The sequence below is a fragment of the Perissodus microlepis genome, chromosome 20, assembly GCF_051167445.1.
Source record: "Perissodus microlepis isolate ML-2025 ecotype Zambia chromosome 20, ASM5116744v1, whole genome shotgun sequence".
NCBI classification, from domain to species: Eukaryota; Metazoa; Chordata; class Actinopteri; order Cichliformes; family Cichlidae; genus Perissodus; species Perissodus microlepis.
Window position 1 is genome coordinate 15,939,200 of NC_140480.1, and position 72,089 is coordinate 16,011,288.

Consider the following 72,089-nt stretch of genomic DNA (forward strand, 5'->3'; position numbering starts at 1 on the left):
GAGAAATAAAAGAGCAGGAGATGGAGATGGAGAGATGACTTTATGTCATCCATGAGGGATGCATTTGACATATGTTTCACATATTATAGCTTAACAAGTTACTTATAGCAATTTAAATACGAGCAATCAGTTTTTGGCAGACAATCACTTTTTGGCACAACACCGGCTATTGCAGTTAATAATACAACAGCTTCTTGCCATTTTTTGTGTTTCTTTTTATCGCTGTGTAACTGAGTTCAATTGAAAGCCTGCATGCACTAGTACCTCTTGCCACAAGTTCCCAGAATCCTTTGCGGTTTTACCCCTGAATGACGTCACATTTTTGGTGGGCCGGTCTCTAGTCAAAATGCCCGGGCCGATTTTTTGTCCCAGTCCAGCCCTGTAACTGTGTCATTTAACTCAGTGAACTTGAAAGTGCAGCACAAAGGATGTGGATGCAAACACCAGATTGTATCAAATCCACTTCGATTAGAAGATTTTAAATCGGAATGAAAAAGATGTGCACTTGTAACCCAATGAATGTAAAAAAGAGTCAATCTTATAATCACAGTCAATGTCTGTTTTGCTACAGTCACACTAGAGGAAACAGTTCGAAATCAAAATTATTATAATCATGTGCAAGGAATTAGTATTTTATTGCTTTTTAAATGGTTGCTTCCATGGGGACAAGATCTGCGAACACTTGTAGTCAGTTGCCATAATGAAAGTGACTTTGTTGCAAAAAAATGACGATAAAATGCAGATAAAACAGAATCAGTCTGCTATCAGGTTGCGATTGAATGGGGTCAAGTTAGCAATGTCATGCGTTCTTTTGTGATAATATGCAATAAACTATGATAAAATCTGCAAAAATCTCTTATGGCATCTACATACAGACATTAAACTGAAATTTACAGTTAATGTAACTTCAGAATCACAAATAATGACATATTTGTTACATGAAGACAGACCTTATGACTGCAAATTAAATTTGCTGGTTCCAGAAACAAAATTAACTCAGATTCAGAACTTATTTATTGTAATGTGTTAGCAGTCTGCCTGTGTTTATAAATTAGACAGCAATTATTTGCAAACGTCAGAGGTGATTGCAATGTGATTCCTGTGCAATCACCTTGCAATTGATTGCAAAGTGGTTGCCCAGAGATTTGAGTGTGCAACACACCCTCAGCTGCTGAGATTGCTGTAAATACTTGCAACTAGTTTCCAAATGTGAAAAAAAAAAAATTCTGTGTAATCACCTGGCAACCACCATTTGTTTTTGTTTTTTTAATTTTTGTTATGAGGAGGTTTCCATCATATTTTTAGTGACTGGGAACACAATGGAGAAAAAGTCCCAGGACAACAAAATGAAATAATTTTCTGAAATTATTTAAATGGAGGAGGAAATGAGCAGTATTTTGTTATTACGAGTCTAACTAATCTATCTGTACAGTGTAGATAAATCCAAGTTTATGCAACAATATTATTCTGACTCTGCTTAGTTTCCTTCATTTTCTTTTCTACACCTTATATTATAATCTGACCCTCTGAGACACAAACATGGGACTTAAAAAGGATGACCCATTCCCAACATACTAAACGCAGAGAGATGACACTAAAAGACAAACTGACACTAAAGAGTTGCCTTTTTGCTTTCGAATGCATCTTTACCAACTCTTACAAGTGTAAAAGGAAGTTACAATTGGCTGTATGCAATAGTCTCCTTACAGTCGTTTTACTGTTATTTATTGCCATACAATAAAGGTTGTGTCTGTATCACAAACTGCTGTGATCCAGGTTTGTATTTACAGAAAACATGCGGAATATGTTGATGGTCATTTATGTAACAACCCAGTGTTGCGTGTCTGTCTTTCAGACCGCATACAGTTCCAGCCAAGAAGACAGGGCAGCTTGTAATATTGGCTCAGGGGCATAAAGTCTCCAAAACAAAGTGCTGTGTTGAAGCTTATTGCCTAGAGTACAAAGCAATAATTGAGATGATTGTATCAACATGTTTATCTTCTCTCATCTGGACTTTAAGTAAGACGACACAAAGAGATTGCAGTGTTCCTGCATCCCCAGTGGAAATTATACCCTTCAGAAGAGGCACATTTTGTTTTTGTCATTTTTCACTGTCTTCTAGTGGTATCTCAGAAACAGGGCCAATAAAACCCAAAACTATCTGCACAGTGAGATACCACAAAAAGTAAGAGAGACAGAGGCGTTTTGCAGTCACAGTCTGGACTAAACGCACTGAAAGAAAGTTTGCTTTGAGCGACTTTGACTTGTAACGACGTCTTCATCCTGTGTGCTGTTTACAGTGAACAAATAACGGCAACCGTGTGAGCACGTGTTAGCGGCTGCTGCCACATTTGTGTAGAAATTTGTTGACTTTACCATGAGCTCACAGAGGGGCTGAATGTAGTTTAGTAACTGGTGTTTTATATGCATGTGTCAGTTTTTCCATTTTTCTCACATTCCTGTTGGTGGGGGTAACACAGCATTACACTGCCATTATAAAACCAGGAGGAACGCTGTGGTTGGCCCTGCTGGAAGTCTCGTCTGCTGCCGGGGCAATTGCTCTGTCCGCAACTCACGTTTTAACCAGGGTGCCAAGGCAAATCCGACTCCTGCTTGCTGCTGCTCGAGACTTCACCCCATCGAGCTTCTCTGTTTCCCCGCTTTTGCTGTCTTTTTAGTGATATTTTCTCCACCTTTTGGGCTCACTGTCGTACTTGGCTTGAAGTTAAGCAGCCAAAGGAGTAGAAATCCATGTCAGATTACCCTAGTCTGTGCGTGATTGATGGTGTGTCGGAGAAACAACAACAGGCCAGTGCCAAAAATTAAAATAAAATAATGATTAGAGTTCTGATAAGTAAACAGAAGAATTTTATTGTTAAACACCTACTTCCTTTGCAGCTCCATAAATAGCTTTGTGATGGAAACTGTGAAGTGTCGATGAGGAGTGACATAACTGGTTGGATGAATCGAGCAGAAAACTTTAAAGAGAGAAGCTGTCAGCAGTGATGGACTACCTGTATATGAGCCAAGCCTTTCTTCAGTAGTAGCCTCTCTGCCTCTGAATAGCAGGAAACTGGCCATATAAACAGCTACAGTTGATGGAGGGAGCTGAAGCAACACAAATCAACATCAATGCTCAAAGTGAGAGGGAAAACAATTTGAACATTTCCAGGTACAATGGGAAAAAAAACAACCCAACATGACGTGAATAATCTTCTTTTGATCCTGATGTTTACATAAACACAGACTGATTTTACTTGTACTGCAGGAAAAAATGTGCATCTGGGCCAACTTCTTTGGAAAAAGATGCTTATCAGGCTCCAGCCCACTCAGTAAAACCGTGTCATTCCTGACTTGAAGGAATTTACAGGTGGGAATAAAGGTTTTCCAAGGAACTTCCAGAGCAGGTAGTATGTTGCAGTGAAGACCATGACATCATTGTTCCTGACAAACAACAAAACTATTGGGTGGGGGAGTGGCACGTCGATTATATGAACTTCCTTTTGTTGGCACACACTAATGTCAGTTGCTCCATTTGGTTAGGAATTCTAGAGGAGGCTGATTTTTAAGTGTATTGCCCGTTTAAAGGATAAAACACTTTATCTTAGGTTATACATATTAACCATTAAGTTAACCATTAACTATATTTATTTTTAGCTTATATCAATAGGATGTTGGATACATATTAGAATCAGAATCAGAATCAGAATCGTGTTTATTGGCCAAGTATATGTGCAGACACATACAGGGAATTTGGTTCCGGTAGATGGTGGCTCTCAAGCATAGCAATGTAAAACACACACACACACACACACACACACACACACACACACACACACACACACACACACACGTGTCTATATATACACATTACACATACATACACAAAGCTGTGTAACCAACTATAAATAACGAATCTAAACTTATATACATAAAATACAGAAATGAATGAGGTGGAATGAATACTACAAAATGTACATAAGGTGCAGCTGCAGTCTGGCAGTGGGAGCAGTGTGACAGGTCAACTGTTAAGAAGGGAGATGGCGAGGGGAAAGAAACTGTTCCTGTGTCGGGTGGTCCTGGTCTGCAGGCTTCTGTACCGTCTGCCAGAGGGCAGCAGATCAAAAAGTCTGTGTCCAGGGTGTGAGGGGTCTGTGATGATTTTCCCTGCCCGATTCCTGGTTCTTGAGAGGTACAGATCCTGGATAGAGGGCAGGGGGGTGCCGATGATCCTTTCTGCTGCCCGTACAGTCCGCTGCAGTCTGCTCCTGTCCTGTTTAGTGGCTGCTCCATACCAGACTGTGATGGAGGAGCACAGAACAGACTCAATGACCGCAGTGTAGAACTGGATCAGCAGCTCCTGTGGAAGACTGTACTTCCCCAGTTGTCTCAGGAAGTACATCCTCTGCTGGGTCTTTTTGAGGATGGAGTTGATGTTGGTCTCCCACTTCAGGTCCTGGGAGGTGGTGGTACCCAGGAACTTGAAGGTCTTCACAGTTGACACAGGGCTGTCTGATATGGTGAGGGGGAGCAGAGTTGAGGGATGTCTCCTGAAGTCCACTGTCATCTCTACAGTCTTAAGAGTGTTCAGCTCCAGATTGTGCTGACTGCACCAGAGTACCAGCCGCTCAACTTCCTGCCGGTATGCAGACTCATCACCATCTTGAATGAGGCCAATGACAGTGGTGTCATCTGCAAACTTTAGGAGTTTGACAGCCGAGTTCTTGGAGGTGCAGTCGTTAGTGTAGAGGGAGAACAGTAGTGGTGAGAGGACACATCCTTGAGGGGCACCAATACTGAGGGACCGGGTTTCAGAGGTGATCTCCCCCAGCCTCACTTGTTGCTTTCTGTCTGTCAGGACAGAAAGCACTTATTAACATCTTATTGTCTATATTTACCAGCTTTTCCCCCACAATAACAGCTTGTTTAAGTATCGTGATTTTGGGAGTATTAACCGCTGCATTTTGGAATAAGATACACTTTAGCCGTTCTATACTATAAATCTGAATGAACCTTTTCTTGCTTCCGAGTACATTTCAGTTTTTGCGAGCTTGCATGCTTCCCCCCTCACAATAGAGACAATGAGACTTTATAACTTGAGGTATTTTCTCCTATTGTCATATAAAGTGTTACTTTGTGAAAGATGTAACAATAGGAACTATTCATTATCTATATTATACATAACCTTGCTGTAGCCCCTGACTGCCTAAAAAAAGCTCCTTTAGCTACTTCCTTAAGCCAGCTTTCTACTGAGTAGCTGCCTCTCATAAACAAGATGGTTTTTACATCCACTCTTACTGACAATATCTAATATACAAAATTAAAGAAAAGCATGCCAGGTCCCCTTTAAAGGAGTTTATGTGAACAGAAATTTTAATTCATTCTCTGACATTCATCTATCCATGTTTTTTAACCACTGTGCCAGTCCATATCCACTGAGGGGCTGGGTCCCGTCACAGCTGTCAAACAGGGGGTATACCCTGGACAGGCTGTTAGTTGATACAGGCTTATACAGTGCTGTGGAAAAGTATTTGCTCCTTTCTGATTTCTTATTTTTTGCATATTTGTCAAACTTGGAGGTTTCAGGTACAGAATTCAGTTTACCCAAGCAAGATTACTAACAGATCTTTGGAATCAAGAAATCACTTATGGGAAGGGAAGAAGGCTAAAAGATCTCAACACCCTGCTACACCCCATGTGACCAAAAACAGACACCACCAATGGCGATGAAATACCTTTCAGGAAACTCTCCTAAAAGGTAAGGAGCGTGAGTCCTCATGAGCTTCCTGATTATTCCCTGGAAGTCATTGAAAATACAATCAGCCAGCACAGGCTGTAAACAATAGTCATCCTGCTGTTTAACTGGATCTTTCTATCTAATGTTGTCACTGTTGCTCCATGGAGGAAATGGTTCTTGTGTTACATAAGATTTGAAACAGTCTTATATATGAAACTAATGTAAGTGTTCTGGCAAATGATTAGAAAATCTACACTATTTATATGAATTGGGAAGCTCACTTTATGAATGTGTGTGGTCTGATAGTTGTTTTTTCAGGTGTGGGTATATAGTGGTGTATTTTGATGCAGGCCTCAGGTGGCAAATATAAAACAGTTATATAATCAGAAAAGCCTCTAATAAATAAAGGCATAATCACACAACCTGACACCAAAACTCCTGTTTATGAAAAATAAAGAGTCACAGAAAAAGATTTCATGACATGTCTGATATCAAAATCACACAACACTCCTTCTTCTATCACTAGAAAAGCAAAACAGTTCTGGAGCTTTCATTTTAACCCCTTTTGCCATATTTATATACAAAACCTCAAAGAAGCTCTACTGACTTTGTATCTATTTATTTGATGTCTTTTATCAGTTATTTGAACTGAATAAAGCTATTTCAAGACATAACAGCACCTCCTGGCTCTGACTCTCCCGAGTGTTTTTGTTTTTTAACCATAAAAAAGAAAAGTTGTGTTGTTTTCACATCATCTGTATGGGTGTATGCAAGTCATTTGGGTGTAATAGTGTTATATGAAAGCTTTTAGGTCTGCAGGGTAAAGGTCAATGGTACCTCACGCCATCAGGGAATTTCGATTCCATGAAAGGGTGTACATGGTCTGCAACAACACTTAGCTAAGTAGTACTTGTCAAAGTAGCATCCACACGGTTTGGCAGAGCCCAAGGTTTTCCAGCATTGAATTTGCCAAAGTATCACACTGCCTCCGCCAGTTTGCCTTCTTTATATAGAGCATCCTGATGGTAGGTGTTCCCCAGGTAAGTGGATCTGGCCAGCCACATGATGTAAAAGAAAATGTAATTCTTCAGTCCAGAACACCTTCTTCCATTGCTCCGTGGTCTAGTTCTGACGCTCACATTCCCATTGTTGATACTTTCAGCAGTGGACAGGGGTCAGCATGCGCACCCACATACACAACAAACTGCAAGTCACTGTGTATTCTGACACCTTTCTATCAGAATCAGTATTACCTTTTTTGGCAAGTTGAACTACAGTAGCTTGTCTGTTGGATCAGACCACATGTGCCAAACATGCCTCCTCGCGCGCCAATGGTGATAGATACTGGCTACTGCAGACTGGAAACACGCCACAAGAACTGCAATTTTGGAGATGCTCTGACCCAGTTGTCAAGCCATCACAATTTGGTCCTTGTTAAATGAGCTCAAATCCTTACACTTGCCCATTTTTCCTGCTTCTAACACATCAACTTTAAGGACAAAATGTTCACTTGCTCCCTAATATATCCCACCCACTAACAGGTGATGGCTTTAATCATAAAAGTCTAGTTGGTGACTGGTTGGTAACCATTGGTGAAATGTGAGTATGCCAGATGGGCAGTGGTTGCTGCCTGTCTATAGGTGACATTTTTCACAAAGAACTATTCAGTGCTGCATCGAAAACCTTGTTCCGACTGCTTTAGTTGCTAGCAGATTAAGTAGTTGGCAAGCGTCTGCAGATAAGCTGGCATTTTCTGTGCAAACTACAGAAACCACAGCAAAGTGTTACACAAACCAGAATCAAAGAACCTTCAAAATAAAAGTTGTGCCTTAGTGCTGAAACCAGAACATTTCAAAAGCCAGTCTTTTCAGGTTCAATAGTTCTTGAAATCTGTTATGATGTGTAACAATATATTGTTCTTGACTGGATCTTACTTTGAAAACCAAACAAGCTTACACACTGAAACAGGTGGTGTAATGTTGTGTGTAATGATGTGTGCTGTTAGGTCAGGAAAGGAAAGGTCATGCTGCCCATCAAGTGTTACTCTCTTTCTCCACCCCTTTAATTTTTTTTTAAATAAAGAGAACAAGAAGAAATTCTGTTTTTCACATTACCACATTTCTAGAAACATTTCATGGAAACTAACCATCCACCATCATACACCCTCACTTATATTGTGATTGTGCTATGATCGCCTCACATTTAGCTCTTGGCTGCTCTTTGATGTGTGCTAAGTATAATCATTGCATCACTCTCATTCTTATCAACACTTATCCAGACATTTAGCCTTGTCTCTTTAACTCAAAGGATGATGCAGGGAGGAATAAAATGAGGAGAAGAAAACAAAGATTCTCCTCGTGGGAACCGGTGCGGTAAGTGATACATCCTCCTCTGCACGCATGTGAGGAGAGAGGCAAGAGAAGGACTCCTCTCTTCTTGAAGCTGAGGTCATCCTAAATTAGTTAATTAAAGCAGTTTGTTGCCAAAACATTAGATCATCCCCCAGCTTGTTTTGTCATTAGCTGAACTTGTGTCCCTGCACTAGTCTCCTCTCAGTGGGAAGAACATGAAGGACAGTTTGTGTTTCCAGTGGGAGAGAGCTGCTAGTTGTAACCTTACTAATGTCCAACTTTCAACTCCCCCCGACTTTACGTTATTACAGCCTACAAATTGTTTTGTTCTTGCATATAGTCACACTAGCGGCCATATAGCAATCCCGTCATTTTGATTCCATGTTAGTGTAGGATTAAGCATATTAATTAACTAAGCATATTATCCCTTAAAATATATAGAATATAATGATATATTTGGGGATTGTACAGCTGCTTGATTACAGAGCCCTTAGAAAAACATTTATATTTTCAGGCATGTTCGACATTTCTCATACATATTCCGTTTTTAATATATAGAATAGCATTGAAAAATGCGTATTTCCACAACATTGCTCATGAATATGAAGGAACACAACGGCTGCTGGAAAATCTGCTCGGCCTCAAAATTCGGTTCTAAGCCTGTTTTTTATTCTCGCGAGAACAATGGGGTTACCAAGGTACCGGGCACGCAGCGTCCTCCAAAAATTGCAAATGCCTCCGGCTAGCCAATGAGGGGAGCTCGGACCGTACCAAAGTGGGAACCGGTTTAGGGGCGCTCCTTAAAGCTTTCTCAAAGAAACTTGGCAATATTAAAGGAACTCGGAATTTCACAACATGAAAGGGACAACAGTGTAAACGCATTATTACAGTGCTATCGGAGAGACTGAAAGGCTTTAAATGTGCCCTTTTACAAAAGCCCAAATGTAACCGTGTGTTCAGAGTTAATTAATGGAGTCGTCCGCGCCAACATTGAAAGTTTCGTGAAAGTGAACTCCAATGCCGTTAGCTTGCTGTTGGTTTACTTGTGTTTAGATGCTTTGACACAGCTGTTTGAACGTCGAACTGTATTTGCTTTACTCAGAGTTGGTTTTGCAGGTGAGTAATCTTTTTGAACTGCTCATTTGTATAGGTTAATGTTACGCACCTGTATGAGGAATACACCTTTGCCACAGTGTATTGGCTAGTGGAGTCGCATCTAAGGAAGATGGACATCTTTTTGCATTGTGTTAAGGTGACCTTAAGATACGAATTAGTTTTACTATTGAAGATATTGACTGTGGATCTGTAGGATCGCGATTGTAGAGTCTGAAATGGCCCACTGAGCTTGCAGCAGGCCTCAAATGTTGCGGAGAACACCATGCTGGAAAATGTGCTCTTTAACTGGAAACGTGCACAAAAGACGTGTTGCATAAGAAGAGGAAGTCGTGTAAAAGGATGTGAGTCTGGTTTAAAGGTCATGCAGAGCTTCACTGTGCTCGGGATGTTGATGTATTGAAGCTCAGGTTTTTGCCAGGGGGGAGGAAAACGGTTCCCTTTTCTGTGTCAAAGGAGGAAGTTACGGCCCTAAATGCATTGCTGTTGAATTGGAGGTCCCTTCCTGTATTGACACTAGCAGCCTTCTCTTCAGCTGATTAAGTTTTTTTTTTTTTTTTTTTTTTTTTTTTTTAAACCTTTCAATCTATATAGTCCATTTTATCTAATCTATCTATGTCAAACGCATGTCTAGACAAAGTGAGTTGTTTTGTATGTGATGTAAGCTCTGAATCATGTTGGGTAATTTCTCTGTCCACTCCTCTTTGCTAGCAGGGTCAAAAGGTCAGCTGAGTTATCTTTAAGATACCACAATGAGACCTGATTACAAAATTCTGCGCGTGAGGTAGGCAGGTAAAAGATTGCAGTAATGGGCACGAGGTGAGGTAAATGCCTTGCAACACTTTTCACCTGGGGCAACAGTCACAAACACACCCTTGTAATTTCCATTCTTAATAATTTCCAGGATAGGAATGTGTGTCTTGCAGCCTAGAAAAGTCACTCACTTGCCACTTTTTTGTTGTTGCTGTGGCTTGTAATTGAGCTAATGTAGATGGGACTGCTTCTTACATCTATACTGGAAAAACATTACTACTATTCAAACATGTTTATAGCAGTGGTGAAGCCTACTGGTATTCGCATTTGACTGCTGAAGAATTTGCAAAGACTTTGTTTCTGAAGAGAGGAAACATCAATTAGTAGCAGGATTGTGGGTTAGTGTTGTCTGGAAAGAAGCTTATGGGGCTTTTAGACGGAGACCCACCACAGCCCGAGGGTGTACTTTCACTGTTTTTGAAGCAATAGACGAGATCCTGCTCTTCTAATGTGATTGGAAGATGTTGCGTTAACATTGATAACAGCCTTTTGTCTAGTTCAGAAACTTTGCATGCTACTTGGTACCAGCAGTGCCAAAATAGTGGTGGAAATAACAAAGGGCTGTTTGGTTTTGTTTTAATTCATTGAAGAGCGTGTCACTAAATAGCACTCGTGGAAACCGTGCTTGTGTATAAGGGTGCATGGTTAGACGTAGCAATCCACTGTTTTCTTATGAACTTCCTCTCACCTCTAAAGACGCGTTGACTCGGTCTTTTAGGTTATCTGATGCATCCTGAAGCAGAAGTGAATATCTAATATTGTAGATGACTGTAGTTATGATTTTGTGCTCGTATAAATAAAACAAATAATATAAATGCTCGCTTTGAACTTCAGCAGGTTGTGTTGACCATGTTGACTTGGATAAATGGACTGGGCTGCAGCTATGTGATTGGTTGATTAGGTGTCTATGTTGGCGAACAATTAAACAGGTGTACCTAACAAAGTGGCCAGTTGCGTAGTAGCCTTTAACACGGGACTATAAATCTTTATAAATCAGCTTTAAATGAGCAAGGTTTTTCTTGTTTAAAAAAATTATTTTTGCACAACATATTTCATAATATTTGCCCAAATATAAAAGACATGTTTGATCATCAAAATGTCAGGTGTGAAAAGATAAGACAATGGATACATTTGTCACAGTAAAGTATCAGACTCATGGACTTTAATGTAAGAGGAGAGGATGTGTGTCATTCTGAACCAGCAGAAACCCAGAATGATGCTTTGCTGTCCCAGAGTCTCTCAGAGCATCTTTTTAAGAACAAAAAACTCTTTCTTGTTGTTTACTTTTCAGTATTTTGGTCCTTCTGGTGGTGCCTCGTCTTAATTTTAGCCTTTCTGGGAAGGGGGGGGGGGAGGAGCAATCCTTTTTAGTCAGTGACTGTAATGTCACAGTTTGTGCCCAACATAGCTGCCACACAGACACGCACATGCTGGAATATCTCATCTGAAAAGTTACCCCAGCCTGCTGTGATGGCACTCATAATAGTTTGGCTCACCGCTGGAGTCTAGTCGTGTTCCGTTTTCTCTCAGCTTATCCACACTGTTTATGTGGCAGCAAGCCTGTGATTAGCTGCAAAATATCATATTTTCCATTGAAACCTACACACCATCCATCACAACAAATAGCCACCAAAATAATAGTGTGGCTTAAGCTATGTAATGCTCCACTAGCTGTAGAATGTAATATAGCCAACAACAAGGGAAAATGTTTTTCTTTGCAGAGTGCACGCTGGGTTTCCGTGTGTGTGTGTGTGTGTGTTTACAAGTAAACACTCGTCTTTGAGAGAAAATACAATGAGTTCTGTTTTAGTCGAGTTTTGCCGAGATTAACAAAGGGAGAGTTTGGAGTGGTGTGTTTGTAGGAGGCACAAAGACTCCCACTACGCTTGTTGCAACAGTCGGTATTATTCATCGTGTCACATGGACTGACTCAGAGGCTTGCGTTTTCACACTTGCTGCCTGGAAGCAGTCAGCGTTGCGTTGTTTTGCTGAGTTTGCCAAGTCCTGCTTGTTGTCTCTTTCTCTTCTTCTCCTCTTTTGTGTCTTTGTAGCTTCCTGACTTGTCTCTGGCTCTCATCTGTTCCACGGTGCCACCTGTGTTTTGAATTTTATCTTCGTCCTGTCCTGCAGTTAATCTGCACTGACATGGCGATGAGGTCATTTTACACTGACACTGTTATTCAGACCAGGGAGAGTAATCTGCTCCATTTGGCCAGAGTATACAGCGCAGCCACAGCTACAGTTGGGCGTTATGCAACACTGTTCCAAGAACTACTTTACGTTGGATGAACCAGATTAGTATCAGATTTATTTACTCACATGTCACTAAATATGATGTTCATTTTGATTGCAAGTAAATGGACTTGTGAAGGGCTTTTTGAGTCTAAGCCCTCAAAGCACTTTTTCATAGCACTTTATTTGTTAGGCACTTTCTAACGATCACACAGACTCCCTGTCGTCTGCTGAGTCACAGCCATCCAAATGTGCTGGCGATTAGAGGTCAAGCATCTTTTCTTGTGTCCATATATACAGTACTGTGCAAAAGTCTTGACCCACCCATTATTTCCTGATATTTTTGCTAAGAAAATGGGAAATGGGTGCAGAGTGTGCACTGGCTGAAATGCAGCCCCAGACAATGACAGAGCCTCAACCATTTTTCACTAACGGCTGTAGACACTGTTGTACATCTCTCATCTCCAATTAATGACAGTTTTAACCAAATATTTCATTTGGATCGATCACCCAGAGTCCAGTCCTGGTCCTCAGAATGACCTTGTTTCTTGTTTTTAACGCACATGGCTTTCGGATACTGTTCACACTGTGTAACCATCTTGTTCGCTTTTCATAGATTCAACTAAAGAAATTGCTTCTTTGCTAAATTCTCTGTTGTGTAGACACAACACTGGTTTACCCCTTTAGTTATGTGTGTTTTTATGCTTGAATGACTCACGGGTCTGTGTTAAGTGGGTTAGCAAAGAAAGCATTCCTCTGAAAATGATCAGGTACAAAGTGTGGACTGAAAATGAGTGAAAAGAACAGCCAATGTTTAAACTTTGAAAGCCTTTCAGAAAAGCCTGGTTAACTAATGCTCAAGACCACTTTAAAAATGACAAAAATTGACAAATGACAAAATTCCTCCTTGGAAGCAAAATAAATCAAATGAGGGGTGACTTAAAGTGTTTGCACAATACTGTACATTGAAATGAGTTTACTGAACTCATTCCTTGGCCATTAAAAGAAACTTATTCTGCTTGTTTTCAACTCCCGGACAGTTAAAAAATAATCCTTACTTATTGTTACTAGGTCTTCGTGCAGCTCTCCAGTTCCTCTTTCAGAAACGAGCTCTGCTCCCTTTGAGGCAACTTTTTTTTTTCTGATTGGCTGTCCATTACAGTAGACTTGAAATGTAGCTATGCAGGACTGCTGTGTTCACAGGTGGGACTGCCTAAAGCAAAGGTGTCCAACTCCAGGCCTCAAGAGCTGGTGTCCTGCAGGTTATAGATATCACCCTGGGTCAACACACCTGAATCAAATGATTCAGGCCTCTGGAAAATTTCAAGACATGTTGATGAGGTAATTTAGCCATTTAATCAGCTGTGTTGGATCAAGGACGCGTCTAAAACCTGCAGGACACCGGCCCTCGAGACCTGGAGTTGGACACCCCTAACCCTAAAGCAAAACATGAGGAGCAGTCTGAAGTCTGAGCTTTTTATGCTTGCAGAGATTACATGCACTCACTGATCTTGATGAGCTTTTAGACATTGATCATGTTTTAATATTTTAACCATTGTATTCAGTATATCTACGGCACAATTATAGGTCTACTTTAAGAAAGTCCTTCATTGCAATATTTTAATGTCATGAGATAAAAGCAAGAACTCGTAAGTGAAGGGTAATGTGAGGTTGTTGAATTTTTATGGTCTAGTGGATATATTAACTTATTCAACAACCTTCATAAAGTGTTAATAGGGGAATATTTAAGATTCATTTCAGTGTACTGCAGCTGGCTATGGTGGTGAGGATCGGCTGAAGGCTTTAAGGACACTTGAGCCTAAAGCAAGTGGAGAATTGCTTTATGTGTCTCTACGATGGGCTTACTAGGCTGCAGTGACTCCCAGCTGCACTCACCAGAGGAGGAGCTGGTTATAATGCTTCATTATATAAGAAAATACTTGCAGATATTGTTTAGTGTCTCCTTTCAGTTGCAGATTGCTCATTCTTTTTTGTCTCTTCCAATTATTATTTTTGAATAGCTGAGCAAAGCAGATTTTCTGCCTCCAGTGTCTGAGAAGTGTTATTTAGAACCAAAGGCTCTAAAAACTGATCAAAAAAATGTTTTTACATGTTTGTTTGTTTGTTTTTTCGTGTTCATGCTGTTTTTTTGTTTGTTTTTTACAGAGAGAATTCTTTGAATTTCCCGGTCAGGTTAAGCCCTCTCTGGTCCAAATATCCTAGATGGTAGGAGTCATGCGGCCGTACTTACAGTTTAGTCAAGTCTCCTCCTAAGAAATGAGGTCAGTGTGACCTCTGGTCCCGGCAATCTGTGCCTCTGTATCTCCTGACTTCTCGAGGTCAGCAGCTCGGGGCTCTCATGTTGGTGTAGTGACTAAGAGATGCTGTGTAGCACAGAGAGGAACTTGACCTATTAAAAGGAAAACCCATGATTTTTTTTTTATTTATTTTATTTTATTTTTTTTAATTTTTAGTTTTATTTTCAGTGGAGTTGCTAGCTGAGCGAGCCTCCACAAGAGGAAAACAAGTTTCTGAAAGTGTTACTCTAGCATTTATTTACTAAAATAGTTATTTTGTTCCCAGTATCTACAGTTAATGGTGTTTTTGTTTGGCGCTATTATATACAAGCAGCCCACACACACACACACACACACACACACACACACACACGCCCGTTCAGCTATTTTAGTGACATAATGCTTTCCCTAGCCCCTTACCCTAACCCTAACCTAATTGAAACCCTGATATTAAAACCACATTTTGAGCCTCAAAAAGGCCTTCAAACTTGTGAGGACTGGTGAGTGTGTCCTCACAAGTGACTGTTGGTTCTCACAAGTATAGTAGAATGCAGATTTCAGTCCTCACAAAGATAGCTAGACAGGAACACGCACAGACCATTAATCATAGTTGCCATTAATCATAGTTGGATCAGATACTGGGATCTAGACAGTTAACACTGAAGTAGTTGCAACGACAGAAGTAGAAATATCTGGTTTGGTGAGTCTGTGCTTAGCTTTGACGTGTCACTGACTGCTTGCTCATCAGTTCTTGGATTCTACACACATGACTGCGCCTGCATTTACGTGTGTGTGTGTGTGTGTGAGATACGGTGTGTTCGCGCTTCTGTATTTTTTCTTCTGTATTTTTTTTATTTTTTTTATTTTGCGAGGATCTTCCTTGTGCTCCACCCTGCTGACACAACTGACTGATGTCTGGATGCCACCCATCCTTTTCTTTATTCTCAGAGGTCTACGCTTCATCACTGCATGTGTGGGACACTCTGCCTCTTGCTTGTCATCGGTGCCTCTGGCTGTTTTGAGGTCATTATTTGGAAACGGGCTTCTGGTTAACCATTATTTACCCTGCCCCCTCTACACAGGGGCTACTGACCTACTAACTAAATAAACAGTTTTTAACATGTCGCTATGCTATAGATCTCTGCTGCTGTGTCATGTTAGTATCACTTTTGCAATGCTGTCTTCATGTAGATGCAAATTGTTTGTAGTGTTGTACAGAGTCCATTTCATGAGGAAGGACATGATTATGAGTTAGTTTTTGAGTTGGAAAGAAATGCATACGTGAGACGATAAATGGCAGTCAAAGAATTCAATGAGAAGTTGATATTTGAAGGGAAGTTTAAGAAAGTGTCAGATTTGACTGTTTATTCTATAAATGCAGTTTTATTCACTGGTGACTACTGAAAGTAAAATTAGTTAACATGATGCTTTAAAATAAGTACATGCAGGTTGTCGGGTTATTTATGTCATATTGTTAGATTTGTGGTTATATTGTTAGGGGTAGCTTACCATAGTGGGAAAACATAGTTATTATCACGGGTAAGACGGGTAAATGAGCTATATTCTGGAAACTGTTATCCACATGTTGTTTGAACAAAGCACGCGGTCTTTTAAGGGCAATTTTGTTTCTGACTTCAAAACAAGTCAGAAAATGACTTTCCAACTCTGTAGGAGGGACTCTCCTAAGAGCAAATAAATGCAGGTTTACGCCTGAGCCGCCTTTCCCAGCTCGCTGAAACAATGTGCGGATTGATGTAAGCTTAAGTAAACGGTGTTCTTAATGAGCACAGATGTAATCTGGTACACAGTCATTAGTGTTCTTCCCACTAATTCCATAATGGACCTGTAGTGTCCAGTTACTGTTGTTAAACAAGGCGTGACGCACCATTAGCAAAGTTATGTGCAGGGTTGTAGTGAGTAGCCTTGCTTTGAGGCACAGCATTGGTACGTGTTGTGTTGCTGGGTTTTTAGAGCTTGAGTGGTTGCAGGTCAAGTAAAAATGTAATTAACCAGCAAAGAATTCATAGCGGCATCATTCTTCTTTATGCTGCCATTTTTTTTCTCTCTCTCTCTTTAAGAATGGGGATTTTAATTTGGGATCATAGCTTGACTCTGACATCACAGAATTTGCACTGAGGAGTTTGGATGTTAAAGGCCACTTGTTGGGTGAAAAGTGTAGTTTTAGTTTTGTAACACTCATATTGTTGCTGGAGCTTCAACTTTTTTTCACGTGTTCAGATATAAAAATTAGCTGCATTTATTTGTTTTGTTTACAATTTGTTTAAATAATTTGCTTAGGGATTATTAAAGGATTCTGATTTAGATTTTATATCGCACCAATATAGCTATTCAGGAGTATTTATGCCTGGGAAATAGTTGAATGTACAATTGTTTAAATAAATAACCAAACGATGAAAAAGTATTCATGAGATGAACCTTTGAGGGAAGTGTAGAATCCAGTGTATACCTATTTCAACCAGTAACCAATCATATGTTTCCTTGCTGTGTGTTTTGTATATGCTAGGGGTGAGGGAGGCAATCAGAAGAAAGTTCACTTGAGTACCTTTTAACACAATTCATGTGTCACAGTCAAGTCCTGGAATTTAAAATGTGGATGTGCACGTGAACAGAACAGGACTGCTTTAAAATCTGCCTCCTGTGAATTCTCCTACTTAAACTGCATTACTGAATCTCTGGAGTACCTTTTTAATAGAGTAGAGTAGAAGTGGGCAGTATGAATAAAATCTTCTTCCTGGGTTAGTGGGGACGTACAATTTAATTTACAGCAGTGCCTGCAAAGATCCAATGAAACCTGAAATGTTCAAGGAGTAATTGCCTCAGTAAGAACTGTGTGGTGAAGAGTCCTTGAGTATCATGTTGCTCTGTGTTGGTCAACACTTTAGGTGCACCCACACAGAAAGCAGTTTGCTCTTTGTGCAGCACTTTGTTGTGTATGGGGATGTTCATTTACCGCCCTGTCATATGTCAATCAATGGTAACCTTCGCTCTCTTTGGTAATTGCTTCAGTTTAACTTGGGACCTGCCCACTTAAATAACTGCTGGAAACATGAAGTTTAAAGTTGTCCAGTGTCACTGAAATTCTGTGGTCTCTGAATGCAAATGCCCTTCACTGTGTGAACTAGCAGGAGTATCTATAGAGAAACTTGGACCACAGGAACGTAACTTCTTGTGCTTTTCATCCAAGCTCTTACAGCAGTGCTTTTGAGAAGTTTTCTGTGAGTTATGTGAACACTCCTACTCTGTTACCTCAGTTTGATTCCTGCAGGATGACAGACACTGGGCCTGCTTGGACATGCCAGCATGTAACGGGAAGAGTAATGTGACATGTTAGCCCAGCAAGTCCCTGCATTTGTGAAGTGTATCTGGGTGTGTGCATCAAGTGACAGAGATTATAGTTGTGGTATGAGAGAAAGTGGGTGGAGCTGTAACTTTATCCCTCCTCACACTCTTTCGGTGGTCTCGGAATCAAAAAGTGTGTGTGTGTGTGTGTCTGTGTGTGTGTGGGTGGGGGGGGGAGACTTCCAGTGGGTTGTCAATATTGACTCAACATTGTATGAGAGCCTGTTTGTGCATCTGTGTATCATAGATCACAGAGTATTTGCCAAATGAGAAGGCACCACACATTCACACTAATACATTTAATCCACCTGCCTCCTCTGAGTCTCAGAGCACAGTCATGTGTGTTAATGGAAGACGTTCAGGGAACGCTCTCTGACTGCTTCAGATCCTTAGAGCACCATGTCTCAGTCATAAATTTGAATATATGAGAAAATTCCACATTTGCAAAGAAGTATCATCCTGTCTTGGTGCTTCAGCATCCTTTTTACACGATATAGTCCTGTCCTTATAGGATCATAATATAATTTCATAATAAAATCTGGTATTTAGTTTTACATCTTTGTTTAGGTTCAGAGTTACAGAGGTATCGTTCTGAAATATGTCAGCTCTAGATTTTATGGCTGGCTTGTAACTCCACTAAACCGTCTAAATGATCTGTAAATGCTGGGATATTGATCATTATATTTGAGTTTTTTGGATTTGCTTTTTTGTTTGTTTGGGGGTTTTTTTGGGCTTGAGATGGCTAATGATGTCAGTCTGAAGTAGCCAATTGCTGACTCTACCCTAAAATAGTAAACTATTGTTGTTGTTTTTGCTCAGCTGATCTTATGTGCAGTTTTATGGTGTGGCAATCATAAAAATAAATGTAATGATTTAGCTTAACTTCCCAAATAAATGCACAGAAGTTATTAGCTAATGCTAGCAAGCTGGGTTAGCAATCTTGCTAGCATCAGTTAGCCAAATAAACTATACAGGTGCATTACAGAGAACTGGATAACTGCTTATATATAAAGTAATAATTCTCTTAAGCTGGGTATTTTAAAATGGGATCCCTCTGAGATTGACTCACCTTTTAAAGCCAAACTCAAGTGACCATGAAAGAAACTGCAGTTTTTGTCACATCTCTGGTTTCTTTTTTTCTGCCTGGAGGGTGTTCACAATTGCCTCTTGTTCACTAGTACTGCCTCTACTCTTCTGGGCTTCGGTCATTTTTCCATTACATTTGAGAACCAACATAATGCGCGTGGGGTGTCGTTATATATACCTGCTGCTAAACCAATAGTAAACACCTCATTATTGGACCATGGTGTCAGTTTGTGTTTAGCCATTTCACTTGTTGTGGGTTTCAAAAATGGCGGGTTTGATTCTTGTGAAGGAGTTGCTGTCATGACTCATCCATTGATGTCACTCCCCCCTTCATCTCGACCTGCTTACGTCAAGTAGGTACTAAAAAGTACCTGGTACCTGTCCTACCACCTAATGGAAAACCCTAATGGTCTGGTCAAGCCGAGTAGGTAGTAGTGGGAAAAGAGGCTAATATGTCATACTGGTCAGAGATCATGTAGCTCTGCATGCGTGATGAGAGCACGTGGAACAGAAAGGGAGAGGCTAAAAGTGGAACATTTTTGACACAGGATAAAAGTTAGCAGATTATGCGCAGGGGGAATAGAGAAGTTTTTGTGATGAAGTGGAAGGGAGGAGAGGAAGGAAGGGAGGGAGGAGAGCCTAAGTGGAGGTAGAGAAGGTGTTGGAATGTGTCAACCCAGCTGAACTATTTATTGTCCTATCTAACCTACTCCCGTTGTGTTAATGCAGAGCCTCAACAGCGTTTCCTCTGCAGCATGGAGTGAAAGTCCCCTCCTACTGCTGCTGCCTCAGAAGAATGACCGACCGCTGTGTTCATGTGTGTCGGACTCAAACCTGTGACTGTGAGCACCTGAATCTGTGTATGTGTTTGTTGGTCTGGTGCAGCCTGCCCTGACTGCTCCTTTAAACAAGCGCTGCTGTGTGTTCAGACTGTAATGAGCAAGAGCAGCTCAGCCACAGTGTGGAAGATGTTAACAAAAAAAATATTGAATGTAGAAGACAAGTTTGTTTTGCTTTTTTGTGTTCTTTAAATATAGTACACAGAACTTTATATATAGTATTCCAGGAATCCTGTCGAGGTATTCCAGTAGTAAGGCTTCTCCTGAACTGCTGTTTTACTGCCTTCAGTGACAGGATATCCTCAGCCACACCTCTTTGATAATAATATTTGCTTTCTTGAATTCGCCCACTGTCTGTTAAGCCACTCCCCTTCCCGACTTTCTCACTTACTAGCATACATCGTTATCTCTGGATCTGTTGGAGAGGAAAGGGGTAATATTTCACTTGAAGAAAGCCACGAGTGTTTTTATTTGGACGTTGTCACAGATGGTAAATTAAATGGAACCCACCTGGAAAATTGTAGTCATCTTAACTCTACCATTAAAATGGTTTGGAGGTTGACACCAAACAAAGCCCTTATGATTAGGGATGCCGCGTTTCCATTTGGGATTAGATGCACATATGTTGGCTTTGGGTACCGATACTGAACACTGACCTAGCACCTAATCATTTTATTTTTTTTTTATTAGTAAGTCAACATCAGGGTGGACTTTGCTTTAACTTTGCAAATAAATCCAGTAATATAAATGTACTAAATCTGTATTTAACATTTAGGAAAATGTCAAATCAAATTAGGCCTGAGATGGGCAATATTTATCTAAGGCACAAATCTAATTTAAGCTCTGCGTGAGAGTCATTACTCTGCTGCATGAAACTGTTATTTACGGTTTAGTTTCTCCTTTTCCGGACCATCGCCCCCACCCGCCCTCCACCCGTCTGTAGAGCTGCAAAAAAGGCAGGAAGTGAAATAACAATAATTGAGTTGATGACAACACTTAAGTGTTACACAAACAAATGCCCTGCTAGTTTCTACCTTTTTATATAATGTCTCTCTGACTAAAGATAACAAGTGAAAGTAGATAAAAGATGGAGGCCAAGGCGTCTTCTTGCTGGAACTTTCCAGTCAAACCAACTTGGTGTGACCACAGTTGACTAACTTTACATTTAAGTAAAGGAAGACTGTGTCGCAGGCATTTTTGGGAGTACATTAGCTCTCCTGCTAGCTGCTGATGTCCCATCAGCTGTTGTCACTCATATCTGCTGCAGCTTTTTAAGTCAAGATCAGAATTCTGTACAGTCCACATGTTAGATCAGTGCATCTCTGCTCTGGAGGGACTGGCCGTTTATCTCTACAGTGTTAAGATGAGATGATAAAATAGAATCCACAGAGTTAAGTTTGGATTTATTTATTTATTTGCTCTGAAAAGTCTTCATGGGGACGAGAGGGTCAAGAGGTAAAAACTAGTAATTCAGTGTTTACATACTGCTTCCACTAGATGCTGATTGCCGAAGCGTTTCAGTGACCTACAATGTTTCTTTACCATTTTTTTTTTTTCTGAGACTGATAATTCTGCTAAAGCTGTTAAAGAAACGTCTTTATTCTTCTCTGATTTTTCCCTTATAGTGACTGGCGATACCTCAGCATACGGATGTGACACACAAAGCCCCGTTACCTTTTCTGGTATTAACGGTGCCACGGTTCTGGGTAACTGACGGGACAATTTCAAAGAGTTAAAAAGTGTCGGGAAGGTTTGTGTCACTGCTTGGAAAAACTCAGGCTTCCTGTTCACATAGTGTTGGGTTTATTTTGTTTTTTTTTTTCCGGCCTTTTCCTGAGGTGGAGTCTTCCCTTGGATGTGGGAGGAGACGGGGGAGAGTCTTATAGCTTGAAGAGCAGAGACTCCCTCCAGGTTAGTGTTCATTTGGCTCATACACAAGTACTGGCTCACTGGTAACTCGCAGCAGCTGAGAACAGCTTTGCACGCTTGGAGCTGCTGCCTGCTTCCTTCAGCCTGACACGTTAGGGTATTTACGTCAGTATTTCTTTTTGGGTTTCCTAGAGCCGGCTAACAGCTGAAAGAACGTAAGTAAACTTTGCTTTTTCTCCTGTTTGAGCACAGTCAGCAGTGTGTACACGTGGGGGTTGTTTATCTAAACGGAGGGGAGGGCTTGTTCCTCTGGCAGGTATCCACAGGACAGGTCACGCTTCAAAGTTGTCAGTTTATGGAACGATTTGGTTTTCGTTTCCCTGTTTTATTAAAATGACATTCAGTTCTGGATGAAATCCTCCATTATCACAGCGGGTGCTATTGTCTGTTTCTCTGTCGCTGCCGGTGCTTCCTTGTCCTTGAGTTGGATGCCAAACCTAAAAATACTGGTCTTGATTATAACTTTTGGCAGCTCTGCTCCAGGACTATTTTCATTCTCTCAGCTGTAAGGGGCTGCGAAGCTGCACGTGTGCTGGCAGAGCCAACAATGTACCCTCCCTAAAACTGAATTTAAATTCTTGTTGTAGAGCAACGTGTTGTGCTGACTGTTGTCACTCCAGAGGTGCTTCAGTTTATCTCCCACATATCTCTCTTTAAACAAGTTGACTTTTCCCCACTCTTTTTTTTTTTTTTGTTTTTTTGTTTTTTTTCCCCATGAATGATTTTTAGGCTATCAGCACCAGTGTGAGAGCCAATCAAGGATTACACAAAGGGTTAAGGGCAGAAGAATGTGTCCTGTGTGAGTGTGTCTGTACATGTATGAGTAAAACACTCCTTGTATCCAAGCCAACTCTGAGGCCTAGCCATTGAGGCGACTCCAGTGACCGCTCTCCCTCCCCTCTGTGTGTGTTCTTTATCTGACTAAGGACAGCGATGGGTGATTGTGTCTGGAATGTGTTCATCACTGCGTTGAAGGGGGGATATTTTCAGTCTCCTCCTTTTTCTTCTTGTTTTATTTTATTTTTGGTTGCTTTCAGGCTCTGCCTTTACAGCAGAGGTGTGTGTGTGTGTGTGTCTGTGTCTCTTTATGGCAGCAGATGACTGTGCTTAACACAGTTATGTCCTTTTAGTATGCAGCTACCCTGTAATTGCATTAGTATGTATATTTACTTTAATGCTTTAATACCCCAAGGTGTGAGTGTGCGTTGTCTAATAGATTAGCTCCAGCTGACTGAGGTGGGAGTAGTTGCCCCCAACCACTGATGCAAACTCCGATCAGATGGGGGGGTGGGTGGGTATATCATAGTGGATTCTGTAATCAGCAAAAAATCTTTGCTGGATCAGAGTTATTTTATCCTCTGGAGATGCAGCAATGGCAGAATGTCTTCAGGCATTGTAAATTCAATGAGTGGTAGCCCTGCATGTTAGTACCCAGAATAGGAGGGAAAAGAATCGTCGAAGTTCTTACAGTTTGTTATATTTCTGGGGGGAAAATTAAAATAAAAATGACAGTGCTGAATCTTTTTTCTGCATCATAAATTTAAGCCTTCACAGGCATGTAAAGGTTGGCAGTGGGCACTTGTATAGGCTATGTTGTAGACCAGGGGTCCCCAATCCCAGTCCACGAGGGCCAGTGTCCCTGCAGGTTTTAGATGTGTCCTTGATCCATCACAGCTGATTCAAATGGATAAATGACCTCCTCACATGTCCTGAAGTTCTCCAGAGGCCTGGTAATGAACTAATCATGTGATTCAGGTGTGTTGACCCAGGGTGAGATCTAAAACCTACAGGGACACCGGCCCTCGTGGACTGGGGACCCCTGTTGTAGACCCTACATACATTCAGTGCAGAAGCCTGAAGTCTGAAGTGGCTGTGATGAGACTCATTGCACGTGTCAAGCAAATCAAGGGTCATTATAAATTCTGATGCTCTACCTCAAGCGGTTACAGCGTGCTTAAACTATATAAATCTCACAGATATTTAACATTTTGTGACGATTGGAGGGTGGCGCTCTGAGATTACAATTGAGCCGTGTAACTCTAATGAGCTCTAAAGTGAAAATAAAAGCACAGCACACAAGTAATTTACATACCACTGTAAGCCTCCTGCCCTGAAGGGTGTGAGCCTCATGGGACCCTCCTGAGGGGGGGGGGGGTCATAGGTATAGTTTACCCCCCACTCAAGAGGGTCACACCAATAAGTGTGAAGCGCCTCTTGACAATATGTAGTTTAGGATCACAGTTGCTAACAAAATATGCATTTTTCTATCAGTGGTTGAAAGGGTGAAAAATGGCTAATGATATGCAAATATCAGGCAGTCTAATTTATATACCTACGTATTATTTTGCACTCGAGCTCAGGAATAGTTCTTAGTTTTAAAACCTAAACTTCATGGGTATCAGACCTTTAGCAAAAATACACTAGAACTCGGGCAGTAATTTTAATTACACTCTAATGAACTAATTGTGGTCAGAACTAGCTAAATCCATAAACTCAACAGTCTTGTTTGCACTGCTGCCTGCTAACGTCCGCCACCTCTGTTCACCATATTACAGTGCAAATTCATACACAATATTACTTGACGGGTTAAGAGTTGAATTGGCTAAATTGTTATAATGCCTTAACTAACTTGGTTGTGTTGCTAACCTGACTCACTATAAGAATCTGTTTATGTTAATGTTGTGTCTGTATGCACTGTTTATATAGTCTTCTCTGTCTGACACATCTTAACTTGATGTCAGCTTAAAAGGAAGTTGGAGTAAAAGGCAGATGTTTCATTTTCATTTACATACCCGTTAGATGTTCTTATCATCTTCTTTGCATACACTTTACACACTGTTCTTACTACTTACTGCACTCAAATGATCCCTATATCTATTTTTTCCCTTTATTTTACAAATGTGGACACATCACAGATGTTCTGTATTTGTCTTCACAGCTTGGCTTAGTTTTCCCGAGAGAGGACTCAGCCACCTGCTCTCCTCTGATTACCTACTCAGTCAAAACTCTCTTCCTGACGTGAACACACAGGCACACAGACACAAGAGTTCATTGGTTTGACCTCCATTTTCCCCCCTCTGGTGTAATTGTACATGGATGCGTGCGTTTCCTGGGGCCACAGACACAGACAGATATGGGCAGAGGTGGAGGAGGGGGTTTAAGGGGAGATGGACGGATGGATTGACAGAAGCGGGGAGATCCAGGGGAAAAAAGACGAGCTGGAGCTGGATGCTATAATAACTGTCGGTTTATGGTTCAGTGGTTGTTTTTGCAGTCGACTCGACTCCTGTCCGTATAAAAACAGTTGCATAACCTTGTCCAGACACTTCAGTCATGCATGTCAGTCCATCCAGCCAGGAGCTGTTTTTCAGTTGGAAACAAGCAACGTGGCTGAAGCTGATAGCCACTCAAGAGAATAACAGCAAGGTCTGGCGCTGTCACGAACAACTGTCTGTCTTCATTATCATTCTTAGGAGTTCCCTAAATCAGCCCTAAGGGGAGTGGTTGATAACTTTTTGAACCCTTCTTTTAAGCTCTCTATTGATTTTTAGAAACTGAAGCTGAGTGTCCCAGTGGGATAATGGGCAGGGGCTTGTGTTGCATTAGTTTCTGTCCAAGCTTGGTCTGATTCTCATCAGGTTATCGTTCATCGGGAAGCCACAGGGAGGACACCAGCTGAACCCTGCACTGAGATGAGAGATTTGTTAATACGATCCATCTTGCTTACTGTCCCGTTTCTTGACCTTTTGTTGAACTGGGTTTTGGTACTATAACTCTGTAGACCTTCCTTTGGCTTAACTTGCAAACAGGTTTGCACAGCAGGTGAATGATTTAGTTCTAACTAAATCAGGGATAAGTGCGCTCAGTCATCTACAGAGCTAGGAGCAGAAAAAAAACTGCCTGAGCAGTCTGAAGCATGTGATTTTGGTTCACTAGATCACTTACCCACTCACTGACTTCATTATCATTATTCGTTTCTATGAGCATGGAGCATTGTTTGTTTTGCTTTTTTTTTTTTTTTTTTTTTTTTTTTTTTTTTTTGCTGAACACTTTGGATTGTAGTGCAGCATTTCCATGTGGGCTTCCTTGCAGTTGACAGTCGGGTGTTCACAGGCTTCAGGAGCAAACCGGGAAACTCCAAGTGTCCAGAAATAGATGAGCTAAGTTCACCGCCAAACAGGGTCAACCTGCAGGAATTGCCCACACTCCAGCCGAGGACGTTTGTTTGGTTTTCTCTTTCCCACTCACGTTCTGTTGTGAAATAAATCCCGGCTTCCCGCTCATCCCTCCAGTGGGTGAAGCAGCTGACTAGTCACTGCTGATGAACTCACCACCTCTTTCCTTCCATGCTGGGGTAAAGCTGACAGGCTCAAAAATGGAAGGATTTGAATAGTATCGCATGGAGCTGCACTCTGGCTTTGAGTCAGCATCAGGAACTGTTTAAGACTCAGTATGATTCATTCTTATTGTGAGGCTCACCCTGGATGGGAGGTTGACACTATCTCTCTTAGTTGGGCTTTCTCTTGTTTTCTCTGCTATTATATATTTTCTAATCTTGCCTATTCTCACCTTTTCCTTTTTCCTCCTCCCCCACCCTCCTCCACTGCAACCCGTTTCCTCACGAGCTGCTACTTATTCAGTAACTTGCTAGAAAATATTGGCAAAGCAAATTGCTCCCATTCATGGGCTCTCTCTGTAATTACACTTAAGCCGGCGGCACGGTCAAGTCAGCTGTGGTAAAATGCCAGTCACTGTTTCCTTTCAGCTGCTTTACAACATTTGTGCGCGCAGACATTTTGGGCTTCTCTCTTTGATTTCAAACATTCTGTTATTCACCCCCCACAGTCACTCACACGCCATGAAACGCAGTCTCTCTCTCTCTCACTCATGCAGACATCATAAACCATGTTGTTGGCCACTTATATGGTGGTTAGAAAACTGAACGTAAAAACGGTCCGATTCATAACAACTCAGCGGTTTGCATAGTTTTGTGATGATAATCACAATGAGCAAGTTTCCATTGAGGAATAGGAATATCATTCCTCGGCCCTTTGCCTTTTTGGAGACATCATCAACTGCAGTTACAGAACATGAACTGAATCCGAGAGGCAGAAAAGTTAAGAGAAACGAGACGGAGCGCTGCTGCAACGCTCAACTCGTGGACCAGTGGGGACGAGAGGCTTAATGGTGCCGTTTGCACACACATTAGTCCCATTAGCAGAGCGGCTTTTAGCCATCTGACCCCTTTCACTGGAGAAGATGAATGACAATAGCTGCTGTTTTTAAAGTAGTGACTATCCAGGCTCACAGTATTTGCATGTGGACGACTCTTCTCATTGGCAGGCTCAAAGGAAGGAGGGTAACTGGGTTAACATTTACATAGTTAAAGCAAATCTAATCTCCATGAAGAGGGAATTCATTTAGCAGTTTGACGATAATTGTTGTCAGTTGTTGGAACTCGTTCTCCTTCACTAACAATATCAATGCACAAACTGTTGAGCGCAGTATGATAACAAAAAGACCGAATAAAGGGTGGATCAGGGGATTAGAGTTATCAGCAGAGGTGGGTTTATGCTGGTGTGACAGGGATCTCCTGCCCCCTTTGTGTCTGTGGGATTTGTTCACACCAGTAATTGTGTATAAGTGTATGTTAGTCATTAGGAGTGATAGAAATCAATAACCACACTTTAAAAAGACAAAATGTGTAGACTTTGGATCACAAGCTGTTTGGCTGGACATTTTGGGACACAGTGAAATAGAACAAATACTCCAGCAAAGGTTGGCAGTTCTTACACAAATTAGTGTTTTTAAAGAGATGAAAAGACTCTAAATCTGGAGCAAAGGAGGTGTGTTTTTTCCTCCTCTTGGCAGAGGGCTGTGTAAGTGTAATGACAAGGCCACAGCATACTAAAACCGAGGTGGCTGAGGTTTCTGTGACCTAACGTTTGTCTTCACCGTTTCTGTTAAAGCATTTTCTCTAAGATGAGTTTCTTTGAGTAGATTTAGGGACAAGAAATTCTATAATTACCTGAAACCTTTTAACCCTTTAGCTGTTAAACTGCTAGTTAGTTTGTCGTGAGGATGATGAATGTAGGAAAACAACAATGTGAAAGAAAGAGATCCACATGCAGCAGCAGATCAGTGATGTTTTACATATGTTTTATGGAGAATTCCTCAACTTACACAGTCAGGATGAAAGTGCTAATCAGCACAGTGACGGGGAGTGTGTGAGTGGCTCCAGGTGGGTTGTGGTCTTCAGTGTATTTACTGTTGTGTGCTGCAGGCATTTACATTAGCGGGTGGAGCGCCACCATGGTGTCACATAACTGGACGTGTTGTGCGTTAAAGCTTAACCATGTTAAGTTGCATTGAGCGCTATGATAAGTTATGATAAGGATGAACATGTGGAAAAAATACAGTAGAGCTGCTTCCCTGCAGTGGTTTGAGCTTTTTTAGGACACCAAGACAAGTCTGTGCTGACGTCATCTCATGACTTTCTGTCTGCTAATCCACCTCTCCTTTCTTTTCCTACATTGCGCTCACTTCAAGCTTTCTCTGTATTGTGTTTTCATAAAAGACTCTTTATTTTATTATTATTTTTTTGTTCTATCCCTTGAATGCATATATTCCCAAAGGCTTTGTGCAGAAGCTTGGGAATCTTTTTTTTTTTCTGTTTTTATTTTTGTGCTGCAAAAGTGTTTAGTTTGAGTAGTTTGACGTAGGCTATTTTAAACTCTTCTTTGGTCTGTTACAAGATGAAAGCTAAGCGTGTGTAAGCTGTCAGTTTTTCTCTCTCGTCTGCTGCTGGTCTGCTGTTTGTGGATGTGAGTGTGAAGAGGGAGTCAGACGGGGCGAGATGTTGGGGAAAACAGGGTCACATGTTGAGGGAGACGGGGAAGGAAAACTGCTATAAAAAGATTAATTAAAAATGTGTGGATAGACGTGCTGGAGAAGAGGTGGAGGTGGGGGAGGGGACGCACCGTGCCGTCTATCTGGATGTGATGTAACCCTGGAGTGTAATGCTGTAAATGATAACATGCAGCAGGGAAGAGGTGTGGAAGAGGGGGAGAGTGGGGTTGTTTTTTTTTTTTGTTTTTTTTTTCTGTGGAATTGAAGGGGGAAATAAATGAACAGCATATGTGTTAGCAGTGTCTTAAAGCCCTGAAACTGAGAGAAATAATCCACAAGTTAATTGTGCTCCGGCAGAGGAAAAAACTTTGTCCCAGTTCTTTGTTTAAACTTTGGTTTGTTCTTACACTATTTTTTATTTATTTATTTATTTTTTTCTAAAGCAGAATCAGGTTTTGGGGTCGGTGATCTTTATCTACTTTGTCTTCATTAGGCTAAAATGCAAACACACAAACAGCCACACAAAGAGCTCAGCGGCAGGAACAGTTGTGCAGGCTTTCAGTGTTTTTTCACATGTTTTCATAGCACCCCACTGAGCTTGATGCAAGTCAATGTAAAAATTGCATCTGCGTGCCCCTCTTTTCCCCCCCGCCGCCCCCTTTCTCTCCCCCCTTTCTCCCTTTCAAAGAATTTTCATTTGAATGAAAGCCCTGCCTCAGTTTTGTTGTGCTTGAAAGGCAGGGGGGAGGGGCCCAATTGGTCAGGATCTCTCTTTTGAGCCTAGCCAATGCGAGCACACCTCTCGCCTCCCAGCCCGCCCCTTGGACCCCCTCCGAGTCTCCCGGTGACATGCGATTGGCTGGCTGGGAGGAGCCAGACTCTGTATTAAAGCCTGTCCCGTCTGCTCCACTTCAGTTTTAAAGAGAGTCCCCGTCTGTCAGCCAGAGAAGTGTGTGTGCATGTGTGAAAGAGAGAGTATGTGTGGATGCGTTATGTTATTAAACGGTGGAAAGAAAGTGGAGGTTTATCTGACTTGGACTTGTTTCTTTCTAACCCTCTCCAGGACTACAGGTCGCTCCTGCTGAGTTGCCGGCCGGCTTTTTGGATCTGATCACAACTGGACAGGCGGGCTGGGCCTAAACAGAGGATTGTAAAGAGGATCAGAGAGCCTGTGGTGTTGTCTGTGTAACTGACGACTGATCTACAAGACTTGCCTTTTGGATTTAAAGAAACAAAAAAAGAAAAAGACTGACCCTGACTCTCACTGTTCTGGATCACAGCTGAGTTAATAGAGGTGGTCTGCACAAGGCTGGTGTGGAGGATCTGACCCCAACTGACCCTGTCTCGCAAGTAGCCTTTCACTGAGCCCGGACTGGGAAAAGGGACAAATAAAAGTGCAAGAGAGGTGTCGTGGAGGACAGACGAAAGGCAGAGGAGCAGCACAGCGATCGGTAAGGAAGTTAAAGGGGGTTCTGAGAGCACGGGTGTGAGAGGGGGAGGAGTGGGGAGAAAAGAGTACAAAAGAGCCCTTTTTTTTTTTTTTTTTTTTTTTTTGTTTCCCTTAAGCTTAGAGAGGATGTGTGGGAGCTCTAAAAGGATGTTCACTGACCATTAAAGCCAGGTGCTCGCCTGCCTCTCCTCCTGTCAGCTAGTGTCTGACCATGAAGCTGTAAAATTGTTTTCATACAAGTGAATTATTTTATGTTCCAATTACTTGTAACTCATGGAAAATCTCTATTTTCTCTGTCCAGCTCGTGCAGAATGCCAGTGGAGACCCTGCGGCCCTCAGATGGCCGTCTGGCCGGGGTCCCCTTTACCTCTGCCATGCCTTTCAGGATACTCAACAAGGGTCCGGATTATTTCCGCCGACAGGCTGAGCCCGGGGCCCGCAAACTGAGCGCCGTGGAGCGCCTGGAGGCCGACAAGGCCAAGTATGTTAAAAGCCAGCAGGTGGCACTCACCCGCCAGGCCCCCATCCAGCCTCCAATCATCCGCAAGCCCCTCGTCCCTTCGGGGATGATGATCAACACCCCTCCAGCCCGGAAAGTTAACCGATCGCCGGCTGAGGGGGAGCACACTGCAGGCAGGCAGGGAGCAGGAGACAGGAGACGACCTGCTCTTAACTTGGATATTCTAAATAACCTAATCAATGACGTATGTGATGGACCATCACATTGTTCCCAGTCCTCTTCCTCCACCTCCCCTTCCTCGTCATCTCCGTCATCGGGAGCTAAGAGCATCGGTAGCAGTCTTTCAGGAGAGCAGGAGAGGAGCAGCCGACTCTCCAACAACCTCAAACCTTTGAATCACACCCTCGCCAACTCATCGTCCACCTCCTCCTGCACCTCCTCTCCACTCAACAATCATCTTCGGACGGCGGCAGCAGAAGTGACTCGACGTCCGCCCCCTGTGCCAGCTCGCGCCCCCCGCTTTGGCGTTCCAGTTCCCTACAGCTCCCCTAACTCGGTGACAGTACGCAGGGTGGACGTTCGGCCTCATGCTGAGATACGGAAGCCCCAGAGAGCTCAGCTGCAGCCACAGCTCAGGCCCAGACAGACACCCCAGGGCCAAGTCGCACACCCCCAAGTCCCACCCCCGTCACCCCCTCCCCCCTCTCAGAATCAACCGCAACCCCTCCCTCAGTCATCCCAAGCCATCCCCGCTCCTTCAGCCTACCTGCCACCCAGTCCAATGCTAGTCCGAGCAGGCATGATCCCTCCAGCCTCACCCGCTTTCACCCGCATCTCAAACGCCAGCTCCAAGGGGTCTGCCCGCAAGCACCCATCACTGCACCGCTCCAAGTCGGACCTGAGCGACCGCTACTCCCGTGCCACAGCCGACCTGGAGCGTTTCTTTAACTACTGCGGGTTAGACCCCGAGGAGGTGGAGGGAATGGGCGGAGTGGAGCGCTTCACGAGGGCCAACTCAGACATTGTGTCAGTCTCCAAGCTCCGAAGCGTTAGCACGCCCAGCTCGGAGTGTGGGGACGACCGGGTCAGGGAGGACGAGGACGACGAAGACGACGGTCCGTCAAGGGCCAATGAGCGGGTCCCGTATGGCATCTCTGTCATCGAGAGGAACGCTCGAGTCATCAAGTGGCTGTACGGCATCCGACAGGCGAGAGATTCTAACAACGCCGTCTCTAACGTATAGACCGTCAGGGACTCGGACTCCTGTTTGTTCATCTTTTGCTGCCTTACGTTACAGATACGGATAATCCTGCAGTTGATGTGTTTCTTGTAAAGACTTTCTTTTTTTGTTCTCGGAATTTCACATCAGATGTTTAGAACTGGGCTGCAAGTCAGGACTTGCAGCGGAAGATGCACCCCCCCCTCTTCCTTTTGTAGGTCTTGTATAACAATATTGGTATTGAAAGCAATAATAGTCAGAGAATGGTGAGGATGAAGGCAGAGGATGATTGCGATAGGGTCTCCTTATGTAAAGGTACTGTGTGTGTGTGTGTGTGTGTGTGTGTGTGTGTTGGCACAAAGGCAGACTGCCACTGAGCAAGCCAGGAAGAAAACCACGTTGATACTGTGAAACTTTTTCACACAAACAGCTTCTACGATCATATTCCTGTCTTTTGTTTTTTTGTTTTCAAAAACCTTTTAGGCTGTTGGACTGTTATTATACACGTTTGTGTCAGCATGCAAGTGAATCGTTTGTATACATTATATTTTAGGGTATGTCATCAAGCACACGTCTTCCTTGCACACAAGTTCACTGCACTGACTCACGTTCAGGTCAATTACAGTTAGTGCTGTCTGTATATCGGAGTGCAACGTCTTCTAATTGTGCGCATCCGCAACACTTTCTCACATCGTGGCTCACGCTGTGCTGGTGCAGCCCGAGAAATCAGTTTGCTGTGTATGTCCCTGCACGGATGAGAGCAAGTCATATGATGAAGGATGAGCTCACATGTAGGCGGTTGAAGTAAGTGTAACATGACAAAGATATTTAGCCTCCAGGGTGGGAAAAAATTGGAGGGAAAAACGAAAAGATGGATGAAAGGAAGACTGAAAAGAGAATACTCATGGATCAAAAGAAAAGCTATCTTTGCTGTATGAATATGTCTGCGGCTCTGAAAGTGTCTCAGGAAGATGGCATACTAACAAAATGGACCAATATTTATTTGGAAAATGTAATTTAATGTATTTTTTAATATTGGATGACTTTGTGTACAGAATTCAATCTCTGTTCTTAAGTGCAATCTGATGGTGTTTACTAGAATCACAGTATATGTAGGATGACAGTTAAATCCAGGAAGGAGACAAATGCAAAGTGTGAATGTTGCACCTGTCTCTCTGTGGGGAGCACAGAAAGTGAGACTGTTGTGTATTTATTCAACTTCCTGTTTGTCTGGGAACAAGAGGTCTGTCTCCTCCCTCACCCTGTGTGAGTTCTCTCGAGTTCTCCTCTGCATCTACCGCCTTCGTAAGCTATCCAGCAGTGTGAGTGGTGGTCACGTTTCCTCAGACGAGAGGGCCGGAGAACACAGGAGCTGTGGCGGTGGTGAACAAAGTATGCTGTTGAATCCATCACTCAATGCCCAAAGAGTCTTCAAGAGATGAGAGATGGAAAATGCTTTACCATGGTGTATTCTGAGCAGTTAATAAAAAAACAAAATGTTCAATTATGTTACTCTTCATGGTTTTTCTTTATTTCTCTCTAAATATTAAGGCAGATGGTGGTGCTTCCAGCGTATGGCTCCAAACAGTCACTCCTCTGATTTATTTGGTGTTTATGATAGGCTGCCGCCGAGTCCAGCTCAGTTCATTTGAAGCAGGTCTGCTTTAAATTATATTTCAACATGAATAATTGACACATGGCAATCTGACATAAGCACAAAATTGCTGAGCAAGTTGTAATCCGTAACACCAGGTTAGGAGCTACTGTTATGTTTTTACTCAAAAGTACTGAAACGGATATTTAGTGAGACGGAACAAACTGCAGTGTAGATAAAGTCTGACTTTCCTTCACTGTGCCATTTGTGACACCTTTTTCAGAGATCTGGACCTTTTAGGTCTTTAAACTGCTTTAAGGGGAGGCAGTGTGAAAGGGGCCAATTTCTAGTAGCAGCTTTGCAATCAAAAGCTGAAACTCCCTCTAACTCCAGAATCTCTGCTTTTGGGGTTTGGAAGGTGACCGAAAAGCTTAGTGCTTTATGGATCAAAGGACACGTGCAGAGAAGTGGCTCATGCTGGAGTAGCCTGAAACACTCCTCAGTGATTCTGTTATTGTTTGATTCCACTGCAACTGACTTGAAATAAACATGCATGTGGTGCAAGATGTATGCTAGTTCTCGAGAGTTGTGCGCTTTAAAGACTAAGAACTCAGTTGTGGACTTGTTAGGGTATTTGTAATTGATAGATTTATTTTATCACATAAGTGTTTGATCCTAAAGCTGCAGAGAGAGTTTCCAAAACATATTAAATATACTCAACAATTCAGGCAAGATGCAGTGTCAAAGCCCTGAAGTGTAAGAATATTTTGTACTAATGATGAATAAACTTGCTTTAATATGTTTTGTAAGGAATAACATTTAGTTTCAACTCAACCATCCTGGGTTTTTGAACGGTCTGGGATCCAGTTCGCTGTAAACTATAATTTCATCACCCCTCCAGACCAACTCTTCAGATCAAACACCACTTCAGATGAGCAGTTCTGGTTTCTTATGTCTGTGTTATGGCATTTTCAAACAGCTGGACTGAGGTTCTTGTTTCATGCCCGAAACTAGTCCTTTCAAACCCTGGTATGGTCTCATTCATTATGTCTGCCAAAACATAGCTTTGATTGACATTCTCTTGACTGGTTTTTAGTGAGTGGGTGGTTAGAGAGTTGAAGTATGATGAAGTGGGGAACTTTGTTGCAAATGATAAATATTGCTGCCTGGAACCTGGGTTTGGGCATCACGACAGCAGCCTGCTTCATTTCCCAAGCAGCTCTGATGAACAGCCAGCAACACTGAGCTGGAAGGAGAGAAGCAGAAAATCTAACTGACCAATGGATCGCAAAAGTCAAAGGCTCAGAGATGGAAGAGCACCACAGAGAAGCCTGTGAATGGAGCTAAATAACAAGAAAGAAAATTGGGGTAAAGACTTGTGCGAGAATTGAATGGACTTCTGAGCGTACGGTAACTTGGTCAAAATAGCTGGGTATTCCTTTAAATCGCAGTAAGTTAATTTACAATGATAATGTTACTACCGAGGAATCAGGTAATGTTTCCAACAACTAGTCATGTGTGTCATTATAGTGTAGAAGAAAGGCGAGCACCAACCAAATATGAAATGCAATCATAAAAACCTTTATTTATTTATTTATTTTTGCTGAATGACCAGAAGTGTTTTTGCAGAACTTTGGGAACTTAATCATTGGATATAATGTCAACACTTGTTTGACATCTGCTTGAAATTCTGTTATTATTTGAGTCTTCATTTTGTGAGTGTTTGGTTGTATCAGATGTTCTTGTGATCTTATTTTCTGAAATAAGAGTGGGGCAAGTCTTAAGTTAAACCGACTTTGACCTTTGAACAACAAATTCTGATCAGTTTATCTTGAATCCAGGTGATGATTCATGCTAAATTAGAGAAAACTAGCCCGAGGCTAACTTAGTCAACATTTGGTCAGCACATTGTTAGTTTTCAACAACCAGCTCTTTAAAATGAAAAACAAACCCATTGACCCATTGCTGTTGATATTGTATGACAGGCTTAGTTGACACCATCAGATAAAATGTAATTATTTCAGTTGAACAAACATCTGAAATAAAAAATAAGATAGCCGATAATTAATGATGTGCCTAATGTTACAGAATGCCTATAAACACTGAAGTAATGCCACATTGTTACAAATGCTTCTTCCATCCCAATAATGTTAGTTATTTTAGCTAGTTATGCTAGCTTGGTTATGGTTTGCCCAGCTACTTTGTTGCTACTTACAATATTAGCTAATTGTACTTTCAGTGATATAATATTAGCAAAATACAACTTGGTTTGTAGATGCCACAGGTCCAGTACGTACATCATATTCTGAAGAGGTGACATTCCATGTGCCATGTGGCTCCAAGGCGTGGCCCGGTAACCCTATCCAGGGTGAACTGCTCCCCTGGTGTTCTGCACATAGGGGTCTTCTGAGTCACTCTTTGTCTTGTCCCTCACCCAGAACCCCTCCACATTGAAAGGAGCCAGTCGAGGTGGTTTGGGCATCTGACAAGGATGCCTCGTGGGGGCCTTCTTGGCGAGGTGTCCCGAGCATGTCCCACTGAGAGGAGGCCCTGGGGCAGACCCAGGACATGCTGGAGAGATTATATCTCTCTGCTGGCCTGGGAACGCCTTGATGATCCCCTGGACAAGCTGGAGGAGGAGGCTGGGAGAGCGAGGTCTGGGCTTCTCTGCTTAGGCTGCTGCCCCTGCGACCCGGCCCCAGATAACCAGTAGAAGATGGATGGATGGATCTTCTGAAGAGTAGGGACAGGATTACTGGGAGGTGGATGTTACTGGCACGTGGGATTGCATTTGTCATCCAAATTCAGTGCTAATTTTAGCCAAATTTTGATCAAATCAACAGAGAGTAATGTGATTGAGCATGCTTATCTGCCCTCTACATTCACAAGGATATTAGCAGTTGGTCGGTTTGTCAAGCTAGTGCTGCTAATTTCCCTATGTGGTGCCATTATAGCATTGTGAAAGAAGAACTAAGTCATTTCTGTAACTTTAATCTGTTCTTCTGCTAAATTGACTTTTAGGTCACACGTGAGTGCCACTCTAAGTCTGTTTTACTTTATTTTTCAAAATTAGTTGTCACTGTGTTTGCACTTTTTTACGAGAAGAGATAGATAAAAGATCTGAAAAGTTAACTACACTGAGTAATTTTCTTTAATAAAAAGGACAGCAGGGCAGCAGCCCTGGGTTTTTGACAAATATAGAGAAAGAAAGACAGAGGTCACAGGTTGACTTCAGCTGCCAGGAAGTATTCCAAGCTCATCATCTTGCATCACATCTTCTGGGCCTTACATAACAAGCCCCTCAGTCTGGCACAACAATTCCCTTGTTTTCATTCCATAGTAGAGTAGTTACGTAACCAAGAGCGGACACCTCTGACCTGTTCCTCTGGGTGAGGTAGGGTTTGGTGGTATGGGCTGATGTAAAGAGTCCAAAAAGGCTAAGCACTTCAGCTTTGGGAGAGCAACACATGTCTCGAGAGGATAAGATGTCTCCCCCTGCTGTGGTCTCCCCACGGACAAATGAAAACACACAAAGAACCATCTCTGTGTCATCCTCATGCTACCTCTCTCCCCACTCTGGCTGACCATATGTCCATATTTACTGAGAGATCAGCTGGGCTTTGGCACTGTGTCAGAATACACAAGCACACGCACAGAGTTTGTATTTGTGTGAGTGCGTTAGCATGTTTGATGACTTTTGTGGCGCTTACACACAGATGATGTTTTCAATCCTTTTGGGATCCATGTTTTCATTGCACGCATACTTAAGGCCAAATGAATGCACAACTGTGCTGGACTTGTGTGACTGCGTGTGTGACGTGAGGAGTATTGCAGTGAGGATTGTATATCGCTTGATCCCTGTAGTACCGCTAATGTATGTCAGAGCTTGATATAGTCGTTCTGAATGGCCCTGGGAGTGATAAGCTGATTAAAACGCTGGGGCAGATGGGATCTCTGTGTTTTTGACTATATTTGTGTGTGTGTGTGTCTTTCAGTAGGACCTACTGTACATCCCGTGGGAAAGCAAAACTGGGCTGTCTGTGTTAGCTTTACATGTTGTTGCAGAGCGCTGCGCTGCTTCCCTTATCTCTCGACACCCATCTCCCAATTTTCCATGCTCCGTCTAAAGACTCTGAGCATTTATCTGTTCATCTAAATCATACCAGCCTCTGGATGCTTCCTAATCACACGGAGCATTATGCTTTGTTTACGTTCCTCTATACATATGGACACGAAGCAGCTTTAATCTGTCATTCAGCTGGCCTCAGACAGACCTGATACTTAGTTGCTGCTGTGGTTTGACTATTCGGCATATTAAACTGTGAATATGCTGGAAATATTTGAATATCCACTAGAACCAATATTCAAATCTTATTTATTCCGAGCAAAGAATTCACTGCAGGTTGTCTTCAAGCCATGAGACTGTGGTGACAGATTTTTTTCCCTCTGAAAATGGAGCTGTTCAGCACTCCTGTGTAGCGTAAGAGAGTCCAAATAGCAACTAACAGCAATGCGGTGACCAGAGCGATCACTGACAGTCAATTACATTCAGCAACTTCAAGTAATCACAGATCAAATAACTGCTGGTGAGGCGAATCATAACAACAGTCATCTCAATTCAATGTATACTGTAAGGTAAAGACCCTACTATAATAGACTGCAACAATCACATGACCCACTCAGCAAACACTTGGTAACAGTGGGAAGGAAAAACAGAAGCAGAACCAGGCTCAGGGAGTTGCAGTGATCTACTGCAACTCGTTATTCATCATTTATAATTTTTTTAGCTTTTATCCAATGGAGACAGTAAAGCAGGAAGAGAGAGAGGGGAGAAGGCATGCAGCAAAGGGCTCCAGACTCAAACTCAGGCCTACTCCTCTCTGCTCATATGGCTCATCCCACTGAGCTAAACCAGCATTCAGTTGTCCATCTTTTATACTGTCTATGGTGCCATGTACAGTAATCAGCGCTGATTACAGTCCAGGATTGGGTGGCTATTTATATCAGTCACAAAGAAAAGTCCTTTTCTTCAGATTGGGAGTCCTTTGTTGACTCCATGGAGCAAATAAATAATCACAAGGTGACATTTTTTATGTTGCGCTCACAAATAATTAAATTAATTAAAATTAGAATTAAAATAAAAGATTAGCAATCTTTTTTTCAGCGTAAATTTACACTTATGTGTAATGTGTTATCCTAGATAGAAAAACCTTAGTAAGGGGCAACATCATAATGTTCGACGTGGCAACAATGTTATTATTATAGAGCAGGTGTAGGCAACTCTAGGCCTCCAGTGCTGGTGTCCTGCAGGTTTTAGATGCGTCCTTGATCCAACACAGCTGATTCAAATTGTTAAATTACCTCCTCAACACGTCTTGAAGTTCTCCAGAGGCCTGGTAATGAACTAATCATTTGATTCAGGTGTGTTGACCCAGGGTGAGATCTAAAACCTGCAGGACACTGGCCCTTGAGGCCTGGAGTTGCCTACCCCTGTTATAGTCTACCTTACAATATAAACCATCTTGAGGCGACTGCTGTTGTGATTTGGCGCCATATAAATAAGATTTAATTGAATGCTGAATTTCAACTGACAAGAATTCGTCATTGTACTTTTAATTACCTGCTGATTTGTAATCTTGCTGACTGGGCTGCATCAAACTTTTTCAAATTTAATTACCAAGTTTAATGATTCAGTATTTAAATTTAGCAACATCAGTATCAGCGTGTTTAGTCATAGTTACTGTGATAGTCACAATGTTGCTCATATGAGGCTGCTTGTGTTTCACAAAGCATGTTTAATGTAATGTATAAATAGCACATTTCTAGTCTCACTGACTGCGCAAAGCACTTTAGACTACGTCACATTTTTACCATACAACCATCCATTTTTGTCTGCATCACATCCATGGCCACTGTAGAATCATCAATAAGTCTTACATGCATGTCTTTGAGCAGAAGATGGAGTATCATGAAGAAACCTACACAGGCACAGGGAGAACATGGAAACACTCCACACAGAAAGGCCCCAGCAAGGGTTTGAGCTAGGAACCTTCTTGCTGCGAAGCAATGGTGCTGACCACTGCCACCCAAGCTTACAGCATCTAGTATTCACAGGCTGTCTCCCAGCCAACTACTAACCAGACCTGACCATGCGTAGCTTATGAGATCAGCTGTGCTCAGGGTGGTATGGCCATAAGCCATAAGTATTTGAACAGCATTAGCGTTAGCAAAAACAGCGGCAGGTGTTATTTTGAATGAAATGGTTTAAAAAATGTTTTATGAACTAGAATGATGAAGGATTTTGTAGTGATTGAGAGCTTCACTGGGGAATTATGGTAGAAATGAAAACTTATAAATATAATGTATCTAGACACCACAATTGCTTGTTACATGGTTGCAGTGCCATTGTGTGTTTGCTACCACCGCCTGTTTGATTTTAACATAAATACAGACATAACTACAGCTATTTCAAGAAAAAGATGTAGTAATAGTTAGGTTGGCAACAGGTCATTAACATGACTGGGTCTAAGAAGAGCATCTAGACAGGCAGAGTTTCTTACAAGTAAAGATGGACAGAGGCTCAGAAAGCTGAACACAATAATAATAATAATAATAATAATGGATTGGATTTATATAGCGCTTTTCAAGGCACCCAAAGCGCTTTACAATGCCACTATTCATTCACTCTCGCATTCACACACTGGTGGAGGCAGCTACAGTTGTAGCCACAGCTGCCCTGGGGCAGACTGACAGAAGCGAGGCTGCCATATCGACCACAAATTGTGGTAAAATTTCAGAATAATGATCCTTAACATAAAATTGTGTCAACCATGAATATTTAATTATCTACTGTACATGACATCATCAAGAGTTTATGAGAATCTGGAGAATCTTTACTCAAATGATAAGGCTGAAAATCAATACTGAACTTTGGACCTTGAGGTGGCACTGCATTAAAAATAGAAATCACCACATGTTCACTTTCAGAAATCTGCCTGTGAACACAGTTCAGTGTGGCATCCACAAATGCAGTTTAAAGCTCCATCATGCAAAGAAGAAGTCATATGTGAACATAGTCCAGAAACACTGCAGTCTTGTCTGAGCCAAACAACAAATGGACCACAAAATGGACAAAAGTAAAGTATAAAGCTGCTCTGTGATCAGACAAGAGAACATTTTAATTCTTTTCTGATAACATGTGTGCTGTGTCCGCCAGCAGGCTAAACAGGAGTTTGTTATCAGCAGTCAGTGCAATGTTTTCTGAAGGTATGGGAGTGCTTCTGAAATTAGCAGCTTAAACATCTTGAAAGGCACCATCAATGCTAAAAGCAACATATGCTTCCATCCAGACTATCTAAGAAATGTTTCATCAAGACATTGTTATGACAGTATCTATGTCTGTCTGTATATAATGATGTTCTTAGTTGACCTTTCACCAACTGAGAACATTTGGTGCATTATGAAATGAAAATTACCACAAAGAAGACCAGCAACCAGTCCCCTCAGTTCCCAAATGTTTATGGACTGCTGCTAAAAGACGAGTGGATGCTACATTTTGGTAAACATGGTCCTGTCCCAACTTTCTGGAAACATGTTGCTGCCATCACATTTCAAGTGAACGAATATTTTTCTTAAAATGGTAGACTAAGAAACTTAAAAAGAAGGTGACTGGACTTCTTTATGTTTGCTCTAGACGCTACTCTTCTCTTCCAAACGCCTGCTTTAGTTGAACTTTTCATGAACTCCAGTTGCCTTTTTTAAGCTCCTACGTCTACCATGACCTGGATGACTAAGAATCTACATAAAAATGGTGCATTTTAGGCAAACACAAGTCCAGCACAGTCATGTATTCATTTTGGCTTTAGGCTTTGGACTTTCAGTTTAAACATTTGGTTTGTTTTCTGTGTTATACTCTGTATAAAATACACCATCCATCCATTCGGGTCGTGGGGGCAGCAGCCTAAGAAGAGAAGCCAAGACCTCCCTCTCCCCAGCCACCTCCTCTAGCTTATCCGGGGGAACACCAAGGCGTTCCCAGGCCAGCCAAGAGATATAATCTCTCCAGCATGTCCTGGGTCTGCCCCGGGGCCTCCTCCCGGTGGGACATGACTGGAACACCTCACCCAGCAGGTGCCCAGGACACATCCTTGACAGGTGCCCAAACCACCTAAATTGCCTCCTTTCGATGTGGAGGAGCAGCGGCTCTAGTCTGAGCCCCTCCTCCTCCTTTCGATGTGGAGGAGCAGCGGCTCTAGTCTGAGCCCCTCCCGGATGGATGAACTTCTCACCCTAAATCTAAGAGAGAGGCCAGCCACCCTTCGGAGGAAGTCCATTTCTGCCACTTGTATCCGCAATGTCCTTCTTTCGGTCACTACCCACAGCTGATGACCATAGGGTTAGGGTAGGGACGTAGATCAACCGGTAAATTGGAAGCGTCGCTTTTACACTTAGCTCCCTCTTCACCACAACAGACCGGTGTTGTGTCTACATCAGCGGTCCCCAACCTTTTTTGCACCACGGACCGGTTTATGCCCGACAATATTTTCATGGACCGGCCTTTAAGGTGTCGCGGATAAATACAACAAAATAAAACTAGTACCGGTACCGAAAAAAAGAAAAATATTCATAACACACGTGAAAGGACCCAGGAAAACCGAGTAAACGATAAAAACGATAACAAAATAACGCTGAAAACCGATAAAAACCCTGAAAACTATACATTTCACACCTGAACCTCAACTCTCGCGGCCCGGTACCAAACGACTCACGGACCGGTACCGGTCCGAGGCCCGGGGGTTGGGGACCGCTGGTCTACATCACTGTAGCCACAGCACCAATCTGTCTGTCGATCTCCCGCTCCCTTCTCCCGTCACTTGTGAACAAGACCCCGAGATACTTAAACTCTTCCACTTGGGGCAGGAACTTGTCCCTGACCTGGAGTGGGCACTCCACCCTTTTCATGGCCTCGGATTTGGAGGTGCCAAGTCTCATTCCCACCACTTCACACTTGGCTGCCAACCATTCCAATGTGAGCTGGAGGCCATCACGCGAAGCCAACAGAACCACATAATCAGCAAAAAGCAGAGATGAGATTCTGAGACCATCCAAGTGAAAGCCTTCCGCTACTTGGCTATGCATAGAAATTATGAACAGAATTGGTGACAAAGGGTAGCCCTGGTGGAGCCCATCACCCACCAGGAACGAGTCCGACTTATTGCCGGCTATGCGAACCAAGCTCTTGCAACAGTTGTGTAAGGATCGAATGGCCTGTAGCAATGGGCCAAATACCCCACACTCCCGGAGCAACCCCCACAGGGCATTCAGAAGGACACGGTCAAATATGCATTTATGAAATTTTCAAATGATTGCAGTCTGCTTTTATTTATAATTTACACAGTGTCCCAGTGTTTTTGAGACTTTTGGGGGTTGTACGTGTCATGTCATCTTTTGTAACTCTAACTGTAACCCTGGTCAAACCATAAAATGTAAATAAATAGAATTTTTATCACAATTTGGGTTGACAGTTATTTCTGGCCACCCTGAAATCACATATGATCACTAAAGATATTTTCTAAAACAGTAAAGAATGAGTGCCCTTCACCTAATGCCATCAGTAAGTCAAAGTTTTCATTTTTCCGACTAGAGATGAATTGGTGCTGCTGTGGTCATTTTCACTATCAGGTTTAAAGTACACATTTTTACCACATAGTTTAGCCCATTTTAACCATGAATAACTACAGTAATAGGTTAAAAATATAAGCACTTTACTACTAAGGTGAGGTAAGAATCATCCATAATGATGTTACAGTGTGTCTGCATTGTGCAAAATAGGATTCCAAGTGTTTGCTGACAGGCACAATTTTACTCCCATGTTTTCCCACTAGAAACAGAAGACGTGGGAGGCTGATCTAGAAAGCATGGTGTGATTAAGAGTGTGTTTAGGATGCGTGTGATTAAATGAGGTGGATTGTGGATATTTCATAATACTGACGCACTCACAGACCACAGCAAAGATCAGCAGTTTATAACACACACAAGACACACTCAGATGGGACAGCACAGAGTCGCAGAGGAGCAAAGCCACATCTGAAATACACACTCGTGTCTGTACAAAGGGAAGATGCCAGTAATTAAGCTTGCTTATCAGGTGTTGTGTAAAAGCCTACATAAGTGATTATAAATAAATTGGTCTTAGTCTCACAGTTGTCGCTTTTTGAATTCAGTGTGATGGTATCTTTACCCTTATATCCTGTTACATTGATTCAAGAAGTGCAGTTGTGAAAAGGAAAGTAAATTATGGGACATAATTAAAAATAATCTGGTCTAGTCTAGTAGGTTCTAATATTATTTATAGTGCTGTCAGTGTTAATCTCGTTAAAAGGACGTTAACGCCATAACCACATTATCGCGGCAAATCTCTGTTAGTGAGTTATCGTGGATTGCACCGTGTGTGGGTCTGGACGGCGCTAACGTGTTAATGAGCTAACCACGCTAATGACGCCGTGCAGGTCTGAGATTTGATTGGCCCATTGGACCAGCATGATTCTTTTCTTTTCATTCTGTTGTAGATTTGCTGCTCTTTGGGAACATTGACCTGTTAAATGACCCAGTTTCAACCACACTTCAGATGCCTTACATTTGACTCTAGATTATTTTGGTATACAGAGGCGTTCTGGTCCTGCGGTTGGAATCATCACCTCTCCACCACCGTGCTTGACAGCTGGTATGAGATGTTTCATGTTTTCAAGTTCATTCGCATGAACCTTAATATTTAACATGCTAACTGGTAGAGTCTGATATGTAGCAGTTTCTGTGAGTATCACACAGTCTAAGGTGAATTTGCTGGGAGGTCTACTCCACTTGTAGATATTCTTTTTCATTGTAGAAGGATGGCCTTCAAGTTGTTTGGAAATGGGTTTCCCAGATTGACTGGCAGAAACAATTGCTTCTTTCTCACATATTTGCTGATATATTTCCTCCCGATACCTGAATGCTCCAGACTAGCAAACTGCCAAAACCTCTTGTTTTATAGAGGTGCTCACACTTGCTGATAATCAGTTAGTCAAGTCCATTTGATTCACATTGCCTAGTAGGTATATGGTTCTGCATTGCGCTGCCATAAAAACCTAATGGTTACGTGAACTTTGTTGATCTACACGTGTTCCTCTACAGGGCCAGCAATGTTGTAGTAACAATGTATATAGTTTTTATCACCACTGTTCCACAAGCATACCTACCAAGTATAAACTTCATGTGATATATATTTACAGGCATGTCAGAATTAGATTGTTTCAAATACTCAAATGGTTGTCTGGACGGTCTGTCGTTATAAGTAAACAAGGATTATGTGGCTGGAGCCTTAGGAGTCTTGGCTGGACATGGCGGAGACAGATGTGGAAAGTTTGAAAACAGTCTGAAACACCTTGCCAGAGTTAAAGGAAACAAATGACAATCTGAAAAGTACCTAATTTTTCCAATGGAGCTGTAAAGGTAGTGAGGGAACCAAACAGAAAAGGTCAAATTTGAAGTATTGAACATGAAAAGTACCCATATAAATGCCTCGATTGTTTCATTACAGTTTCAAAAAAAAGTCTTGACGCCAGTATTTTGTCTTTTTTCCACTGTTATCTGTTTAATCTTTCTCTTTCTGTCAATGTTATTCCTTGCCCTGGCATTTTTATGACTCATGCCTCTTGGATTTTATGTGCTGACATTCCGACAAGAATTTGGACTGACCTGAGGTCTCAGACTCAGCCAAGTAATCTGTGAACAAATCTGCTGAGCTTTAACACAACAACATGCAAACACCAAACAGACGTGGATTTGGATCCTTTGCAGTCATTTTGCTCTCATGTAAGTTATCTTTCGTACAGCAGCCAGTGCCTTAGAGGGAGGACACAATTGCCAAATAACTGTACTCCTAAAAGAACATTCAAAGAAAAGAGCAAAGTACAACCAAGGAAACTTTGATTTGAATATACGTCATTGCAAAGCTTAAAAGCACTGTGACAATTTTTTTTTTTAATAATTGGACAGAATTTTTTCCTGCAGCCAAAACAAAATCTCTCTTCCTTTTCCCCTTAGCAGTAATCAGCGGATGCATGGAGTGTACCCGCCTCTGAAAAACTGCCAGACGCACACAAATGTGCCTGGCAAGTGTGTGTGAGGCAAAGAGAAAGTAGGCTGATCTCCAGAGGCTTAATGTTTACCTAACCTCTGACTGAATGAAAAATCCCAGTTTTTGACACAACTGCATTATAGTTAATTTTCCAACTTGCTGTTACTTCAACTGTTCAGGTCTTCCGCTGTGGGTGGCAAATTAAACAATTAATAGTAACAATTAAGAAAACATGTTTGCTGGCTACCCTCTTTCCAGTTCAGGGTCACAGGAGTGCTGAAAACTGTCCCAGGTGTCATAGTGCGAGAAGCAGGGTACATCCTGGTCACTTGACCCCTGCAGGGCTAACAGGAAGAAACAGACAACCACTCATTCTCACATGCACAACAAAGGCCAATTTAGAATTAATTGTGGGATTGTGGGAGGAAGACAGAGCACCTGCAGAGAACCCATTTATTAATGGATGAACATGCAAATCCAAAACAGAGAGGCTTGTTGCAGGGCCAGATGTGTACGTGGAAACTATTCTGTGATGACATTATGAGATATTAATAGACCATATATATACATATAAATACAAAATATGAGTAACTGTATTCCGTTACAATTACCGTTTAAAAAGGTGGTATTCAGAATACAGTTACTTTGTTGAAATAAATGGATTACATGGCAGTCTTTCCCTGTTTCAAATGTTTGGCTATGCCCTCTTTTGGTAATTCCGGTGGAAACCCAAATAAAACACCCATTAAGAGGCTCTACTCAGGGGTGAAATTTCCAGGGGGGTTAGGGGGGTTATGACTCCCCCCCCAATAATCACTCCCAACCAATATAACCCCCCCAATAATATTATGAATTATCGTGCATAAATAGGCTGTTGATTTTCTTTACTCATTTCAGGTATTACCAGCAAAATAGTTGCATGTTTAATCATCTGGGAATTTACCCAGATTTATTTATTTATTTAGACAGAGATCTTGACCCCCCCCCCCCCCCCCCCCCGCCAATGTTCAGCACAAAGTTACGCCGATGGCTCTAATGCCTGCGTTTCAATCTCATGGCCCATGTCACCCCTACTTGCGGCCCGCATAATGACATGAAGAAATATTTTTAAAAATTATTATTCAAAAAATTATTTAATATGAAGGCAATAGACAGAGTGTTTCAGCCATAGCCTTAAAGAATGTAGCCTCATGGGCAGTGTAGTCCGTGCTGCAGCAAGAATGGACTGCCATACTCGTTATGTGTCTGTGAGCACGAGGGAGGGAGAAAAAGGAGAGTCGAAAAGTACGAGTTGTCACTGACCAGAAGCGGGAGATGGAAGCATGTAAATATAATAATATCCACTGCAGCCAAGAAGAGTGCCTGACAAGCCCAGTTATAAGTAAGCTATTAAGACTCAACTGTACACTGTGTTCGTGTTTTCCTCCGAAGCAATAAGTTCCGTTGGAGCAGCCTTTCAAAGCCTCTCTCTGTCTCTCGCTAGCAAAGTTGATCCAGACAACAAAGTAAAGCTAGTTTTCGGCTACGAGCCCGACACGAACCCGCCGTATTAGCCAGAGGTCCTTTACTACGGTTCGGAGCCGCGGACCTGTTTTATATACGTGAGGAATAGTTTTCTATACAAGATCGCTGCAAAAAGTGCAGCCTTACCTAATGTCCACCCTACTATAAAATGTTACTAATTTTATATTAAGATTTAAACATCTAGTTGGTATTGGTATGGCGAGTAACCTTTAGTAATAGTAATAAATCACACAGCAATAGTACATTCATGTAGTTGTAAAGAGCATGACAATATATTAAGTAATCCAAAGTATTCAGAATACGTTACTCTCATTGAGTAACGTAACGGAATACGTTACAAAGTACATCTTGGGGGATGTATTCTGTAATCTGTAGTGGAATACATTTTAAAAGTAACCTTCCCAACACTGTATGTATATATATATATATATATATATATATACAGGGAGTGCAGAATTATTAGGCAAATGAGTATTTTGTCCACACCATCCTCTGCATGCATGTTGTCTTACTCCAAGCTGTATAGGCTCGAAAGCCTACTACCAATTAAGCATATTAGGTGATGTGCATCTCTGTAATGAGAAGGGGTGTGGTCTAATGACATCAACACTGTATATCAGGTGTGCATAATTATTAGGCAACGTCCTTTCCTTTGGCAAAATGGGTCAAAAGAAGGACTTGACAGGCTCAGAAAGGTCAAAAATAGTGAGATATCTTGCAGAGGGATGCAGCAGTCTCAAAATTGCAAAGCTTCTGAAGCGTGATCATCAAACAATCAAGCGTTTCATTCAAAATAGTCAACAGGGTCGCAAGAAGCGTGTGGAAAAACCAAGGCGCAAAATAACTGCCCATGAACTGAGAAAAGTCAAGCGTGCAGTTGCCAAGATGCCACTTGCCACCAGTTTGGCCATATTTCAGAGCTGCAACATCACTGGAGTGCCCAAAAGCACAAGGTGTGCAATACTCAGAGACATGGCCAAGGTAAGAAAGGCTGAAAGACGACCACCACTGAACAAGACACACAAGCTGAAACGTCAAGACTGGGCCAAGAAATATCTCAAGACTGATTTTTCTAAGGTTTTATGGACTGATGAAATGAGAGTGAGTCTTGATGGGCCAGATGGATGGGCCCGTGGCTGGATTGGTAAAGGGCAAAGAGCTCCAGTCCGACTCAGACGCCAGCAAGATGGAGGTGGAGTACTGGTTTGGGCTGGTATCATCAAAGATGAGCTTGTGGGGCCTTTTCGGGTTGAGGATGGAGTCAAGCTCAACTCCCAGTCCTACTGCCAGTTTCTGGAAGACACCTTCTTCAAGCAGTGGTACAGGAAGAAGTCTGCATCCTTCAAGAAAAACATGATTTTCATGCAGGACAATGCTCCATCACACGCGTCCAAGTACTCCACAGCGTGGCTGGCAAGAAAGGGTATAAAAGAAGAAAAACTAATGACATGGCCTCCTTGTTCACCTGATCTGAACCCCATTGAGAACCTGTGGTCCATCATCAAATGTGAGATTTACAAGGAGGGAAAACAGTACACCTCTCTGAACAGTGTCTGGGAGGCTGTGGTTGCTGCTGCACGCAATGTTGATGGTGAACAGATCAAAACACTGACAGAATCCATGGATGGCAGGCTTTTGAGTGTCCTTGCAAAGAAAGGTGGCTATATTGGTCGCTGATTTGTTTTTGTTTTGTTTTTGAATGTCAGAAATGTATATTTGTGAATGTGGAGATGTTATATTGGTTTCATAGGTAAAAATAAATAATTGAAATGGGTATATATTTGTTTTTTGTTAAGTTGCCTAATAATTATGCACAGTAATAGTCACCTGCACACACAGATATCCCCGTAAAATAGCTAAAACTAAAAACAAACTAAAAACTACTTCCAAAAACATTCAGCTTTGATATTAATGAGTTTTTTGGGTTCATTGAGAACATGGTTGTTGTTCAATAATAAAATTATTCCTCAAAAATACAACTTGCCTAATAATTCTGCACTCCCTGTATATATATATATATATATATATATATATATATATATATATATATATATATATATGTATATATATATATGTGTGTACATATATATATGTGTGTATATGTATGTATTAGAATAATGACCCAATAATGATTCATTAACGACCTCCTTTTAGTACTGGTTGGATTCTGTTACCAAACTTCTATGTTCAGTTTTCTGCATTTTGTTTTGGACAATGCTTAATCTGGACTAAAATAACATGAGACGATGATTCCTGTTACACACACACACACACACACACACACACACACACACACACACACACACACACACACACACACACACACACACACACACACACACACAGATGCTTTTCTTTCCAAGCTCCTTAGACTTCGGTGACCTGGATAACTGAGAACCTTCACAGACAGGAGAATTAACCAACTGTTTTCCATCCAAAGTCTACTCCCAGTGGCAGAGCAACAATCTGAAAACACCCCTACCGTGGCTGGAGACAGAGCAATACTGAAAGAACATATGGGAGAAGGACACAACTCATAACAACAATGGTCAGCGGCTAGTGGAGCTACTTGCAGACCATAGAAACCTCCCTGAAAATCCATGAAAGAGTCTCAAGTATGAAGAGTTGGACAGCACTAAGTCCTGACATGATTCATGCCTACTGGCTAAAGAAGCTCCATCAGTGTCTGGAGCTTCCCTATGAACCATAGGGACTACAGAATGGAGAAATTGTCAGTCACCTCCTCTACATGGATGACGTTGAGCTGGAGTGAACAAGACATTGATTTACTCATCCACACCACAAGGATCTACAGCAGTGACATTCAAATGTCAAGCAGACTGCATAAGTGTAGTCAGATTGTAACTAAGAGAGGGAAAGCATTCAGAACTGAGGGGATTGCACTACCATTGCAGCCATTGGGGATAGCTACAAGTACCTTGGGATCCCACAGGAAAATGGGAACAATGAAGAGGCTGCTAGGAAAGCCATAAGCACCAAATACCTGCAGAGAGTAAGGCATGTCCTGAGGAGTCAGGTGAAGAGTAAGAACAAGATCCAGGCAGTCAACACCTCGCCAGACTACCAGATACTACACTGGCCAATAAGGAAATAGAAGCCACTGACATCAAACTAGATAGCTCCTTGCCATGCATGGAGTGTTTCACTCCAAGCTCAGCACCCTAAGAGAAAGGAAGGAGGCTGGGGACTACTAAGAGTCAGAACCACTATCCGGGATGAAACAAAAAAGATCCATGAGTACACCAGGAAGATGGCCATGACTGATCATGTGCTTAGTGAAAACCTCAGGTAGCAGCAACCAGAGGAAGAGGAGCAAGAAAATAATTCACCATGGAAGGGGAGGCCCCTCTACGGCATGTATCACCGGCAGATAGAAAAAGTGACTGATATCAAAAAATCCTATCAATGGATGGACAAAACTGGAGTACAGAGGAACTAATCATGGCAGCACAGGAACACGGTCTAAGAACAAGAGCGATAGAGCACAGCCAGTGCAGGCTGTGCAAAAATGCCTCTCAGACAATCCAGCACATAACAGCTGGGTGCAGATGCTAGCAGCCAGGGCATATATGGAATGCCATAAACATCTGTGACTAGTATGGCCTGGAAGTCCCAAGGTAAAAATGTGATGATCACCTAGGTTAATTGAGAATGACCAAGCTAAGATCCTCTAGGTTATGTTTTTAGAATTTTCAAGCTACAGCAATAAAACTGCCTCGTTTAGTTCATTCTTGCTATCACCCAGCCCTGGGTGTGTCCATCCATGCCTGCCACACAGCTGTATGTGACATTATGTAGCTATACCAAGTGAAAGCAACATCAGGAAGAAGGATCATGAAAAGCTCACAAAAATCTCAAGACATACAGGTCTAAGGGAGGAGCTTGAGATGATGTGGAAGGTGAAGGCAATAGTGTTCCCCGTGGTAATCAGAGCAATCAGGGCAGTGATCTCCAAACTGGGCAAGTGGTTCCAGCTGATCCCAGATATGACACCAGAGATCTCTGTCCAGAAGTGCGTAGACCTAGGAACAGCTAAGATGTGTAGCACCCTCAAGCTCCCAGGCCTCTCCTAAGCTGGAAGGATAAAAACTGCCTGTGGGCTGCTTCATGTCTCTGTGTCCTATGTTGTCAAGCTCGTGTTGTCAAGTCAGCGTCCCATTATGTTTCCTGTTTTATTTTGAGTCTGGTGTTTCCATGTTCAGTGTGTTTAGTTTCACTTCGCCCTGTGGCTTTATTATGTTCATTTGTATCAGCTGTTTCCCCATGTGTTTCCACTTCCCCTGAATATGTGTTGTGTGTTTAATCTCTGAGTTCCTTTCATTTCTTGTCCAATTGTCCTGCTTTGCCTGCTTTCCTGCTACGTCATGCCATGCCATGTTTTCAGGTCTGTATGTATTTTTTCCCCACATCTTCATGTTTCGGGTTACTCATGCCAGGTTTCCATGTCCATGTTCACGTTCAAGGTTTTTTTACCTTTAGCTTAAGCTCACCTAGTTTAGGTTTAGTTTCACCTTTGCCTTTTATTTTGTACTGTTTAATCCAGCCTTAATAAATGTTTTGTTTTCATGTGTCCGCACTTGGATCCTCCTCCTCACGCCACACAGTCTGCTTCTGCCAGACAGCAGCGGAGGTTGATCAATCTTGAAAGCTGGTGCTACTAATTCCTACAGGTGTTCCATCTTTTCTGGATTACTTACAACCCCCTCTGTCGGCATAAAAGCAGTGTTGGAACACACTGTTGTACCATACCCTCATGAGCATCACTTGAACAGTATTGCACTGCAGAAAGTAGTGTGTTGCTACAAAAATGGCGAGAAAATGGCAATTAACAATGGAAAAGAGTAAGACCATCCTAACATTTAAAAATGTATTTCTTTCCTACAGGGAAATTGCAAAAAAAGTCAAGGTGTCAATGAGTACAGTTTCCTTCACCATCAAAAGCCACTCAGGAACTGGGGAAAACACTGAAAGGAAGAGGTCTGTCCTTCTGCAGACGCAAAGGCACAACTGAATCAGAGGACAAGTTTCTGAGAGTAAACAGCTTGTGTGATAGGTGGCTCAAAGGACAACACCTTTAAGCACAGCTTAATAGTGGTCATAGTCAGTGTTGGTCAAGTTACTTGAAAAAAGTAATCAGTAACTAATTACCGATTACTTCCCCAAAAAAGTAATCCCGTTACTTTACTGATTACTTATTTTCAAAAGTAATTAATTACTTAGTTACTTAGTTACTTTTTAAAAACACAATTTACAACCTGAATAGGTGATAAAGCGATAGATCTTTCAGCTCAATTCTACTTTTTCTGCACAATCCATCATACAAAATGTAATCAAATGGAAAAGTCCCTTTTTAAAACTTGTTTTATTAGTTTTAATCTTTTAACTTTATGCATCAAGCAAAAATTTAATTATATGCAACATTCTCTGACTGGAAGAAATTTGTTTAATATTTAAACCTATTTTCTGCACATTCCAGCACATAAAATATATTTTTTTTGTGTTTACACTCAGTCTTTCAAATAGATGCAAGTAAAACACAGCAGAAAATAAATAACATCAAAGACTAGCGGTCCTGTTGCTCTATTTTCACCTGTAAAGCAGGAGAAGCGTAGGCGGAGGTTTGCCCTGGTGCAGGTGTGCCGCGGCGGTCAGTTGAAGAATCCGCGAGTTTCTCAGCGCACTTGGTGCTTGCTTGGAAGTTTAGGGGTTTTTTTCGCTGTAAAGAGAAGTTTTCTTCCCACGCACAACGGACGCTAATGTTTTTGTCACTTTTTATGGAATCAAACTCAAAATAAGGTCAGTACTTCCACGCTTTAAACGCTGCACGCTCATACTCTCTCCTGCATTCGATATATGATCCATTGTTGATCTGCACACAGCTGTTGTCACAAACGTTGCACTTGCTTACGTCACTGTCATGAGACATTCTCGCAAAAAAATCACGGTTTTAGTAACGCAGTAACGCAGCGTTCCTACGGGAAAGTAACGGTAATCTAATTACCGTTTTTGCAATAGTAATCCCTTACTTTACTCGTTACCTGAAAAAAGTAATCAGATTACAGTAACGCGTTACATGTAACGCGTTACTGCCCATCTCTGGTCATAGTAAGCAAGTCTCCATTTCAACTGTGAAGAGAAGGCTTCGAGCTGCAGGTTTGACAGGACAAGTTGCAGCAAGAAAGCCATTGCTAAGACGCTAGAATAAGACAAAGAGCCTTGCCTTGGCCACACCACCATTGGACTACAGAAGACTGAAGGTTTTATGGACTGATGAATTAAAATTGTAAATCTTTGATCCATCATGTAGGATCTTTGTAGGTCGTCGAGTAGGTGAAAGGGTGGTTCCACAGTGTGTGGCATCAACTGTCAAACATGGAGGAGGAAGTGTGATGGTCTGGGGTGGTTTTACTGGATCCAGGGTCAGAAACTTGTACAGAGTGAGAGGCACCCTGAACCAAAAAGGCTACCACAGCATTCTGCAGCGCCTGCAGTACCCTCTGATATGCGCCTAGTTGGTCAGGGGTTCATCCTACAGCAAGATAATGACCCAAAACATAAGTCCAAGCTATGTTAGAGCTACCTGAGAAAAAAGAACAAGACTGTAAGCTTGAAAACATGGAGTGGCAGCACAGTCTCCAGACTTAAACCCCGGCCAGAGGGGCCGATGGCGCGATATGGCAGCCTCGCCTCTGTCAGTCTGCCCCAGGGCAGCTGTGGCTGCAACCGTAGCTTGCCTCCACCAGTGAGTGAATGCGAGAGTGAATGAATAGTGGCATTGTAAAGCGCTTTGGGTGCCTTGAAAAGCGCTATATAAATCCAATCCATTATTATTATTATTATCTAACTTGTTTGGGATGAAATGGACAGAAGCAAAGCAACCTACAAGTGCCACATGTTCATGAGAACTTCTGCAAACAGACATGGGAAAAACTTTCTGAAGAATATTTGATTTCTATTGTAGAAAGAATAAAACTCCAATTGCTTAGTTGTGATATGCTTTAATTTCAGAATGCAATTAGACATTAAATTGCATAATATTCAATAAAAAGCTGGGGATATTGCTCTGTTCTAAAACTTTTGACCGGTAGTAAATAAATATATAAAGTATTTTAGATTACTTCATACCAAAATAATTTATATTCATAACTTATATTTCACATATTAAAACACTAATGTTCTTCATAATATTTAACATGTATTTAAATATAATCCAACATTTGCATGAATGCCAAGTTCCAAAGTTTTACTAGATTGCACTGTACAAGATGATCAGCGTTCTTCACTTCGAGGTCAGAGGTTTTTAATATTGTGGTTATATGCATGGGATTTACTCAGAATGCTATCTTCAGCTGGCACCGAACTCCTCTATGAGTCTTCACAGACTCTATAATGTCGTGGAACATCAGTATTGCTGCTCATGTTTATTATGTAAGTTTTTTGCAAGGTCTTCAATAGTCTTGGCATTTAGTGACTTCCTCATCAGTGATAAAGGAGTGTTGTTGTGAGTCAGAAAATGACGCTAAACCAGTCAGCCCCTTGTGTAAAAATATGGCGAGTGGGGTTCCTGACTAATCATCAGTTTGTGACGAGTTGGGAGTGATAATGCATTACTTGAGCAGGGTTGTTTTTGGGATATCTGTGCCAGTGCTTGACACGTGTGCCTCCACAGACTCCTTGTGTGCTACTAGAATCATTATGGTGATTGGTTACGGGGCCTTCATGGCCACAGGAAATGTATATCTGCATGCCAGCTGTCTTTGACCGTTGGATCACAGCTGGTATTCAGCAATACAGTAAATCGCCCATGTGCAGCTGTCATTTGAACTCAACTATGGGAAAGCATTTAATAAAGAGGCTCGCCAGCCAAGTCTTCTTTGCCAAGTGTGTTTATGCCAGCTATGATGTTGTGGATTAGAAAATCCTACTTAAGGATGTTGCGTCTGTATTAAAATGCAAAAACTTTCCCTGCCGAGACATTAAAGTGTCTGGAAACCTCTCAAGGATCAAACTGCGATTTCACAAATTGACCAGAATTTGTAATCCAGTGAGCTTGAATTGTTCCCTCTATCTGAGAACAGCTGGGACCAAAAAAGCCAGACAGGAAGAGCCTGGAGCATAGACGCACACAGCGACAGAAACACGCTCAGGGTGTTCAAACCATGTAAATAATGCACACACACATACAAACAGTGACAGCTTTTTATTTTACTTCTTTCAGATGTGTTTTCATCCTTTGAGAAGACAAAGCAAAAACCCTCTTCTAGTTACACATGCACAAGCTAACCCACTTTTGACTATGTTTGAGTTTATGTCTGTAAAACCGCCTGCATGAGGCTGCACAGCTTATACTAGGCTGCACAATGAAGCTAAATCTCTTTTGTTTCACTTAAGCGTGCAGAACGTCGCACAAACACATTAGCTTTTTCTCCTGCAGTCTAATTTCATGTGTCTTACATCAAACGCATATACCCAATGCACCTGGACACTAAAACCCTTTTATTACACATGTATAAAAATATCTCTGATGGTGCAGAAACACACAACAAAATGCTTTGATGATGATGGAGCATTTGAAGCAGAGAATGAAGGATTTTGTGGTGAATCAAACACAGTACGAGCAGCAGCATCCTATCATGTACGGTTTCACATCCAAGCTGTGCGTGGTGACCTAGAGCTGCAGTAACACACACTGCAGTGGCTCCAGATATTCAGGATTCAGTTTCATCAAATGTCAGTTCACCAGCATTACAAACTGATTAAAAAGGAGCTGTCATAGCAGTTTGTCACACAGGTTTTATTCTATTTTAATGCTTCTTTTCTCCTTCCAAGTCAGCATTACACAGCCAAAAGACTGCTGCTAAATTATCACAGAGCTGTGGAAGACAGTAAAATAACTGGAGCGATTTAATGTGACGTAACCTGGTGAACCAGCATGATATGTAGGTTACTGTTGAATGTTGTTTCTCGTCTCGTCGGCTCATCTAACTGAGGAAGAGTCTGCCTGTGAACCCAGATTAATATTTCACTATCGTTGTACAATGGATTTGTGTGTGTGTGTTTGAGAATGAGTATTCATCTCATGTGTGTATGCGTGCATTTAGATCTGTATGTGCAGGGGCTTAACTCTATGTGCGTGTGTGTATGCTTGCAGTTTCATCAGTGCAGGGTGGCTGCATCTAAAATACTGTGTGCTTCAGTGAATTTCTTCAGTGCACTTGTGTGGGTGTGTGCTCAAGTGTGGATGCAATGTATGTTTGCTATCATCAGTTATCATTATGTCCTTTCTGGTTAATAACCACTGCAGTACATGTCCCTTCACTAGACCTAGGCACTGCATATTCTACAGGCCACATGAGCCCTGTTTGTTTCCCCTGAGCGACCTGCGTGAGATGTAAATAAATATAAACCTTACAGTTTGTCCCAATTCAGCGACCGAACAATCTTTGATAAACTGTCCATCAGAGAATGGCTTACTACACACGAATACAGCTTCCCCGTAAATGTTGGAACAAACGTTTAGGAGAGATGTTTGTTTGCTAGCCACAAACGATTTTACCTCACATGACAAAAATAAAAACTGATGTAGAACGTAGAGTTTTTAACAAGACATTAACTTCTAAGTATTTATTTACTGAAGTCAGACGTAATGTTTTAGAGCAGATTTCTACCTTTAAGGATTAAAACTGGAATTGCTATTACGTGTCTAAACATGCAGGAAAAAACACGAACTGGATTGATGCAAAGCTGCGAAATCAACAAGGACCAAGCTTTACACAACTGGAGGTGTGTGTGTGTGTGTGTGGGGGGGGTAGTCAAGACCAGCTTTGTGACTTCCCACAACATTGCAAAAAACCCCAAACAGTTCTTTGAAGGGCTGTTTATCTAAGAGTGTTTGGTGGACCCTGTAGCACTAATATGCCCTAAGAAAAACAAGCACTGGAATATGTGCCCGTCTCCACGTGGACTGTAACAAGACTGACTGCTTTTCACTTTTGATTCTCTTACTAGTTAAGTTTAGGTACTTTGACCTACTTGATTTGGTTTAGGAATCCATGCTTTTGGTTAGGATGCACCCGGTTACAACAATAACTGTGCCACAATGAACAATTTGGTTAATTCTCTAAGGTCTAAGTCATTATTGTCTTGACCTATGCTATCAGAATATATAATTTTTGTTTTGTTGTTTTAAAATTGTTCTCCCAAGTGCTGCAATCAGGGGATAAAGAAAGTAATAGAAAACTGACACACATGAAAAATTATTCATATGTGTTAAGAGAGTATTATTTTCTTGTCTCCAAAACAAGCAGGTCTCATGCCGTAATTATACTCTGATTGCAGACACAGACAGGGACAGCTGGAGACCCGACAGCTGAGTAGTCATTCATGTTGTACTTCTTTGAAGTCCACTGGTGCATTGTGATGTAAATTATCTGTGAATAAATCCTCATGGTCACAAACAAAAGGCAGGCATGCGGACATCCACATAGACCTCTGCACACACTCTCTGATGATGAAATTTACATCAGTCAGACCAACCAATGAGAGCCTCTGTGTAAAAAATCTGGCATAATCACACATAATCCTTACTTTTACATCACTGAGGATAGAAACCGACAGTCAAACACAATCAGGCTAGCAAACGTTGACTTTAACTGTGAGTGTTTAATACTTGCAGAATCATCTAGTAAAATAATTCATGATAATAAAATTTGCAGCTCCCAAGTCTGTTAATATTTAGCTAACACACTTAAAGAATGGTCACTAGTTTGGCCACTAGCAGCCATCTAGAACCAACTGTCTGTCAGGGTGCCTGTCACAATGGCCTCAGGCCGATAGCTAAACTGGACTCAAACGCAGATAAACACAACAGAGACGGCTTGTAAATTTTATAGTGTTTATTTATTAGGTCAGCAGGTGAATTCGTGGCAAAGTGTTGCTAATGGTGTGGCCATGGGTCAGTGGGGTGAATGGGGAATTGGCAGGTAGCGATGGGGATGGAGCGGGTGCGTGGGTAGTCGGGGTGAACTTGGCTTTGAGGGATAGGCGGTGAGGATCCAGGTGAGTAGTGGCAAAGGCTGGCTGACCTGAGTTCCGCTGTGTCCGAGGTGGTGAGTGGTGGCTGGAGGGCAGGCAGGTGAGGTCCTTTGTATTGTTCTGGAATGCGAGGATAATCCAAGGAGAGTAAATGACAAAACAAGTAGCAAGAGCATGAAAAAACCTTAGAGCTGATACCAACGTGAGGTCGTTGACGAACTGGTGGTGAAGGAGAGTCTCAGTGGAGCTTAAATCCTCAACGTGATTACCCAGAATCAGCCTCAGGTGTGAGGACTGCAGGAGAGATGATGGCTCCGCCCAGGGGTGGAGACTAAGGAACTCAGGTGCCTGATGGAACTTTCCAGTCAAACCTCCAGATCCTGACAGTACCCCTCCCTCAACGGACGCCTCCAGGCGGCCGACCCGGCTGTAGACTCCGTTGCGACCTGTAGAAATCAGAAATCAGAGCGGGATCAAGAATAAAAGAGCGAGGAACCCATGAGCGCTCCTTAGGACCGTAGCCCTCCCAGTCGACCAGGAACTGGCGACCTCTACCACGCTGGCGCACATTAATGATCCTCCCGATCGGAGTGAGCTGGGTGACCATCGATGAGCCAGGCAGGTGGAGGAGGGTCAGAAGGTGGGCACAAAGGACTAGAGTGGACCGCTTGAATCTGGGAAACATGAAAAACTGGATGTATCTGTAGAGATGCCGGGAGAGTGAGTTTGACAGCGCTGGGAGAGATAATGGAGTGAATGGTGTACGGTCCTATGAACCATGGTGCCAGTTTGCAAGATGACACCTTGAGAGCAATGTCCTTACCTGCCAACCATACCTTCTGCCCCGGGGTGTATCTGGGTGCTGGAGTTCGAAGGCGGTCCTCGTATTGGCAGTGGCAGGCGGATGCCTTTTTCAGGGCTTCACGTGTTCGGGTCCACACATTCCGGCAACGCTGGAGATGGTGTTGGACCGAGGGCACAGCCAATTCGGCTTCCTCGGTAGGAAACAGTGGAGATTGGCAACCTAGGGAAGCCGCAAATGGGGACAGACCAGTTGAAGCTGAGACATGAGATTTGTGTGCATACTCCACCCATGATAGGTGTGCATACCAGGTGGCTGGGTTATGGTTGGTGACACAATGGAGGGTGGATTCCAATTCCTGGTTGAGTCTCTCTGTTTGACCATTGGTTTGCAGTGGTAACTGGAACTGAGATTGACTTGAGCACTTATGGCAGAGCAAAACGATCTCCAGACCTGAGAAGTGAACTGAGGTCCCCTGTCTGACGTGATTTCTACAGGGATTCCATGAAGCCGGAAAACATGGTCAACCATTAGCTTAGCAGTTTCTGTGGTGGTGGGAAGTTTGTTTAGAGCAATGAAGTGTGCGGCCTTGGAGAATCTGTCTATTACAGAAAGCACAACGGTTTTACCTGCGGATGGGAGCAACCCAGTCACAAAGTCCAAAGAAATGTGTGACCAGGAGCGAGAAGGTATGGCAAGAGGTTGTGGGAGTCCAGAGGGCCGCTGAGTCCGGGTCTTGCTTCGGGCACAGATTTCACATGCGGCAACATACACCCTCACATCCCGTTTCAAGGTCTTCCACCAAAAATGGTGCTTAAGGAGAGCAATGCTGCAACCTGTTCCAGGGTGACAAGAGAAACGAGAAGCATGGGCCCACCTGATCACTGCTGAGCAAGCAGCTGCAGGGATGAAACGACGATCCGGGGGTCCCGTTCCTGGGTCGGGCTCTGTCTGCAGGGCCTGCTGAATGGTCTCTTCCACACTCCAAGACAGGAAGCCCACCTGGCAGGAGGCAGGCAGCACCAGAGCCGGTTCATGATGTTCCTCATCTGGACTGTACTGCCAGGAGAGGGCGTCGGCCTTTGTGTTCTTGAAGCCTGGACGGAAAGAGATTGAGAATCTGAATCGATCAAAAAACAAGGACCACCTGGGGGGCGTTCAGTTGTTTTGCTGTCTTAAGGTAGGTAATGTTCTTGTAATCGGTGAAGATAGTGAATGGGTACTCCACTCCCTCTAATAGGTGGCGCCATTCTTCCAGAGCAAGTTTGATGGGCTGGAGACCAAGGAACTCAGGTGCCTGATGGAACTTTCCAGTCAAACCTCCAGACAAGTCCCTGTGTCTACCCGGTCGGCTCAGTGTGGCTATACATGTATTTTTGTTTTGATTTTTGTGACAATCACTGTGATGTGCATGTAATTTTGCTGTGTCATGTTTTGGTGTGGCCAAGCGATAACCCGACGAGACTTGAAGCTCGTTTTTACTTACAAAAGTAATTTTCCAAAGGAGTAATGACTGTTAGATTGTGATTGTTTCCGTAAGGTTATAAAGAAAAATGGTTTTTGAATGCTTATTGTCTAATATGTGCTGAATAAAGTCAGAGCAGTTCTACTATGCAAAGAAGTTATTCCTAACGCCTCTTTATCTATGGTAGCATTGATTGCATATTTGTGGGTATAAAATTAGACACAATAATGTGCGGCTAACCACTCTGGCACTCATCATATCATATTTGTTACACTCAAATGCTGACTTTTGCAACATATCAGGCGCCGGGGAAATTGCAGCGTATGAGTGTTGATAGTGAGAGTTAAAATGCAGTAACACAATGACATCAGTGCATTTATCTGATACAGAAGCAGGTAAATCAGCTAGTGTTTCCACACTGGATGATATGTCCAAATGTCCAAACCAGTGAGATTGGTGAATATTGTGTGAGTTTGTCGTTCGCTGAGAGAAAATACTGTACTCATTTTGTGTAACCTAGCACTTGAGAATATTTATTATTAAGTCATAAAAACTGATATGGCTAAGTGAATAGTGCACATTGCTTTTCCCTTCAGATTTGCCAGTTGGTAATTGAGCGGTTTCTCCTCCTCCGGCTCTATAATGGGCTTGTCATGCTGTGCTGCTCAATGCATCTTCAAAAGGAACCAAGTCTCTGTGGCTCAGAGGCGAGGGCTGTAAACTAGGTCGCCAGAATGAGCCAAGGAATTTTTGCAAGACAGGAAAGAAAGTTTGTGTGTATTGTATGTGCATGGATATGGGGAAGGGGGCTAAAACAGTGCATTATTAAGGTGTTTTGGCTGTGGCCTGACTGCATGATTCTGGTTTATTCGGGAAACACCATCAAAACGTGGCTGCTGGAAAAATGCTGTAATGGGATTCTTTTTTGCCTTGCCACTTTTTTGGGAATTTTTTGGGCAGATTTGAGGGTAAATGGGGATTAAAACATGGCAAGAAAAGAGGATGGACAGAATATGGGTATGCCTTTAACCTAAGTGGTCTTGTGCCATAGCATTCGATAGCACAGCTGCCTCCTGTGAAGACGAGGTGGAATGACTGAATGTTACCTTGCCCCCCACTATATCTCTTTTTGTCTGATCGATGTGTCCTGTTGGCAAAAGGTGTCAACATTTTGAGGCTCTTTCCTTTTTTCCCTTAACTGTGGCTTTTAAGGGGGCTAAAAGTGTGCATGTGTGTCTAATGCTATGAAATAGCAGGGGTTCTTGCATGTGAAGATAACAGTCTTGTTAAGTGCCAGACCTGAGAAGCTTTTACATCTGATGAGGTAAGGTCCCATGAGCCTTTCAGTATCTTACTGTCAATCAGACAACATAATATATGCATGGCTTTTTGGCTGTTTTTGTCTCTCACCTTGTTTTTTCTCAGCATGTGATCTCTGAAACATGCCACCTTTGGGCTCATAATTTAGCAGCATTTCTCTTTAAGACACACTCTTGCACAGCGAACTCATGAAATATGTAAACAGAGATGCCGTAAGCAGTTTGGTTGTAACCCTGGCCCTCGGTGTGAGTCTGTGCATCTGGATAGATGTGGAAGTGTTTCTTCAGACATGCATGGGTGTGTGTGGATGCATGTGTGGATGAATTATGGATGCACCAGCTTTTAGAAGAGTAGCAACTGTAGCAGCAGCTGATGAACATTGTTTACATTCTTTGACCTGACTGTGCATGCATGCTGAGGGACTGTGACACACTAATATAGTTGTTACTACACAGTGCATCCCCTAATCAAGATTGAGCTCTCCCATGACTTTAGAACAGAAACTGATTGTTCAGATTTGGCATATTAATTGAGTAAATGCATGTGGGTTTTCTGCAGAATTCACTAGTAGAAGGACAAGTATGTACCCCATTAGTGTGATTTTCCCACATGGCCTTACATGTGGCTGAGGGAATCAAAAAAGCAGAAAATGGCAAATTTGGTTGCTCATGAAAAAGATTCTCATGTGAAAAGTAGACGCCTCAAATAGTACTGGTTAATAAAAAATCTTGGATGTGAGCACACATTGCAGCTCACATTTCAGCTGTTTAGCTGATGCATGAAAGTGGTGGAAAATGAAAGCATTAAAGGCACTTGGAAGAGATAGTGGGGTGGGAATGTGCTTCTATGAAACTCAGTATATTATTTCTTTGTATTTTTTAGTATTTTCTTTATTCACTGGGGTGCCCTGCCTATCTGAAAAATGGTAGGTGTAGCAGTAGAATAACCACATCTCAGTGAATTCTCATAAGTAAACATCTCCAAGGTCTCAAGTAATGAGGTCAGTGCCCCCGTGAGCCAAAACTCAAGCTTCAGATTAAATATCTAGTTTCAGACAGTTTTTGTCTACTTTTAGATTTCAAACCTTCTGTTTCTAAGGAATTAGGGGCTGAAACAGCTTATTTCAGACTCAAGAATCAAAATATAGAGCTGAAAGTGAGTGATGGATCCTCTAAAAAATATGTTGAAAATATTTATTAGTTAACTACTTATTCTTTCCCACAAGGGAAGGAGAATGTAATCAGTTCTGTTTGTCTGTCTGTAAATACCAATAACAACTCGAGCTGATTTAACTTAGTGAAACTCAACTAGACCTTGGGGGACATTAGTACCTAGGTACCTTGTTTGGCTAAGAAACTGACCTTGACCTTTAAGCTGATGTCATTATATTGTAATAAAAACAGGCTGATGTCAGCATGTTGTAATAAAAACATTATAAACCATCAAATATTGAGTATAGCCCTTGCTATGTACAGTGCTATCCAGTATCAAAGTTTGCTATGTGCCTCAGTTTTGGACACACAGTTTGGCATTTCTTCCATCCAACACTGTTGTGATTGTCAGGGGGATTGATCACAACAGTAAGCAAATAACTGGTGCAGCAACTAATACACAAAGAATTATTAGGGGTGGCATTCTGTCAGGAAGGGCAAGCAAGAGAAGCACTGCTTACCCAGTGTGCTATGTTGTCATAAACAGAAATTTATCGAGAACTGGCTAACAGGACTTGTTGAACTAAGACAAAAACATAAAAAATCACATCCTAAACTAAACGTCATGTACTGGATTGTTATGAATTCACATACCATTACACCTGTAGCTGGGATGTTTTGCCATATGTTCACTGTGCTGTCTGCATCTACATACATGTACTGTAATGATGCTTTTTCTCCATTTTATTATGATTTATTTGTGTGGTAAGCAAGCTCTGTGTTTCTACTTTCAAAATATTTGACAGCCTTCCTACATAGTATAATGGAGCAATATTTTAAGATGCTCGGTGGGTGGTGAAGAATGTAAATATAACTCTCAATAACCATGGGAAATATCCACTGCTTTGACTGAAATGCAATGAACTGGCATTTAGATCCACTGTTTAAATATTTAAACTTTACAACTTTACAACACAAATCACATTCTGAGTGTGAGGGATTTATCTCACATCATCACTGATTTTCTCAATGTGCATGTATTTGGACAGTGGGAGGCAAAAAAAAGAAAGAAAAAAAGCACCCATAAGGAGCCAGGTAAAATGGTTTTTCCATTCTTCTAGGTGACCTCTGGTATCCCTCCAAATAAAGTGAAGGAGATGGCTGGGAAGAGGACATCTTTTCTTAGACTATTTCCCCTCTAACACAATAGAAAATGAATAGATTAACAAATGAGTAACACAAAATAAAACAACACCTTTCTAATGTAAAGGATAAACTGAGCAACAGACAAGGCACAGCAAAGGAAAGAGCAAAAAAACCAAGCATGCACTGCTCAGGTACAAAAAAAGATTCTTGAATATTACGACTATCGGCTTCAAAAATGGCAAAAAAAGATAGAGAGATAAAACTGTGGGTGTGAAAGGGAGGATATTAGCATGGGAAAGGAGTAGGGGCTCAGGCAAAGAGGGTCAAACAAGAGGGGATAACAGAGAAAAAGAAAAGGACATGTGTCCCATGTGGAAGGATTTTATGAGAATGTGAATTTCTTTGCGCTACATGAAAATAGAAAGTCAAGCCTTTGGAGGACTGCGATTTTATCAGTCAAAGGGTTTAGCCCAAACATTTTTCCAGAAATTGAAGGTTGTGAAAATGAAAAGAAGTTTGAACAATATCAGAGAATAAGCATAAAAGAAATATATCTGCTAATGCATAACATGTCAGATGGGGGGAGGCTTTAATGTACTGTATATGTCTGTGTGAGGGTGTAGCAGTTTTGAGTAGTGAAAGAAAGATGCTACAAGATGAAATTCCAAGTCCAGACAGAAGCTCTGCAGCTTTCAACATAAACACAGAGCTTTAGTCTGTGGGGACAGCAGCAAAACACACACTCATCTACATCTCCTTTTAATTACAGAAAAGCTTGATTTGTTGACAAGATGAGACCCACTTTCATTTACTAGCTGTCACTTCAAATGCTTACAAGTATATGGAATTGGAATAGAAATTTGAATCATTTTTGCTCATTATTACATTTTTTTTGTCTGCAAAGCAGTTCTTTGATATTAAAAATGGAAATCCATATTTTTTCTGGCAAAAATGACATTAAAACACTGAACCCATTTGCATGTCCATTTGTTAAACATGGCACTACAGGCAGAAGCTGATCAGCTTAGCATAGCATAAGGACTCTGCAGGACCTGTACACCTCCAGGACTCTGGGGCGTGCAGCTCGGATCACAGCTGACCCTTCTCACCCTGGACACAGTCTGTTTGACCTGCTCCCCTCAGGCAGGAGGCTCTGGTCCATTCGCACCAGAACCTCCCGCCATAAGAACAGTTTCTTCCCCTCTGCTGTTGGACTCATGAACAATAACCATGTGACTGTTTGCATCACAAACACATGACCCTACACTGTGTTCACTGCATCATTCCATTTTTGCACTGATCACCACCTGCATTCATGTATATATCTATCTACTTAGCACTTTTAATTTTAATTTTTATGTTTATTTAGACGTTGTCTGACAGTATGTTTTGCACTAAGTACTGCAGCAATTTCCTGATGTTGTAAACCTGCTCAACATTTGGCAATAAAACCCTTTCTGATTCTGATTCTGATAAAGCTTCGAAGCAGGTGTAATACTAGCACTGGCATTTAACTAACCATTAAACCTGTGCATGTGTTAAAGAAATGTAGTAGGTGGATTGTTGAAGTCTGGACCGAGTCGGCTAGTTGACTCTTAACTCTAGCAACTTTATTAGCCTATGCAGCCAAGGCAGGCTATTAGCATAGACAAGTGAAAAAAGGCAACTGGTGGACTTGAAAATGTTGTGAGTTGCCACTGAGGTATGTCTTCTTATTTATTTGTTTTAGTGAGAAATTCTTAAACACAAGCATTCTCCTAGTTGGAAGGCTAACAATGAGGTGACATTTAATACAGTTAGATCCATAAATATTTGGACAGAGACAGTGTTTTTCTCATTTTGTTTCTGTACCAATGAATTTTAAACGAAACATCTCAGATGCAGTGGAGGTGCCGGTTTTCAGCTTTAATTCAGAGGGTTGAACAAATTGATTGGATATAAACATGATGAACTAAAGCATTTTTAACACATTCCTTTCATTTCAGGGGCCCAAAAGTAATTGGCCAAGTTAAAAAAAAAAAAAAAGAAAAGAAAATGTTCATTTCAAGCACTTTGTTAAAAACCCTTTGCTGGCAATGACAGCCTGAAGTTAGCTGCTTAATTGATAATGACACAATGAAGGAATTGCCCACACTTGCCCATGAAATAGCCTTTGAGTCAATTGCCCAATTACCTTTGATCCCTTTAAAAAGAGGGTGGCACATGCTAAGGAGCTGAAACTCCTAAACCCTTCATCCAATTTAAATGTGGATACCTGCAAATGAAAGTGTACACATTATGTCCATGTCCAGTACACAACTACAACTGCAATATGTTTCAGTAAACAGGTAAAAAAGACAAAACGTGTCAGTATCTAAATATATATGGACCTAACTGTAAGTAACTCGAACTGAAGTCACAGTAGCACTGAAGCTATTTTTCAACCATGACTAGACTTTGAGAAAAGACTGCCAACCAACAGTTATCCATTGTTCAAATGCTTGCTGGAGTCTATGGGCAAACAGCCCCTGGCCCTGACCTCAGTAAACAATTTCTTGATGTATGTACAGGCTCAGTCACTCATTTCGGGTTGTACTAAATAAAACACAAGGTTAATTTTATACATTTTGGAGCCAGAAAGGAGGATTATCCATATTATGTTCACTGGCTAATGACTTGTGATGGACGAGCCATTAACCAATGAGTGCGGAGTTGCACTGTAAGAACCACCCCTCTCTCATCACATCCAGTTTTAAAACAACAAAGATAAGGGACAGGACATCTCGAGGTTTTCAGACCAGATTTCACAAACAAGTGAAATCTTTATGCTGTGTGTGATTACGTCTCTGTGACTGTTTTGTGTCTCTTTTTGGTCATTTTGAATCCCTGTTCAGCTGTTTTGTGTTTCTTTAAGTTAGCTTTCAGTCACACTATGAACAATGATGCCGTTTCTTGTTATTTTGATCATCTGAACTTGTTTTGTTTGGGGGGGGGGGGTTGTGTCTTAGTGGTCATTTTGCACCTCTTTATTTTTGATTAGTGATATCTAATCAAACCTATCTCAGCCCTGTGTGTTCTAGTTGTCCACGGTTTCTTTCATAAATCTTTTACTTTTTCCTTTTTCTTCCTTCTTGTTCTTTGTGTCCATGAAGGTGTTTCCACCCCATCATCTGTCTTTGCCTTGGTGTTTTTGTTTTTGGCAGTTTATATTTGGTCTCCCATTCAGTTTACTTCCTGCTTTATGTTGAAAGTTAGTTTCTCCAGTGGCTTTCTAGTTTCACTTGCCTCCTTTGTACTTCCCCCACCTTTTATAGTATCTAATTTAGTTCAGCTGTACCCTATTACATGTCTCTGTCTGGTGTGCATTTTGTCTGTTTTTATTCCCTCAGTCTTTGGTATTTTTTTTTATTTTTGAGACATAGTTTAATACAATGAAGAAAGCACTGTGTTTATTTCTTTCTTTCTCTCTGTTTTTTTATTTTTGCATTTTAATGAGAATATGAAAAGCAGAACAAATAAGTCTACCCTTCAAGATGTTGTCATGTTATTATTACACTCTGCAAACACTGCCATTTCTCTAGTTTAAAACCTTGATAGTGGTGCTTTTTATGTTATGGATTAAACTCCAGGGATTCTATTTGCGAATGCCTATCTTGAACAGTTCAGCTTACAAAGGCTTCTGCCTGATGACCTACAATTTTCCTCATTATACTGAAGAGAAATGGGGGTACTCAGAGGGGAAAGGGTGATTAGAGTAATGATTATAGTAAACCTCTTTCATATTGTCTGCTGGGCACACCAGAGAACTGTGGGGGTTGGGGGGTACAGGGGTTAAACGGGGTATGGGATAGGGGAAAGAAGGAGATTTAGGAGACAGGAGATGAAGACCACCGAGGCTACAGAGAACGAAGAGCGATAGAACATATGTTATGATAAACCAACGATTATATTCTTTGCAAAACTCTTTTAGTGTAATGTGAGGGCAAGAAGACAAATTTGTTGGTCGAGGAAGAGATGAAGGCAGATTATGATAAACTGTTGTTGACTCCTGGCTTACAGCTGGTTTATTGTTCATCTGTTTGTTTCCCCCACAGACTAAAGGACACATGACCAATCCTCTTACAAGTACTCAACCTGCAGTCGTCTAATCCGTGTCCTCTTATTCAGTAGCACAAAGTCATGGAACGCTGCAGCAGTTCTCCACCCTGCACTGGCTGTCACCGACTGACGCTCCACTGTAATCCTTTACACTACCTGTCACTGGGGAAAGTAATGATACAAATTATTCACCTGATGTGAGTGCAGCATATGCTGTCCTTTTTGCTGTGTTTTGGTTATTCGTCTAATCAGAAAGTAAAAAATTATATTTCTCATAGTTGGACTGTCTTCTAGTGCTGTAGTCGACTAAAAGAGATGGAGGGGTGATTAAATTAAATAAACTGGTCACAGCACACTGAGTGATCTTTGCATACCAGCCTCATTACCTGAAAATATTTTCAGCACATTAAAACATCTTAACTTCCTGTTTTATATTGAAAAAAAAAGTATGTGCACATCATTTCCATCCTTTTCTCAAAGTCCGCTACTAATGGTCCTTCTGCATTTCTCCCCTTAAAATCCTACCTACCCAACACCTGCCTACCCAACACCTGCTCATCACCTTTGTTCCCTTCATCTTCTGCACATGTCTGTTAAAGTCTGCTTCAATCACCGTCTCTCACCCCTGTGGACATACTCTACCGGCTCATCCATCTTACTTCAGAATTCCTCTTTCTCTTCCAACTGACATCCAACCTACGGGGCATGCACTGACAGCATTCTACATCACCTCTTTGATTTCAAGCTTCACACTCATGATCCTGTTTCATACTCTCTTCACCTTCACACTATTCACATGCTCTTCCTTAAAGATTACCCCAACTCCATTTCTCTTCCTTATCTCCACCATGGTAGAACAACTTCAATCCACTGACCTGCTGCTGACCTTGCTTCCCTTCCTTCTGGTGTCCTGCACAAACAAAATATCTACCTTCCTTCTCTCCATCATATCAGCCAGCTTTCTTCCTCTACCAGTCAAAGTCCCTACATTTAAAGTTTCTACTCTCACCTCCACCCTCTTCCCGTTCCTTCTCTCTCACTGCCTCCTAACATACCTTCCCCCTCTCCTCTTCCTTAATCTTTGGGAACAGTAGCTGTCTGATCTGATAAGTAAATCTCTTTCATGATTATCTGCTTGTCTGATTTGGCAGAAATGCCCTTTCTGACACAACCCTTCCCATTTATCTGGATTTGGGGCTGGTTTTAGGAGTACACTGGGATACCTTCTATTATAAAAAGCGATGTAGAAATGCCAGTTTATAAATTTTAAACTTCAAAATGCAGTCACTATAACAACTTCCTGGACTTGGTGTGCCTTTTCTAAGCCAGTTCTCAGAAAATGGTCTGGTTTATAAGTAGCCCGTTTCTACTCAAGTTGAGCACTCGACTCGCCTCATTCACCCAAGCACTTTCTAACATTCTCACACCGATGAATGCGTCAGATAGAAACTTGGCGTTAGAATTTTGTCTGAGAATACTTTGGCATGCAGACCAACCTTCTGATTAGTAAATGACCTGCTCTACCTCATGAGCTACGCAAACATGTTCCATAAATTTGCACTTGAATACTAGACCAAGCAGCTGGCACTACATTGGGTGAGTTCAAAATTGGGTGGAAAAAGGCAGAGAAAAACACACATTATATGTAGGACTTATATATTAGGCTACTCATGTAGCACATTTTATCCTCATTACAGGGACACCAGCAACTGGAGAATAAAAATAGGGTCATAGAAGACATCCACCAGCTGTCAGCCAGTCGACCAGTGAACCAGTGGCACTGTGCACACTGGTCTTTAAGTTTGTCTAAATCTGAGTAAAACGTTTTCTGTAATATTATACATAATAGCTTCCTGCTGCAAAAAAACCAAAGCCACTTAGAGCTCGGAAATTGAACCAAGACTGCTAGCAGGCACAAGCTCAGCTCAGAAACTTCTCAGTTTGATGTCCACATAAAAACATTGATCAATGTATATGATATTCCACCACTGGACTGCTTTGACTCAAATGACTTGAGCTGCACTGATTTGAATTTCACCTTGTGAACATCTGCGATTCAGGAACTGATTTACAAAAATATAATTTAAAGTTGAAATATATCAAGCAGCAGTCTCCGCAGAAGGTCTGCTCTTTAGCACGTCTGCTTTCAACTGTTAACTCCTTCACCACATGGTACACATGGCTTAATGTAAACCCCAAACACTGTCCATTGATTCATAGCAGCATTTCCACACAGGTATATTGTGGAATGTCCTGTGAGTCATCAGTGGTACCTTTCCCACATTCCCACTTCTCTGTGAGCGAGCATGAGACGTATGACGTCTCAGTTTCTGTAAATACTATTTTACATCACTGCTTCTTCACATACTCTGTTTCCTGACTGAACTGGTAAAAACTCACCTAAAAATATGACACATGCCAACGTACTAAGCATGTAAAGGCCCGATTGATTTTAGAGATAAGCCCTGGCACTCTTTATGAGCATACATTCAAGTCTCTGCTAAAGAAATGAGAGTGTGTTCTTGTGAAGAATTTAGTAATACTCAGATTGGAATGAACGAAATGTAACCATGCTCTATAGTTACACCATGTCATTGTCTGCTTTGCTACTTTGTCAAGTAAGAAAGCAGGAAGCAGGAAGCAAGGGGCTGAGAGACAGTCTCTGTGACACAGACAGAGTGGGACTCTTGTGCTGTGTTCACACCGCCAGTGTCAAAGTTACAAATCAGCCTGTCATGACTCATTACATTGTTGCTGAGTCACTGTTGCAGTGTTCCTTAATGGGTTTGGTTGTGTTTGAAAACATGGAAGCATATGATGACTTTACGCTTCACTGAATCACTGGATCACTGAAAAACGTTTAGGCCAGCTCAGCTATAATACTTAGCTTGTGACATAGCATGTGATGTCTGTCCAGCAGCCAAAGATAGTGCGTTTGAGTTTGTTTGGTTGTTGTTTTCCATTTAAAAATTACTCGTAGCCATTTCCTTTTTCACTGGTATTGTAAACACAGCCTAACATCCAGCAGGCTGCTAGTGAAGAGTTTATGGTAAACAGAGGGATTAGGTTAACATCTCACTGTGTGTAACATTTTTTGACTATTTGAAACAATGAAATAAGTAAAGCTCATGAGAGAAGAACTATAAGCCCAAAACAACTGTTAGTTTTTAAAAATGTTCTCTTGGCCAAAACACAACCAAACTCTACTAAATCAGATATTGTATCTGTATATTTCATATTCTGAAATTATTTTAAAAACCAAAGATGATAATACCATGTTGTTCAAGGTTTTTACTGGACAGTGAGTGTAGGATAAACTGGGCAGTTTGCAGTATTGTGGTAGTCTAAGGAGCTTGGAAAGAAAAGCATCTGGACTTCTTTGAGTTGCTTGAAGACGTTTCACCTCTCATCCGAGAAGCTTCTTCAGTTCTAAGGTCAAATGGTGGAGAGTCCCAGATTTAAACCCAGGGGGAGTTTCCCCCCAAAGAGGGACAAAGGACCCCCTGATGATCCTCTACCTAATCACATGACCTGGATGACTGAGAACCTTCACAGACAGTATTGTGGAAGGATTTACCGTGGTAATCTATTAACTATTAATTTTAGATCTGTGATTTGTCAATTAGAATTTCAGCTAATGATTTTCTTTGGTAATGTAAAATTCCACCTTTATACAGACTGTGGGTTGGCAAGCAGCCCTAATGGATCATGTAACATGGGCCTACACAGTGCTTTCAAAAAAAGGTATATGCAATGTTCCTGCTTTCTTTCTTTCTTTCTTTTTGCTCTTTTTTCTTTTTTTGCATATTCTTTCCCACTTAAATGTTTCAGATCATCAAACTAATTTTAATATTAGACAAACATAGATCGAGTAAATACAAAAGGTAGTTTTTAAATTATGATTTCATTTATTAGGGAAAAAGGCGATCCAAACGTACCTGGGCTGGTGTGAAAAAGGAATTATCTCCTAAACCTAATAACTGGTTGCACCACCCTTGGCAGCCAGAACTGCAATCAAGTGTCTGCATAACTGACAATAAGTCTCTGACATCGCTGTGGAGGAATTTTGGCCCACTTGTCTTTTCAGAATTGTTTCTACTAT

The 72,089-nt window shown here is 41.8% G+C and overlaps 1 protein-coding gene and 1 long non-coding RNA gene across 4 annotated transcripts in view; both read left to right on the forward strand.

Annotated features, from left to right (window-relative positions):
• Nucleotides 1-9,103: 9,103 nt before the first annotated feature.
• On the forward strand, nucleotides 9,104-33,242 carry LOC146364323 (protein FAM110A). Of its 3 annotated transcripts, none has more exons than XM_084917901.1 (3): nucleotides 9,104-9,204; nucleotides 29,670-30,057; nucleotides 30,358-33,242. In XM_084917901.1, exon 3 carries the CDS (start codon nucleotides 30,368-30,370, stop codon nucleotides 31,757-31,759), a length of 1,392 nt encoding a protein of 463 aa, XP_084774027.1. In that variant the 5' UTR covers nucleotides 9,104-9,204; nucleotides 29,670-30,057; nucleotides 30,358-30,367; the 3' UTR covers nucleotides 31,760-33,242. The 3 variants fall into 3 exon arrangements, with proteins under 3 accessions (XP_084774027.1, XP_084774028.1, XP_084774026.1); XM_084917902.1 differs by lacking the exon at nucleotides 9,104-9,204 and adding an exon at nucleotides 21,780-21,912; XM_084917900.1 differs by lacking the exon at nucleotides 9,104-9,204 and having other exon boundaries at nucleotides 29,508-30,057.
• Nucleotides 33,243-61,013: 27,771 nt separating this feature from the next.
• LOC146364324 (uncharacterized) overlaps nucleotides 61,014-72,089 on the forward strand; it is an 18,639-nt gene continuing 7,563 nt past the window's right edge. The window contains exons 1-2 of the long non-coding RNA XR_014799002.1: nucleotides 61,014-61,617; nucleotides 67,984-68,184. This is a non-coding gene — a long non-coding RNA (uncharacterized LOC146364324). The remainder of the gene's footprint in view (nucleotides 61,618-67,983; nucleotides 68,185-72,089) is intronic.

What these genes read in the sequence shown, in the direction of transcription:
- LOC146364323 (XM_084917901.1), top strand. Translation starts at nt 30,368, where the DNA reads ATGCCAGTGGAGACCCTGCGGCCCTCAGATGGCCGTCTGGCCGGGGTC.